General features: G+C 34.2%; 5 protein-coding genes and 1 pseudogene across 6 annotated transcripts; 4 read left to right on the top strand and 2 right to left on the bottom strand.

Annotated features, from left to right (window-relative positions):
- The first annotated feature begins 9422 nt into the window (after positions 1–9422).
- Positions 9423–11805, top strand: LOC107852039 (heme-binding protein 2). The gene is made up of 2 exons (XM_016697091.2): positions 9423–9906; positions 11204–11805. Exons 1-2 carry the CDS (start codon positions 9671–9673, stop codon positions 11634–11636), a joined length of 669 nt encoding a protein of 222 aa, XP_016552577.1. The 5' UTR covers positions 9423–9670; the 3' UTR covers positions 11637–11805.
- A 665-nt stretch (positions 11806–12470) lies between these two features.
- On the top strand, positions 12471–14800 carry LOC107852034 (heme-binding protein 2). The gene is made up of 2 exons (XM_016697087.2): positions 12471–12928; positions 14196–14800. Exons 1-2 carry the CDS (start codon positions 12678–12680, stop codon positions 14626–14628), a joined length of 684 nt encoding a protein of 227 aa, XP_016552573.1. The 5' UTR covers positions 12471–12677; the 3' UTR covers positions 14629–14800.
- Positions 14801–17121: 2321 nt separating this feature from the next.
- On the top strand, positions 17122–20924 carry LOC107852033 (heme-binding protein 2). Its single transcript, XM_016697086.2, has 2 exons — positions 17122–17606; positions 20290–20924. The coding sequence occupies exons 1-2, from the start codon at positions 17344–17346 to the stop codon at positions 20720–20722; spliced, it is 696 nt and encodes a 231-aa protein (XP_016552572.1). The 5' UTR covers positions 17122–17343; the 3' UTR covers positions 20723–20924.
- A 772-nt stretch (positions 20925–21696) lies between these two features.
- LOC107852016 lies at positions 21697–23076 on the top strand (annotated as a pseudogene).
- A 144-nt stretch (positions 23077–23220) lies between these two features.
- On the bottom strand, positions 23221–38670 carry LOC107852030 (ubiquitin carboxyl-terminal hydrolase 15). The gene is made up of 14 exons (XM_016697082.2): positions 38451–38670; positions 29433–29864; positions 28568–28958; positions 28008–28431; positions 27780–27931; positions 27569–27657; positions 27319–27404; positions 27066–27228; positions 26757–26880; positions 26481–26638; positions 26291–26375; positions 25703–25921; positions 24103–24164; positions 23221–23970 (listed from the first exon to the last, which is right to left on the bottom strand). The coding sequence occupies exons 2-14, from the start codon at positions 29723–29725 to the stop codon at positions 23334–23336; spliced, it is 2883 nt and encodes a 960-aa protein (XP_016552568.1). The 5' UTR covers positions 29726–29864; positions 38451–38670; the 3' UTR covers positions 23221–23333.
- An 11121-nt stretch (positions 38671–49791) lies between these two features.
- On the bottom strand, positions 49792–51312 carry LOC107852017 (gibberellin 2-beta-dioxygenase 1). 2 transcript variants are annotated; one of them, XM_047415514.1, is made up of 3 exons: positions 50796–51312; positions 50352–50715; positions 49792–50259 (listed from the first exon to the last, which is right to left on the bottom strand). In XM_047415514.1, the coding sequence occupies exons 1-3, from the start codon at positions 51197–51199 to the stop codon at positions 50011–50013; spliced, it is 1017 nt and encodes a 338-aa protein (XP_047271470.1). In that variant the 5' UTR covers positions 51200–51312; the 3' UTR covers positions 49792–50010. The 2 variants fall into 2 exon arrangements, with proteins under 2 accessions (XP_047271470.1, XP_016552545.2); XM_016697059.2 differs by having other exon boundaries at positions 50352–50700; positions 50796–51311.
- Between the last annotated feature and the right edge of the window lie 11034 nt (positions 51313–62346).

Below are 62346 nucleotides of genomic sequence, written 5' to 3'. Positions count from 1 at the left end.
CGTCTCATCATGCAATTGCCAAAAGACTCAATTAAAATTGTAGTTGAACTTATGAGAACTTACCCTTAGTCCCAGATTATTCATTCAAGGTATTAGTACCCTAGTCCTAGATTAATCAATTAAGGTATTAGTTTAACATATGAGGTAGTAAGAATCGGTTTGGCTCAGAGTGATCGATCGCCGACTCTGGTCGAGAGAAACGCAGTACCGTTTCATCATGCAATTGACAAAAGACTCAATTGAAGTTGTAGTTGACCCTATGAGAACTCAGATTCAATTAAGGTATTAGTCTAACATATGAACTCAATTGAATTATATATAAACAAATGTTCAACCTGTTGCAACAGATGTCTTTTCTGTTGGATCAAATCAAACAGATTATGTAATCTGTTACAACATATTACACATCTGTTGTAAACTATCATACAGATTAAGCTATTTGCTGCGACAGATCATGAATCTATTGTAAACTATCAAACAGATTAAGTCATCTGTTGTGACAGATTACCTATCTGTTGTAAATTATTAAAAGGATTGAGTCATATATTGCAATAGATTACTCATCTGTTGTAAATTATCAAATAGGCGCTGTCATCTATTGTAGTTGACATTATGAGAACTCACCCCTAGTCCTAGATCAATCAATTAAGGTATTAGTCCAACATATGAGGTAGTAAAATTGGTTCGGCTCAAAGTGATCGATCGCTGACTCTGGTCGAGAGGAACGTAGTATCGTCTCATGATGCAATTGACAAAAGACTCAATTGAAGCTGTAGTTGACCCTATATTCAATTAGGGTATTAGTACCCTAGTCCTAGATTAATCAATTAAGGTATTAATCTAACATATGAGGTAGTAAGAATGGGTTCGACTCAGAATTATCGATCGACGACTCTTGTCGGGAGGAACGCAGTACCGTCTCATCATGCAATTACCAAAAGACTCAATTAAAGTTGTAGTTGACCTTATGAGAACTCATCCCTAGTCCCAGATTATTTAATCAAGGTATTAGTACCCTAGTCCTAGATTAATCAATTAAAGTATTAGTCTAACATATGAGGTAGTAAGAATCGGCTCGGCTCAGAGTGATCGATCGACGACTCTGATCGGAGGAATGCAGTACCATCTTATCATGAAATTGCCAAAAGACTCAATTAAAGTTGTATTTGACCTTATGAGAACTCACATTCAATTAAGGTTTTAGTCTAACATATAAACTCAATTGAAATTATATATAAACAAATGTCCAACCTGTTGCAACATATGTCTTTTCTGGTGGATCAAATCAAGTAGATTAGGTAATATGTTGCAACATATTATGCATCTGTTGTAAACTATCAAATATATTACGTCATTTGTTGTGACAGATCACGAATCTGTTGTAAACGATCAAACAAATTAAGTCATCGGTTGCACTTAAATGTTTTTTGATCCTTGTTTTTATAAAGCAATTTAGGTATTTCCTGTCCGAGATAAAATAGCTAAAATACTAATGCGGTAAAAAATATGACTTGGTACAACTTTGATAACTCAAAAATCTCCTGAGTGAGTAGTTTTATCTGGTCTTTTCAATGTCACCATCTCCTCGTGCCCCTCAAAAGCTATTAATGAATATTTAAAACCCCTCATATCTAGAAATCTCTCTCCTTCAAACATAAAGTGGTTTAGATAGACTCAACTCATAACTCTTCTTTATTCTTTATCCTCAATTATCTTTGTTGTTTCCTTTTTTTCTCTTTTTTCTCTCTTCTTTCGGATGAGGATCCTTTGGGATCTCAACCAATCAATATCTTTTCTCGACTGAACTGGATGTTCTGATCCATTTGCTTTTTTGACATTGCAGGTATGGTTCAAAGTTGCTCTTTTTATCTCGTCTTCTTCTTTGAATGTCATTTAAATTAGTTATTTACATCTGTTGCTATCAATGATTTACCCATTACCAGTTTACTATTTATTGAGAAAATTGAAGGAAAGGTGACTTTTAAGTTTTGAATGAACGAACCGTTGTTTTTATTAAAATATGCAAAAACATTCATCTATTGGGAGAACTTAAAAAGTCTTGTTATCAGTATAGTTTTTTTTATGTCTTTTGTTTGGTACTTTAGTGGTGCTGTTTTTGGGGGGGGGGGGGGGGGGGGGGGGGGGGGGGTTGTGTTGGAACATGTGATGTTTGTGTTGTGGATGGTGTTAGAACATATGGTGTTGTTTAGTTTGTTTCTTTGTTGTTGATGTTGGTGGTGGTTGTGTTGCAACAGTTTCCTCAACTGTTGCAACTGATGAATCAGCTGTTGGAACAAACAGAGCAACTTTTTGAAGAAATCAAACTAATAGCAAGGCTGGTTTGATTTATTCCAACAGATGGCCCATCTATTGCAACATGTCATCCATCCTTTGCAAATGATGCCTCATCAGTTGAACAGATGGGTAATCTGTTGCATCATATTAGTTATTTGTTGATTCACTCAATTTTGTGTTACCCTTTTGTAATGTTCTTTCTGTTCTTCTTTTGTTTGACATCAAATGTATTTCTCTTATTTATAGACAAAATAAAGTGAAATTGGATCCACTTTTGCCTGGCCGGTATTAAAGGCTAGAGTAAAGATGGGTTCGGAGGAATAAGCTACTTGCAGATGGAACCACTTCATATATGGGAGGTATGTATTACTAATCAACCTATCATTAAAACACACATCCAGTATAATGATTTTGTGAATGTTTGTTCTTTACCTATTAGGCATTAATTCTTCAAACAAGATATGGAATTTTACAGTTAAGATTGTTAGGTTCGAACCAGTAAGGCTGAGGGACCAAGACGGCGGTGTCGACATCCCATTACAATTTAATGACGGTTTATGCTCATGTTTTTGTGTCAAGTTTGGGGAAGGGTTCAAGTTTTTGGCGGTAGTGTAAATATTCAATAGTGATTGGATCAGTTTTAATGGCACAATGGACTTCTTGAAAGGCCTCTGAAGCCTCGCAATACATCAAACAACGATAGAACCAATAGAAATTCCCCTGGTCCAAATTTATATGGATGGGTTATTGGAGGAGACTATTATACTGCAGAAGGTGTTTGGGAGAAAACCTGTGCGGAAAGAGGGAGATTGAGAAGGCCATATATCATCTTAGTACTTGTTTAAGAGGATACACAGAGTAGGAAGGAAAGTGTAACGAAATTAGCTTATGAAATTGACATGAAAAATGAAAAAGCTGGATGAGATGCGAATGTGAAAGTGTATCCAAAAATGAAAATCCATCAGTCGTTGAAGAAAAAGAAGAATGGTCAAGAGGAATTGACCCTGTGTATCTCTTAAACAAGTACTAAGATGATATATGGCCTTCTCAACCTCCCTCTTCCCGCACAGGTTTTCTCCCAAACACCTTATGCTGTATAATTGTCTCCTCCACCAATCCATCCATATAAATTTGGACCAGGGGAATTTCTATTGGTTCTATCATTTTTTGATGCATTGCAAAGCTTCGGAGGCCTTTCAAGAAGTCCATTGTGCCATTAAAACCGGTCAAATCACTATTGGATATTACACTGCCGCCAAAAATTTGAACGCTTCCCCAAACACAAAAATATGTGCATGAATCGTGTCATTAAATTGTAACGGGGTATCGACACCATCATCTTGGAACCCTTCGACCCTATCAGTTCACACCTATCAAACTAAACTGTACAATTTAGGATCTTGTTTGAAGGATCGGTGTCTAATCATCGATAAAAAACTGCATTCACAAAATCATTGCACTTTATGTGTCTTCACGGTAGCCTGATCAATAATATACATAACTCGTATGCATGAAATTGAGATTCATTGCACGCATCTTATTCTTCCTACCCAATCAGGACATGTCAGTGTTGTTTATTCATCTGCACAAATGTGATGACTATTAAAATGTAGGTATGAAGAGTCGTGTCTTTTTATCTTAACACATTCAAAACAACTGATGAATCGAAATCTCCATCTGTTGCAACTGACGAATTAGCTGTTGGAAGAAATCAAAACATCTCCTCCAAACATATGGTCCATCTGTCGCAACAGCTAATCTATATATTGTAACAGATGGTAAATCTATTGCGATAGACCTGAATTTTTTTTTAATTAATCTGCACGCATGTGATTACTTTTTTCTAAATATGTTTGTTTCAATTTAGTTTTCCTATTTATAAAATCAAGGAAATTTTATTAAATTCTTTCAAGATTACCCCTATTATTAGATGACTACATAAAGTATATTATTCACATTTATACTTTCTAATCATAATTAAGAAGGCCAATTTGGTAAAACAATCACCTAATTTATATTTTTATTAATTGGTGTACCAAGCCCATGGGACCCAACTAATACGTAACGGAGGGACTATTAAAAAGAGGTGAAGACTTTTTATCTCACACATTCAAAACAACTAATGAATCGAATACTCCATTTGTTAAAACTGAAACCAATGAATCAACTGTCAGAAGATATCAAAACATCTCCAACTTAAACATACTGTCCATCTGTTGCAACAGATAATACATAAATTGCATCAGATGTCTTATTTGTTGCATATACAAACCATCTATTGCAACAAATGATAAATTTATTTTGACAGCCGTCGGTTGCACATTCAATCCATCCATCTGTTGCAACAGATGCTAAATTTGTTAAAAATACTGAACGATCTATTGCAACAACTCAATAATAACGCTTTTTATTGAGTCTCAAACCGCTATGAAAAGGTAAGAAGTAATTCGTGTAAAAGAAAAAGTCGTGACTTTTCACAGAAAATAAAATGCCACCAGTTTGAATGTAATTAATACAATAGAGCTGAATAGTCCTTCCTTTTAGCCTGACACGTCCAGATTATATTATAGGTCCCTCAATCTTCATTCAAATCTATTTATTTCTTGCATTTTTTCCTTTCGTGTGACACCTTCAACCACTTCTCTTCAAAGAGCATATTCCTTTCTCATTGAGGTAAGTTTTTTTTTGGCGTAAATTTATCAGTTGGTCGTATACGTTGTATTACATTGTGAACATTTTTCTTTACATTTGTCAATTCATGCGTGTTCTAGATATGGCTGATCATTTTTCGGACATTGCTATTCTACACGACACAGTGCGGGAACTTCAAAGGTAGGTTAATGACCTGCAGAGCGAGTTAGTCGCTGTGAGAGCTATAATGTTCAAAGAGATGCAGAGGATGATGAGAGCCTTGCTGCTGTGAGTTGATTGACCGGCTGTCATTAATGATGATGATGATAATAATAATTAGAATGGGCTTTTTCTTTTAGCGTATGTATTTTAATTTTTCTATATTGGATCTATACCTAATGTATTTTATTTTTCATTTAATGAAAAATTTACTTTTAGTCAGACTTTGGCGTTTTAATTCTTATTCAATTTTTATTCTGTTTTCTTCTAATCTAATACATGTTAACATATCGACGGTTGGAGGCAATGTTGAATCCAATAGCACTAGCAATTTTGGCTTTTGAGTTCTTTCAACAATTAGAACCGATTGGTCATCTGTTGGGTTTCAACAGATTATCTATCTGTTTCGATAGATTTTCATATGTTGAAGGAAAGCATTCCAGTTGTTTGTGCAACTGTTGAGAATAATTGTGGTCTGCTGTAATATTTAAGTTCATGTTTTGCCTCATTTTATTGATGCAAAAGTTATTTAAAAAAAGACATTTTATATATAATAAATGATAACATTAGGTTCACAACAATGAGTTAAATATATAAAAGTCCATAACAAACAAACAAACAAACAAAAACACAAGTTTCTACAATTACAACGATCATGGTGGATTATGATTTGGGCATGTAGTTCTTTTGTATCCAGCGCACTTACTTATGGAGCACTTGTTTCTTCTTGATGAAAATGATTCTCCAACTCCACACCTCCTTTTATATGGCTTTCTTCCCGGTTTGATAGTGCTCAGGTCAATATATGGAGAAGGTATTAATCTCCCCATAAGTTCTACTGAAAGAACCCAAGATTCTTCGGGAGGCACCACAGTAATATGCCCACCATATGCCATTTCATATTTTTCCACCGAATAATATTAAGAGGAGTGCTCGTAAACTTCAGGTCCATATTTATGGCCGTATTGAGCTCGAAGGGCTGCCATAGCATATGGACAAGGTATTTTATCCAAGTCAAAAACTCTACACATACGAGATCTTGTTTGAAGATCGACCGTGGCAACATCACTATGACCGATGATACGGAATTTGTAATCTGCTATTTTATGAGAGAATAACCTATTCCCCAAACTGATGTTCGATATTTTTTTTTCGATTTTGAGAACAAATCGGGTTCTTTTTTCTGGGCACTTGAACTACACACACCTTTTGTTAAAAAAATCGCTATATTTCTCGCTTATTTTTTCAAACATAGCCTTGATGGAAAATTCTCTTTCATCGCCAAACAATGAATTCACCGATTCAGCTATGTTTGATGTCATAATATTGTACCTATAGAAAATAATCACTTAGTACAACATCAAACTAAACTTGTAAATCAAACAAGACATTGAATTCATAAGAATGTACCTATTTGCTGGACAGAATGCCCGGCTCTATCTCTCAAAACCGACACATGCAAGAAATTCTGCTACCTTGGGATTCACATCTACTATTTGATTGAAATGGTCTAAAAACTCCTCTCTACTATATGTTTTAGCTGCTTTATAAAAAGGGGTGACGACCCTTTCATTGTGATAGTTGTTTCGAATGTTCTCTCCAAGATGCTTGATGCAACAACCAAAGTAAGCTGAAGTGAAGAAAAGTGAACCCATCTTTGGAATACTTGGAGCCTGTCCGATACAAAACACAACTCTTCGATATTTTCGACACAGCGTCGCAGTTGTTCAAAAAAAATCCATAAGAGGCAACACATTCCTTGTCCGCTACACAAAAAGCGACAGGAAAGATATGATTCTCCGCATCCTGCGCCACCTCCGCTAGCAGAGCTCCATTATACCTGCTCTTCAGGAAGGTACCGTCGACGGCTATGCCTTTTCTCAAATGTCGAAAACGTTGAATCCAAGCACTATAGGATACAAAAAATTACTTGAACCTTCCGTTTTCATCCAAATGCAATGTCGTCTTACTTTCGAGATTTGTAGACTCAATCATGTAATGGTAAGCATCCAAGACTTCATACCCATGCTCGAGTGTCCCTCGAACCAGGTCCTTTGCAATCCCCATGGCCGTATATACCTTCCAATAACTGACCAGGACACCCAAATCCGTAAGGAGTTGATTGGCCATAAGCCTTGTTGAAGGGCCTTTGCCATTGGGGAAACTACTCCTGAAATATTCACCGAGGACCTTTGCCGTGGCATGAGGATTTTGGCCCGAGATGTGCTCCGAATCACATATGTGATGTTTTTCATGTTTATGAATGACAAATCTATCAGAACTTGCGTACTTCACCGCTCTCAACCACCACTTGCAGTTCGAATTAGCACATTTGAAGCAAAAGACACTGTTCGAATTAATCACTTTCTTTATTCTGAAATCTTTTTTCACGCAAGAAATAAACAAAGTGTTAGATAGTTCATTTTTATCCTTGAATGACATTCCAATAAAAAGTCGATTCCGTCGTCTTGAAGATTTCCAGATTGTGTCAATTGAGAAGAACTGCACATCGTATTGGTCGCATCAACGGGCGTAGATGTTTGATCATCACCTGGAATATTCATGTCTAGATCATCCAACCTATCATCAAAGAAGTCTTTTTTTTTTCTTCTTCTTCTACGTTCTGGTTCTCATTCTCTCTCATCTTTTTAACCATGTACACCCTTAACACCGGCCTGGTTGAATCACTTAGATAAGAACGCAACCGAACCTAATCAGTTATCTTGAAAGGCAGTGCCCTCTGATTTTCAAAGGAGCTGTGCATGTAGCTGATGGCGAATTCTTTCGGTTGATAATTCAGTTCACAAAAGCTGATGATTAAGTTCACAAAATCATCATACGAAACATCACTTTGGACTGTCATAACTATCGTCTCTAGCATTTCACCCTCCTTCCAATGCCATACATATCGATTGCTCTTCTCGACCCAATGACCATGACAATCCACCCATATTGTTATTAATCCCTCCATTAGTCGTACCTAAATAAAGTCATTTGTTAAAAAAAGTTGATAGTGATTTCATAGTGCCGTGAATGAATCCTAACAGATGTGTTATCTGTTGCAACAGGTAGGTGATGAGTCGCAACAGATTCTTACCTGTTGGGATTCATATTACGGGTCTGAATATCTGTTGCAATAGATGAATCACCTGTTGGAATTGATGTTATAACTAAATCACCTTTGAAGCCGATTCCAACAGATGAGTGACAGTTGCAACAGATAATTAACCTGTTGCGACAGATGACTTACCTGATGCAACAGGTTATTAATCTGTTGTAACCTATGTTGAAATCGTGTTCAGGTTCTGTTGCAACAGGTAACTAATCTGTTGCAACATATATGTCAAATGTTGCAACAGATGAGCCATTTGTTTAAACATGAATCCAACATATCAGTCTTCCTTTGAAACAGATATCTCATCTGTCGCAACAGATAATTTATCCGTTTAAACAGATGGATTTTATGTTGGATTTATGATTGGGTTCTATCAATTGTTGGAAAACAACAACACAATAGCAGTTACCCAGATGACAAATTCAACTAAAAATCATAATTTGACTTACCAATGTCTCCTATGAAGTAATGCCAAAGTGGAAAGTGATGTTAGAAACAAAATTTGACCTAAGAAATTGGTCAAATAGCAACAGTAGCGGTAACAACAACAACAACAAATGGTCAACAAGAACAAGATGAAGATGATAATGAAGTAGAAGATGATGATAATGAAGCAAAAGATGATGAATGAAGCAGCAACAACAATGAACAACAAAAATCGCTAAGAGAGAGAAATAAACAAAGGGTGAGAAGAGAGAGAAAGACGCCTTTTTTTCCTCCGTTTTTCGTTATATAGACTAACATTTAAATCAAAGTGTAAATTTAAAAACTTGTGGGTTATTTTTAAACTTTTCCAATTTTCTTAATCAATAATAAAGTAATTGTCACCTTCACCTAATAACTAAGACTTGTGTTACCTACACCTCATTTTAAAACTCTTTTATCACCTGTGGCCCAACCCCCCATGTTACTATACGCTTTAGGAATATTTATAAAAAATGTTAAAATATAATTGTAAAAAAAATAACTTGTCACTAAATACTTGCTAGTAGTGACAAAAACAACTTAATAAATGTTTGTTTTACTTGCTTTATCTAGTAGTGTATTATATCATTTGTTGTATGTCTTTATATTTTTTATTTATTATACTATAATTTATCATGAGCCGAATACAATTTATTCTTTCAAACTCCACTTTGTGGCATATAATGAGTATTGTTGCTGTCGTGATTCCAAAGTAACTCTTCATTTTAAATTGAACCTTTTTTTCTATTTAAAATGTGGGGGAAAACGAATTAATACTGTTTATCCTAAGTGCAAGGTGGATACAATCTTGTCATAATTTGGAGTATTTGAGATAATGTTACCTACAACGTGTCATAACCAAGACCTCACTGATTTTTTTTCTTCTTTAATATACTTAAATATAATATATACATGTAAAAATGAGTTCATTTGGGTGAATTAAAGATGCAGTGTGTTATGAATATGTTGATGATCAAGCTGTGTTTCTTTTTGGTCATTGTTGCCAAATTATGCAATGGGTTCTATCCTCCAATTTGTGAACGAATTGAGTGTCCAAATTATGAGTTGATTGAGTCTGGAAAAGACTATGAAATTCGTCTTTATGATTCTCCTATGTGGATGTCTACTGCACCCATTGATGATATCTCCATGTATTCTGCCTCTAGAACTGGTTTCTTCAGGTTTTCCTCTCTTTCCCACTCCCCTTTTACATATGTTTACTGTGCTAAAATATCTTGAACATCAGCTTGCCTTACGGTTAAAAGTTAAAACTTGTCTAATGACAACATATCTAGGTTCTAAATTTTGCTTATAACATAGAACTTCTGATTGATCAATTGAGCAATGTCTTAAAATATCATGACCATTTATCGTATTAGCAAAAGTTAGAACTTATGTTTGATGGACAATATACTAAGTTTTTAACTTTTACTTATTAGGCCGAACTTCTGTTGTTGTGCAGATTTATTATCGGAAAATGCTTATGAACAAAATGTATTAAATGGGGTCAGAAAATCAAGACCACCCCTATCCTTATGGAGGACATTTTTGTAAGAATATTTTATGGGAAAAAATATCAAAATTAACCCAGTCTAGGGGTATTTCTGAATTTCGTTATTCGTTCTTAGAATTTTAAAGTACCTATAACCTAATAAAACTATTTTTTGAAAAACTATGGAGTGTGGATATACGAAAAGATGTTGTTTTGAAAATATTTGATGAAGTCTCAGTTCAATATTTTCTTGTTGTTGTTGTTGTGGTAATAAACTGTAAACTATTACCGTATCAATGAAATCTTTACACCTACGAGCACCTAGTCCCTTAGCCATCCTAACAGGAAGGGTGCTAGCCAGGATTTCAATGAAGGTCCATATTCAAAGAAAACTTAAGATTTCAACTAAGGGGGTTCTATATTCAAAGAAAACTTAGTCGAAGGGGGATCAACACCTACTATAACCACATAAAAAATAATTTTAATCATGTATAAATAGTATATTTTTCCGTCGAAGGGGTTCGGCCGAACCCCCGAACAGAAGGCTGGCTCCGCCCCTGCTCAAGAGAACTACATACATAGCTTGTTAATAAACCAACTACATTGCCTAGCCTTACTCGATCGAGTTTTGAAACATAACTACTCTTTACCTAACAGGTTGAGCAGTCATGTTTTCGTGGACTAATTTGTACACCACTAACTGAAATCCTTGTTAATTAGAATTAGTTTACTCCTGATTAAGTTTTTGTATACATAATTACCTACCTGTAGTTGGCTTTTTAAGTCACTTGACAGTGAAAAAATTCTTGCATTTAAACTGTTAGCGTATGATGACATTACCTTTTGATACTTACATTGTATCCGGGTAATTTGACCTTGCCTTTTGATACACACATTGTATCCGGGTAATTTGACCTTGTTTATGGATGAAAATATATTTACTTGATCAAAAACATAAAAGGTGGTTGTGATCTTGGCCTTGGCAGGTTATTCGATTACATTCAAGGGAAGAACAGTTACAAGGAGACGATAGAGATGACAGCTCCAGTTCTCACTCAAGTGAAGCCAAGTGATGGTCCATTTTGTGCTTCCTCTTTTGTTGTGAGCTTTTATATACCAAAGAAGAACCAGCCAAATCCCCCTCCAGCTAAAGGCCTTCACCTCCAAAAATGGGGCAAAACATATGTCGCGGTCAGGCAATTTGGTGGATTTGCGACTGATGATAATGTTCCAAAAGAAGCCGCTGCCCTGAGCGCCAGTATTGCAGGCACTAAATGGGCAGCAGCCATTGAAAAGAGCCAAGCCAAAGATAATACTACGATGTATACGAAGGCGGCATACAACTCCCCCTTTGAGTTCAAGAATAGAGTTAATGAGATATGGTTTACGTTTGATTTGGACAAATCATCTGCCATTTGAGAGGCTCTTGTTCAAGTACAGAGTTAATGAGATATGTTTTAACTATCTCATTTTCTTGCTTTGTATTTGTAAAGGATAGTTGAGAAGTCCTAGTAGTTTTGTATGACCAGAATGCTACATTGTATATTGCAAATAAGATAGGTTGTATAATACAATCTAATTCTGAGAACTTGGTTGTCAAGATCTTTCACAATAATACAATGTGGCTTCAATTTAGCAAGTCGAAGAAAGATCTTCGAGTAATGATAAAATTGTATAGGTACGGAATGAGGCACCGATGCTTGCATACATTACTGCTTCCTTTCGGGTATGGCACATTTCCTGATATTGCGTAGATGCTTCGTACACCAAATTATTTTATCTTCATTTTATAAAATACCTTTGAATCGTGTGGTCTAAGTATTAGGTGCAGCAACTAGCAAGTTAGTACTAAATAAAGAGAATGACTTTCTTTTCCCACATAAATAAAAAAAAAAGGTAACACAAACAAATTGAAACGAATATAATAAATATTTTTCACGGATATAATTATTATCTTCACCAGCATATACTATGAAAAATTTTCCTACTTCTTAACTATGGGAAATGTGGTATCAGTTTATCCTTAATGCTGTGGAGTACTAAGTACTATTTTTTGTCAAAATATTTCCCCCATTTCACTTTATTTAACCTATCTTTTTTCAGTTCCTCCTAAAAGGAATGATTTTTTTTTTCTACTTTAACTTTAATTTTCCACGTAATATATTCAAAATCATTAAATTAAAGAATATTTTGATATATTCAACGTATCTTTAATTTTTAACCCACAAAGATTCATCATTTTCTTGTATCAAATTGAAATGAATCAAGTAAGATAATGTTGTCTAGGAGGTGGCATAACCAAGGCCTCTAGTGTCCTTATCGCTTAGATTACTTTTGTACTTCCAAATATCTGCAATAAATGAGTACACACACCCTCACACTCACTAATCTGCATGCTTCATTCTCTATAATTTAATTCTGTCACCAAAAAAAGAATACTACTACTACTAGCTAGTAAAGATGGTGCTAGGTGTGTGGATGATCAAGCTGTGTTTGTTTCTGATTCTTGTTTCCAAATTAAGCAATGCTGGATATTCAACTAAGTTGGATTTCTATCCTCTACCTTGTGAACGAATTGAGTGTCCAGATTATGAGTTGATTGAATCTGGAAAAGACTATGAAATACGTCTTTATAATTCTGCCATGTGGATGTCTACTCCTCCTATTGATGATACTTCATTCTTTTCCGGCACCACAACTGGTTTCCAAAGGTTTATATATACATATAACTATTCCCTAGTTTTCCCACTTGCCTTTTACTTCATTTATCTGTGTTTACGATGTTTCGATTACTTTGTGTTCATCTTGATTAATTCTACTAGATATCTTTTGCTTTGTCTATTAAGATTCGAACAAATAGATAGAAATTACCTACTCCCTCCTTTCCGGTCTATTTACGTGATGTAGCTTGACTAGTTATAGAGAAAACGTTTTCCAAAATTCTCTTCCAACTTTTACTCTTAAGTTGAAATGTTTATTTAACTCTCAAAATCATCCGCCCCTACTCCGATTCCCAATCCCCTACCCCACCCCACCCCACCCCACCCCACCCCCATTCAAAAAAACCCATTCAATTTTTTTTCTTACCTCATCCGCTACCCAAACCCCTACTCACCCTCCCCTCCAAAAAAAATATTTAATTTTCTTATTCAAATTTTTTTCTTACTCCACGTCCCCCCTACCAACCCCTGCCCCTCCCCCATCCAAATTTTTCTTTTCTAAATATATTTTTAAAAAATTTTAATTTTTTTCTCACGCCACCCTCACTGCCCTATCCCGAACCCCAACCCCTACTAGCCCCCCTCCCTCCCAAAAAATTAAATTTATTTTTAAAAGAAATCAATTTTATGTCACCCTTCTTATCCTATTCGTTCTCATTATTTTTGTTAAAATATTTACAAATACTTTTATAAAACATATACTTACTCAATTTGCAAAACTAACACAAGATTATAAATAAGAAACAACGTATTTTTCAGGAAAATGTTTTTCCTCAACACACTCTAAAAAAAATTTCGAGGTCAAAAATTCTTTTTCTAAAATGTATTTTTACTCTGTAACTAAATACTAAAATATATTTTCTAAAAAATATTTTCTCATTCACAAACCAAACATTGAAAACATTTTCTGGAAAATATGTTCCACTCACCAACCAAACATAAGAAGACAAGTAAGAAATCAACTTATTTTCCACGAAAACATTTTCATTCACCGACCAAACACTAAATGTTTTCTAGTGCCAATGGAAATGTTCCATTCCTGGTTGTATTTAAGATTCATATGCCAATGGAAAACAAAAATAGAGAACTTGTTATACTGCTACTTGAGCTTAAAAGGAGTTACTTGGTCAGTGAGAATTTATATATCCGACCGAGGCTTGCTTGGGATTGAAGTGTAGTTGTTATTATTAAATCTTTATACTTAAATGTTAGTGCATCCATTTGCTGAAAAATGTGATTGTGAACTTGGCCTTGGCAGTCTATATAATTACAGGCACGGAAAGAACATTTACAAGGAGGAAATAGGGATGACAGTACCAGTTTTGGCTCAAGTGAAGCCAAGTGATGGACCTTTCAGTACTTCCTCATTTGTTGTGAGCTTTTATATACCAAAGAAGAACCAGCCCAATCCTCCTCCAGCTAAAGGCCTTCACCTCCAAAAATGGAGCAAAACATACGTCGCTGTCAGGCAATTCAGCGGATTTGTAATTGATGATGATATTCCAAAAGAAGCCGCTGCCCTGAGTGCCAGTATTGCTGGCACTAAATGGGCTGAAGCCGTTGAAAAAAGCCAGGCTGCAGATGACACTACGGTTTATAAAGTGGCGCAATACAACTCTCCGTCTGAGTTCAACAACAGAGTTAATGAGATATGGTTTACTTTTGATTTGGACAAAGCATCTGCCATTTGAGACGCTCTTGTTCGAGAATAGAGCTAATGAGACGTGATTTACTTCTGGTTTGCTATCGCGTTTTCCTGTTTGTATTATCAAAGGGATTGTTGAGAAGTCTAGTAATTCTGTATGACCAGAACGCTACATTATATATTGTTAAATAAGACATCTCGGTATTGTAATGGTAAAACTGTCTCGGTATGACCTATAGGTCGTGGTTCCAGCCATTGAATGAGTCGCCGATGCATGCTTGCTTCAGGATGGACTGCTTACATTACACTCCTATGGGGTATGGCCTATTCTCAAATCCTACATGAATGTGACATGCTTTGTACAATGGCTTGTGTTGCGTGAATGCAAGATGCTTCATGCACCGATCGAGTTGCCCTTTGCAACAATTTAGCAAGTTAAATGATGTCGTGAAAATTATAAAAATGATGTCAATTAAAAATGAAGAATGTTATGAATATGTTGATGATCAAGCTGTGTTTCTCTTTGGTCATTGTTACTAAATTATGCAATGGGTTCTATCCTCCAATTTGTGAACGAATTGAGTGTCCAAATTATGAGTTAACTGAATCTGGAAAAGACTATGAAATTCGCCTTTATAATTCTCCTATGTGGATGTCTTCTGGTCCCATTCATGATTATTTCAAAATAGTCCAATTACCGCAATTTAATTAATAAGTTGAAGTGGAGTCTTTGAGTAACAGTAAAATTCTTTTTTGTGATTTATAGACACGATAAGTTTAAGCCATGGAATCAGCTACTAATACTTGCAATCAGAGTAAGTACTTACATTGCACTCGTAGATTACTCACTTAAGCTGCCTACATTACACTCCCGTACGTAGAATGCAGCCCTCTCTCGAATCCTATATGAACTTTTTTCCTTCAACTGTTATTCTTTATTCTTTTTGTTTTTTAGGGGAGGAGGGTTGGCAACTATGCAGATTACTTATCTTCGAAATTCATAAATAAGAACTAACATAAATTACTCACTAAAAGTTTCCTACTCATTTAATGCCGTAGACTAAGATAATGTTTTTTTCCTCGTATACAGAAATGGCAACTTGGCAATCAAAAACATACTTATTTGAATTTTACTTTTTGCAGATTCCATAAATTAATTACTAGTAATTGTTTTTTCCTATGCATTAAAACATGCCTTAATTATCAAAATATTTTCTTTTCCTACCTGAATTATTGTGATCATTAATGTAGAAAAACTGTAGTTAATGCGTAAGGAACAACTGCTAGTTAGTGCCTGAAATTTTTTGGGAAAAACATATAGGGTGTGTTTGGTATGATGGAAAATATTTTTCTGGAAAATAAGTTGGTTTTCTACTTATTTTCTCATGTTTGGTTGGTGAGTGAAAAATATTTTTCGAAAAATATTTTATGGTATTTGGTTGGTGAGTAGAAAATATTTTTTAGAAAAATATTTTTTAGTGTTTGATTGGTGAGTAAAAAAATATTTTTTAGAAAATATTACTAACTGTGGGGAAATAAGATTTTCCTTTTCTTAAAAGAGAAAAAAACGAAATAGATCCACTTTCTGGATTATTGCCGATGTAATCATAAAAAGCGAATTTTTCAGGGACCGGATAAACTTTGATTTTCGGCTAACCGGCTAGGCTAAATATGAATTGAGACGAAAGCTTTATAAAGCCCTTTGTAAAGATCCCGATCTTCCTAGTGATATGCGGGACAAACATCGTTAGTTGTTGTCCAAGTTGCCAAGAAATAGTGCAACTATTAATTAGCAAATATAGAAGATATTTTTCAACATTTTATCAGGACAATCTCAAGATATTACAATCAATAGAAATATAACGGAACGACAAGTTTATTCAACCTCATGAAACAAGTTACATTGATGACAAGATGAAATATGTAATTAGCAAAAGTGACATAGGTAAGTCTTTTTCTATGAATATAAAAATAACAATATATTCAACGAATATTGAAAATGAAAAAAATTTGGGTTTCACTTTTTTTTATTTCAAGCAGTGAAAAATTAAAACAAAGTACAATGAAAAACATTTTCGAGTAATGTAAATTTTTTGAGTCATATGAATATGAGTGTTGTTGGGATGGAAAAAAGGGATGAGGGCGGAATTATAAGTCTCATTTGTCATTTTCTGGAAAATGACTTCCCTTAAACCTATGAGGGAAGTCATTTTCCATCAAATGAAGGAAAATGAGTTGTTGTGGAAAATACTTTCTCAACATTTCATTACAACCAAATAAGGGAAAAATTGAAAAACATTTTCCATCATATCAAACACACTCATACTTTTTCCCCTTATTTTATGAGTCGACATTTAACTAGGCATAAAGTTTAAAAAATAAATAATGACTTTATAAAGTTTATAAAATTATTCATGATAAAATTTATTTTTTAATTATCTTTTCTTATAAAGTGAAACTCATTAAAAATAAAATAAAAATTATGTTATTAAATAGTTAGCTGTATATACAGATGAAAACGGAAATGGCGACACACGTGATTTTAACCTTTTATCTTTTTTTTCTATAGTCTAAATATAAGATATTGTTGGCACTTGCCTAGGACGTGGCATAACCAAGGCCTCTAGCGTCCTTAACGCTAGATTACTTTATTACTTCCAAATATCTCCAATAAATAAGTAGACACACATTCATACTCACTAATCTGCATGCTTTTTCCTCTATAATTTCTGTGACCAAAAAGAAAATACTACTAGTAAAGATGGTGCTATGTGTTACCATGAATGTTTGGATGATCAAGCTGTGTTTGTTTCTGATTCTTGTTTCCAAATTATGCAATGCTGGATATTCAACAAAGTTGGATTTCTATCCTCCACCTTGCAAAAGAATTGAGTGTCCAAATTATGAATTGATTGAATCTGGAAAAGACTATGAAATTCGTCTTTACAATTCTGCCATGTGGATGTCTACTGCTCCAATTGATGATATTTCGTTTAGGGAAGCCACCAGAACTGGTTTCCGCAGGTTTATATATCTATTCCCTAATTTTTCCACTTCCCTTTTACTTCATTTAACTGTTTTATGATGTCTCGATTAGTTTGTGTTCACCTCGATTAATTTTACTTGATGCCTACCTTCTGCTTTGTCCATCAAGATACAAACAAATAAATTGAAATTACCTACTCCCTCCTTTCCGGCCATTTTATGTAATGTAGTTTGACTGGTTATGAAGTTTTAAAAACTGTGATAAGACTTTGTAACTTTTGAGAACTACCTTTAAAATTAAATAGTACTAATTCTTTTAATAGAAGAGCATACTTCTGTGGATTTTTTTTTCTCAAAATAAGTGGGACCCAATGTGGGTCATTGAACATTTGCCAAGGAAATGTGTCATTTTTTTTGTTTTTTGTAATGACTAAAAAAGACTGTCGTATAATTTGGGACAGAGTAATATGTTTGTTTCGGTTGGAATTTGTGTTGGGTTTTTTTAAAGAAAAATAGCAACGAAAAGGGGTTAAAATGACTCTATAACTTTCAATAGCATTCAATAATTATATTAAGTATTGAGAGGCTTTGAATAGCCAACATAAAATAAAAATCTGCATAATTTAAAATTTAAAATAACTTAAATTATCTCAACAACTAAACAAACTAACAAATATTTAAAATTTAAATTCATCTTAATCTAAATAACTTATTTTGCTAAAAATTAGTGCAGTAACTCAAAGTAATTTTCAACACTCCTCCTTGCTTTAGATACTGCGATTTAAAAGAGGCGCTCCTCCTCAATTTCTGCTTCCTCAAATTGTGCTTGAGGATTGTTTTTTAGTTTGCACACTTTTGTAACATCACCTGCTTGTTTGCAATTTCCACATATTGCATCAAGTCTCCACCAACAAAAATTCTCCAAGTGTGTTTTCTTTTTGCAGTGTCTGCAACGAGGATAATTACCTTTTCCTTTTTTGTTTTGTGCATAAAAGACACTCTCAGTAATATTGTCTTGTCTAAAAGCTCTTCTTTGCTCTTTTGCTTGAAGAGCACTTATTAGTTCTTCAACAGAGATAGTAGAGAGATCTTTAGACTCCTCCAGAGATGAGATTTTAGACTCGAATCTCTCCGGAATTGTCACAAGAATTTTTTCTACTATTCTTTCATCTTTGAAATCCTCACCAAGTAACCTGATTTTATTGATAAGCAAAGAAATCTTTTCAGAATACTTAGCAATAGTTTCATCCTCTTGTATTCTAAGAGATTCAAAATCCCTTTTCAAATTCAAAATTTGCATTTGTCTAACTCGATCACTTTCTTGATATTCTTTTTTTAGTTTTTCCCAAGCTTCATTTGCTGTCTCACAAGCAATGATTTTAGAAAAAATCGAATCCACAACTGAATTTTGAATTACAGTTTTGGCTTTGAACTTTTTGAGCTTTTCATCTGAATGAGATTTAATTTGAGCAACAGTAGGATTTTCAGGAAATGGTTGTAACGGTGTATCATCCGCTACAACTTTTCAGGAAATGGTTGTAACGGTGTATCATCCGCTACAACTTCCCACAGATCATAGGCTTGAAGATACGATTTCATTTCCACTGACCAAATTTGGTAGTTTTCGCCAGTGAAAATTTTTGGGACATTCAATGAGAGACTGCTGCTTGAAAATAGCCGTACGCATTGAAAATAAGCACGGGTTGAAAATGGTAGCCCTGACGGGTTAAAATGGGTAGCCCGTAATAAAAAGATAGCTCTTGCGGGTTAAAAATGGTATGGTAGCGCTTTGAAAGAACACACAGATCCCATGGCTATTTCCGTGCAACTATGCTTTCTGTAGTCCTCACTATGCCAGCAATAGGAATCCCTCTAAAATCAAACCGGAACTCCCCACCCCAATTCGATATGTAGAACCGGAATGCTAGTTGCGTAAGATCAATGAGGCTCTTGATACCACTGTTGTTTTTTTTAAAGAAAGATGGGGCAGCAAAAAGGGAGTTAAAATGGCTCTCAAAGGATTGAATAACTTTCAATAGCATTCAATGATTTTATTAAGCATTGAGGGGCTTTAAATAGCCAACATAAAACAAAAATCTGCATAATTTGAAATTTAAATCAGCCTAAAATATCTCAACAACTAAACAAACTAACAAATATTTAAAATTCAAATTCATCTTAATCTAAATAACTTATTTTGCTAAAAACTAGTGCAGTAACTCAAAGCAATTTCCAACAATTTGAACAAGAGACCGTAGGCCATTGATCATTAGGCCACACTCTAGGTGCTATTTGCTTTAGTTTAATCTCCGTTAGTTGGAACTAATCTGACTATTAACAGAAAAACACAGGAGGATATATTGTTTCATTGTTTGGATATGTCACTTATTAAGTAGCATAAATGCGCCAGTTTCAGCTTACAATTACATAGTAGATAGTAGTAATATGTATTTGTTTGTCCCAAAAGTATCATTTTATCTGCTGTTTTATTACGTACTATCTGATATTTCTTGTACTTCTGTTCTTTTCCGGATTGATTTGGACTATTTTTCCTTGATTCGCGGGTCTATATGAAAATAGCCTCTCTACCTCTAAGGTAGAAGCGAGGTTTGTGTATACTCTACCCTCCCCGGTCCTCATTTTGTGGGACTCTATTGGGTATGCTGTTGTTGTTATTAGTGTATCCGTTTGCTTAAAAAGGTTATGAACTTGGCCTTGGCAGTCTCTTCAATTACATTCGAGGAAAGAACAGTTTCCATGAGACAATAGAGATGACAGCACCAGTTATGACTCAAGTGAAGCCAAGTGATGGTCCATTTTGTGCTTCCGCATTTGTTGTGAGCTTTTATGTACCAAAGAAGAACCAGCCAAATCCTCCTCCAGCTAAAGGCCTTCACCTCCAAAAATGGAGCAAAACATATGTTGCTGTCAGGCAATTCAGTGGATTTGTAGTTGATGATGATATTTCAAAAGAAGCCGCTGCCCTGAGTGCCAGTATTGCCGGCACTAAATGGGCAGCAGCCGTTGACAAAAGCCAGGCTGCAGATAATACTGCTATTTACACAGTGGCTCAATACAATTCTCCATTTGAGTTCAAGAACAGAGTTAATGAGATATGGTTTACTTTTGATTTGGACAAAGCATCTGCTATTTGAGAGGCTCTTGTTCAAGAATAGAGCTAATGAGATATGATTTACTTCTGGTTTACTATCTCATTTTCCTGTTCGTATTATCAAAAGGATAGTTGAGAAGTCTAGTTATTTTGTATAACCAGAACGCTACATTATATATTGCAAAATAAGACACCTCTGTGTTGTCAAGATCTTTCAAAATAATGCAATGGCTGCAATTTAGCAAGTTGAAGTAGGGTCTTGGAGTAATGGTAAAAATGTCTCGGTATGACCTATAGGTCATGGTTCCAGCCACGGAATGAGTCACCGATGCTTGCTTCTGGTTAGACTACTTAAATTACACTCCTTTGGGGTATGGCCTATTCTCAAATCCTACATGAATGTGAGATGCTTTGGACAATGGCTCGTGTTGTGTTGTGTGAATGCAAGATGCTTCATGCACCAAGTGGCCCTTTGCTACAATTTAGCAAGTTAATTAAATGATGTGTCATGTAAAAATAGAAAAAGGATGATTTGCTATCTTAGTATTACTGGAGCTGTAATAAAAAAGCGCCACTTGTTCCTTTGAACTGACAAATGATTGGTCACATATCCTTTCATGAGTACCTACCTGCTATAAATTTCATCATTTTCCACCATATCCATATTCAGATATCTCTTCTTTGAATTTTATGATTTTTAATATGCCATGTATGATAGTGAGGGTAATAAGTCGTGAAATATAGAAATTGATTATTCTTTTCCACATAAATTGAAAAGAAAAATAAGACAAATAAATTGAACCGGATAGAGTAGATATAGTAAACTGGTGACCATTTTATCCCTAATGTTGTATCTGGTGTATTGAGATAGTGTTGCTAGGACGTGGCATAACCAAGGCCTGTAACAACCTTAACATTATTCATTTTGATATTTACTCCCATAATTCTCCAACAAATCAGTGGACGCTCTTCCGCATGCTTCAGTTTGGCAAATTAGAACACCAAAAAGAAATAAAGATGTTGGATGTTACTATGAATATGTTGATGATCAAGCTGTTTTTCTTTTTGGTCATTGTTTGCAAATTATGCAATGGGTTCGATCCTCCACCTTGTGAACGAATTGAGTGTCCAAATTATGAGTTGATTGAATCTGGAAAAGACTATGAAATTCATCTTTATAGTTGACGTTGAAACCCCCTTCGGCTAGTTCGGATGTTTACTTCTGACCCTTCTTAGAAAAATCCTGACTCCGCCGCTGCTACTAAACCACACTCTTCTTGTTGCACTTGAGCCGAGGGTATTTTGAAAACAGTCTTTCCCCCTACACGAAGTAGGGGTAATATCTGCGTACACCCTACCCTCTCCGGACCCCACTTGTGGGATTACATGGTGTATGATGTTGTTGTATGCCGTTGTTGTTGCTTGGATAAGTAACTTGTTAAGTAGCATGACTGAGCCATTTAAGTTACACTGACTCGGGATACTTGCCACTATCATAATTACATACTGGATAGTTATATGTATGTGTTTGTCTCGAAACATGCACAAACACTACATGAGCAACACATTAAGTTTTAGTCGCGCTAGCTAGTTATGTTTTAGTCACGCTAGCTAATACACTTACAGTTTCTAGTCTTTAGTTATGTTTGAGATTTATATGCCAGTATAGACCTCCTAGTATCGTTTGGTGTGAGGTATAATATTACAATTATTTGAGATTAAAAGGAGTAACATGGTCACTGAGGATTCATAACTGACTCATGCTTGGATTGAAGCATAATTGTATAGTAGTTGTTGTTGAAAAGGTGGTTGTGAACTTGGACTCGACAGGCTATTTGATTACATTCAAGGGGAGAACAATTACAAGGAGACAATAGAGATGACAGCACCAGTTATCACTCAAGTGAAGCCAAGTGATGGTCCATTTTGCGCTTCCTCATTTGTTGTGAGCTTTTATGTACCAAAGAAGAACCAGCCAAATCCACCTCCAGCTAAAGGCCTTCACCTCCAAAAATGGGGCAAAACATAAGTCACGGGCAGGCAATTCAATGGATTTGTAGCTGATGATGATATTCCAAAAGAAGCCGCTGCCCTGAGTGCCAGTATTGCTGGCAGTAAATGGGCAGCAGCCATCGACAAAAGCCAAGCTGCAGATAATACTACGATGTATACAGTAGCGGGATACAACTCCCCGTTTGAGTTCAAGAAGAGAGTTAATGAGGTATGGTTTACTTTTGACTTGGACAAAGCACCTGCCTTTTGAATGGTTCTTGTTCAAGAATAGAGTTACTGAGATATGGTTTACCATCTCATTTCCTTGTTTTGTATTTATCAAAGGATAGTTGTCTTCGTGTGACTTATAGACATAAGTTTGAGCCATTGAAATAGCCATTCTACTTGCAATCAGGGTAACCTGCCCATTACGAATCTTGCATGAAGACAAGCAGCTTCGTCTATGGGGCAACTATGCCGGTTATCAAGATATTTAGCCATAGCAAGCATATTTACGACTGCTAATAAACAAAGAGGACCACTTGTTCCTTGAATTGGCAAATGATTGATGTGCTTCCATTCAATAAAATATTGATTTGCAAAACAGAAGCACAACTTGCACCTAGCTAATTCGACATATAATGACTAGGAATTTCAAGAAACTAGACATGAGATGGAAAGTAAGTTTGTCCATATGCAGGCTCACTACCATAATTTACATGTACACTGGTACTACTATCACTATGAAAACCTTCAGAATAAGGAACCGTGACCTGTCTCGGAATTCTAGGCTCGACAGTTGAATCCAAAACAGAACCCTTCCTTTCTGAAAAGAATCTTGTATGCGGCTTACTACTTGAAAACATACTACACGCGACGGTTCTGTTAGATGAATACTCTGATGCGCATAAGCTGTTGATGATCGAAGAGAATGGATCGGCAGCATCCGCATAATCAACAGTACTGAAAGAGTCTCTGGTACTCTCAGTGGTGAATGATGCTTCATCTGAGCTTGTGAAGATGGACCAATCACTTGATGTAGCATCAGAAAACTCTGCAGTCATTGACTCGGTATAGGTTCCCACAACAGGCAGCCTATTTTTATTAGCATTCTTGACGAGTCCACCAGAGGTGTAATCGATTATGTCACTGTTCATTTCCGGCCTATGATTCATATAAGGATCCACACCAACATACACATGCTCTGGCCTAGAAGTCTTTGTTGATTTTGGTGGACAGTGCTTGACAATTCCAGGAGCTTGTCTTCGGCTCATCTTTCTTGATGGACGTGGAGATGATCTACAAAATTTCATACCAGTTCAATAATGGGATCTTAAAATATTTCTTTAAGTCGTGAAACGAACTTCTGAATGGGTGACAAATATGAACCAACCAAATTGATATCAAGATTTTAATTTCTAGGTGCTTTACCTCTTATAAAATAAAATATATGCTCCTTCCGACATCACCTGGCTCATGGATACAGGGTGTACCTGGTATCAGAACATGCAACTTATGAGAACAGCATGACAAGATACTAAAGCAAATACCAGTAACAAGCACAATAAGTCATAGGATTCAACTTTGACACAGTAAACCTACCAGCATTGTTGCGAAAGGGGTAATTCCTCAACAAGAAATTGGACACAAACGAAATTAGCAATCAAAAATGAGTCTTTAGCATTCATCCTTAAAAGCATGCTTCCCAAAAGGGCAATCGAACACCATGTACTAATTCACTTCTACTTTTCTTTTTATGGCATAGGTGTACGGGGTATCGGGTAGATTACCTGTCACTAGATTACCGAAGACTATGTCACTAGATTACCTGCTATCTCCCACTAGCACAGGTATCGGGTAACTCTGCCCACAAGGCTTAGGCAGATGGGAACCCAAGAATCGAACTTGAGACTTCATTGACCACTAGGTCACACCCTTGGTTGCTAATTCAGCTTTTCGCATGGCTCTGCCCACAAGGTTTAGGCAGATGGGAACCCAAGAATCGAACTTGAGACTTCATTGACCACTAGGTCACACCCTTGGTTGCTAATTCAGCTTTTCGCATGGCTTACTTCAATAACCATTTTAACATGCACCAGGAGGTTAAGTTTAGTGTCAAGAAACCTTGTTTTGTAGGAAGGCGACGACAATATTGTGCCTTATAAACAGGCTAACCAAAAGACCAATAATTTGATATCATTCGTTTCCTCATCACAAGGCAAGTGATTCAAGAATAAACAAACAGACGTCTACTATTCCTCAAGAGGCATGTATGTACAGCTCTTGCTCTACTACCTTCATTATCAGTAAAAATGAATTTTGATTGGATACGTCAGGAAGTAACACACCTCTTGCTATCATAGCTATATGTCTCATGGGGTAGCTAGTCAAGAAACATACAACCAACTCTTGGAATTACTATTTTCATAGCACAAGCTAGCATATCGTAACCATTAGTTCTTAATGAAATGACCCATATGAAGGAAAAAGAAACACTTCCAAGGAAAAAAAAGTTATTAACCACATCCTGATTCTAACTAATGTGGACGCATACAAGACTCTCAGTTATTTATTCCTGATGTATTCCACGGCTAGCAACCTCCTACTAGCTTTAGAACCACAACACTTCAACTTCCTTCCTATCTTTCCCATCTCTTGTGACCAAGGAAAGCGAAACATGGCAAACTAGTTCAAGAAACAGAAATGGAAACATGATAAGCAAAAAGTTCCCGATTTTTCCCACACAAAATATTCTTCTTCAATGATTGGAAAGTGAGATTAAATGACTACCACGAAGTAAGTGATTCGATTCATTTTTATAAACAGAAATGGAAACATGATAAGCAAAAAGTTTCTGATTTTTCCCCCACAAAATATTCTTCTTCAATGATTGGAAAGTGATATTAAATGACTATTAAGTGATAAAATTCATCTTCATCACCCATTGAGCATTATCTAACACAAATATCCTTATTTCCGGGCATTAGCATAATAAAAACAAACATCTAAGAAGCTTCAGGCATCAAATTACCTCAGTATCATCAATCCTGAACCAATTGCCTCGTAGGTGCAGATCCTTCACGTAGGATATATAATGCCCAGAAAATGATGCATTTAAGGTATCCAAGTGCACAACAACAGCATAAAGCATGTAAAGTGGAGGAATATCATCTGTCCCAGTCATGAATGGGATCATATCCAACATATCCGGAAATGTGATGCATTTATTTATCTTCCCATAACTTCCTGACTGATAATTATAGAAGAGAGGTTCAAAAAACAGCCATTGAATAGAATATAATATTAAAGTTAGCAAGATGTAGAATTTAAAGCCCTTAAGTGCCCAGAACTTGAAAAGTACAAGTTAACGTGACTGATTATCAATAGCACGTCTTTAAGAATTAGACAAAAATAGTAAGATTAAATAGTGTGACTTACAGGAATAAGATATAAACAGCATTTCCAACATAACTAGAAATCAGGCTTGCTAAAATTAGAGGAGTGTATAGTAAGAGACTTATTTGACATTTAAAATGGCTTGGGAATTGTCTTATATACTGTCAGAGAGGCAGCAAAAACCATAGAGCAAATAACTAGTGACCTCTGTATAAAGAAGTACCTGAAATCTCTTCAAGACAATAGTTAAGATATTTGGAGCCTCCTGTATGCTCAACTGTTTTTGTGCACGGACATAACAAGAGCACCTTTTAAGGAAATATAAGTAGAAATGTGAGTCTTTTTCAGAATCAATAAGTAATATGGGCGTTCAATTGGCAACAAATGTGGGATTTAAAGCCATGCTCACATACCTTCCACATCTATACATATTTTCCCCATCAAGATCTTCCGGGCTTGTAAACTGTGTCAATGCATCTTCTAGTGACTCAACCCAACCAAAGATCTCCAATGAGAGATCCATAATATTTTCATAGCACTCAGACTCGTGGTGGCATCTCAGGCATTTGACCTGGTCATAATAAGGCATAAAGTTACTAGGTAAAATTACAAAAGAAAGCACATCGTTCCTTCAAGTTTTCAATTCAAATAAATAAAAAAAAAAAGACAAAAACTAGAAATCTTAAGACCTTAGATCTGAGTCGCCCTCCGAAAGTGAGTTGTATAAAGGTTGTTTCCTGCAATCTGGGATCAACAGCATTTTCTCCACCTAATGCCTCCAAACATATAGATTGCATAGAACCAACAAGAAACCTGCACATATACAGAATAGCCATTAAGAAACATGTAGTTTTTTCACAAAAAAGAACTCAAGCTTTCCGAACACACCGTTTCTATGTCCCAAGGAATTACAACATAACAGAAGTTTGTGACGGTGAGGCTGTATGTGTATTTTTTTTTTCTTCATTAATATTAGCAAAATGTCATTTAATGCAGACCTTAAAAACTCATGAGCATCTTCCTGACTGCCATTTCCAATTTGACCATTAATGTTCCGCATATGCAAAAGAATCCTGTTTGGTGACAGAGGACCTCCACTTTCTCTTAAAGTCATCACATGTTGCTCAAGTTCACACATGAGGCACCAATCTCTCCTGCAGTCTGATGTACGTGTAATAGATGAATTTTGCAATTTGTTTAAAAAAGAATAAGATTGGAGGTAATTAACAGGGTTAAATAGGGTGAAATTACAAGTTCTAGAATGTGATCTGTGAAGTAGGTAGACTGTTAAAGGTTTTGTGCACATCAGACACTGCAACACAGCATTGGCATAACAACTGCAAAACGAAAACAACCGATGTAATTAACTTGCTAATGTTCATGCAAAATTACCTATTAGACTAGCTTCTGTTCAGGATGTATTCAATCATTTTTAATAAATAAATATATCTCGATAGCAAAAGTAAATGAGAAAGAAGAGTAAAGACATCTAAGATATTACCTATTTCCGCAATTTATGAGACCTCTAGGCAACAAAGTGAAGTTTTCATATTCAAATAACTTCACAAATTCTTCATACGGAAACAGCATCTGTTCATTAAACAATTATTAATGGCCCATGCCAAAGCCCAAACAAAACAATGACATCATGTTATTGTTTAATTCAAGTTAAGAGTTTCTCTAAACCAAAGTGATTATTCATAAAAACTGACCTTTAGTTTCTTGTGTTTGTCTGCCTTGGATTCTAATGATTGATGTCTGTCAACTTTTGATGATTTAGCCAGACCTAACATTCTCATAATTCCCAAGTTTGCAACCCCGCTGCCTGCTTGTGGAGGGACTGCCTCTTTTCTTCTAGCATTTTCTGCATTGTGAGGACTCAGTTAAATGAAAGAGCAACATGCAGATATTAGCATATCATAATCATCAAGGAGACATACTTGGCTCATCGATATTCTGGTCTTTCACTTCCAAACCTGAACACATTTCTTCTCTTGATGTTTTTGGCATCTTATTATGGGACTTTGCTCCTAGAGAATGTGAAGCACTTTTAGCTCTATTGCTTCTTCTTGCTATAGTCTTTCCAGAAGAACAGTTCAATGGAATTGCCGGACTGCCGGTAACGATGCCTTCTCTTGTAAGACTTTCTTCATCAATCAACTCCTTCTGATTCTTGCTTGCACTAGTTTCATGGCTTTCTAGGTTCAATGAACTTGAAACGTGACGATGATTTCTTGAGATGCGTTCTCTCTGCTTTTGTAACATATGGCTTTCTCCCATTGTATTCATCAAATCAGCATGTTCACTATTGAACCCATCCGCAATAGTATCATGTTCCGAAAGCATGCAATCACTTTCTCTTGACTGCAACCAAAGACGACTAAGCTCAGGCAAATTAAGGAGCATACAAAAACTTCCACACTTTCTATTGGAAAAAAGATAACCTTTTGGTTCATAGAAAGTACTGCGAAGAGATAGTACAACGTGAGGAAACACTAACCCTAGATTGAGAGGCTCGTTCAGAACTCTCGGACATGGTTCCGTCCCCTCTTCTTAATATGTCTCTATTGCCTTTATGTACTCTCTTGTCTATGGATCGTCTCCCAACTTTTGGAGCTCCTGGTGTATCCGTTGCCACACTAACAGCAATATGAGAAACTGGTGTGACAATGGGTGTTTCAGTGACACCATCTGGAGAAGTTTTCCCAAGCCATGACTGATTTAGGTTGTTGTCGCTGTACTGCACTTCAATAGAGCTATCAAATGACACCCGTTCCGGGAATTCATCAGCCAACATAGGCTTAGAGACTGAGCTGTTGCAGTTGTTACCCAATTGAAGACACTCTAGCTTGTGAACCTGTCTCCAATGGAGAATCTGACACTTCCCTGAGCTGCACAATCTTCATCATTAGATAAGAATAACAACTGGCTCACAAATCTGATGAAACAATAGAGAAATTGTCCCAATCTTTTTCTTTAATTTTTTAGAAGGCACAAAATATAGGCTTTTACCTATAATTATGTAAAGAAAAAAATGTAGCAGGTTTACGCAAGTCAGAAATCAATCAAATGCCTTGCCACAATTTCCCCTTTACCTATTTATTTCTCATTGTTCCTTTCAGTTTTGCAGAATTTCTCTTTAAGAAGGCACAACATACCTTTTTGCAAAGAACATTTAAAATAATGTTCATGCATGAATGTATTTAAATACAACTTCAAAAGTGAAAAGTGAGTTGGATTCTGAATTTTCATGACCAAGCACTGATTTTCAAATAAAGTGAAAAATTATTCCGAAAAAAGTAAATAAATTTTAAGGAGAAACTGATCCTTAGAATCCAAGTACACAAAAAGAATTTTGGTCATACCAATATCGAACAGATTTGCATTGAGAGCAGCGAGTTGTGGCTGGACTATGGCATCTTGCACATTGATGAATTCCGCTGCTTGGCAAAGGCACAAGAGGGATAGGGGTAATACTTACAGCAGGCATAATTTGTGACTTATGTGCTTCTTCAGCAGCCCGTTGAGCCAGCAGACCAACCCTTTCTTTCTTTTTGGCTGCCTCATTCCATTTGCCTAGAAGAATATAAGAAACCAGGGGAAGCACAACCAAGACCAAAAATAAAGCAGGAATGTCGGTTTCCCTTGGCGCGAGCATGTTCTCACCAACAAATTCATGTCCAATTATCAAGCTAAACCTCAAGTTGCAGCCTGATCTACCAAGCTACAAAAGCGGAATTAAACCAGCAGCACGATTTTGTAATGTTCTTATTAGATGATTCCAGCAACCACATTATCTGTGATATAAGCAGGCGATTATCATTATAACCCAAATAGACAAAGAGAAAACAATATATTAATAATCCATATGTATAGCACCAGAAACTATTATAACCTATTAATCTTGTTTCTCTTACATGAAGAAGTATCAAACTTTGGATATTCTAGAAGCAGAAACTGTGAAATGATTTTATCTAATAAACCTCGGAGAATAAACAACCCCCCAAACAACCCTCAGGGGTTGGCCTAGTGGTAATTGGCTTGAGCTTTGGGGTGCTCCCTTTCAAGGTCTCAAGTTCGATTCCCACTGGGTGCAAACAATTTCTGAGGGCCATCGGACTGGGTGAAACCCTGAATTACCCGTGGTGCACTTGCGGGAAACTCCTTGCCGAGGGGCTGTGCACCCCCGGGATTAGTCGGAACTCAAAGAGTCTCGGACACCCGGTGCAAGTCAAAAAAAAATAAACAGCCCCCCAAACATGCTTTCGACTGTACAGAACTTCTAGGATATTTCCAAAAAATATGTTTAAATGCAACCTTTCAATTTTGCTTTTCTAGGACATTCTTAGATGAACCAGTTCGGTAGAGGTTACTAGAGCGTTCATGTTAGAGATGGACTCAAGCAGCTACAAAATAATCACAATCACAAGCTATTCAGATGCATTTAATCGTAGACAGCTTTACACTTAACCAAATCATCTATAACTTGAACAACGAAACACGCGGAAGTGTTTCTTGAATACAGGTTAAATAACCCAAAATGCCTCAAAAAACCCTGCGCTATTTTTTTTCTTCCACGGCTTGAAATTATATCGCATAAATACATGGTGATTCTTTTCCCTGATTGTGAATTTAGCATCAAAAGATTTAAGTTTGTGCTGCTTTCTCTCTCCTTTTCCCAATTTACATTAACTTCAAAACGCATTTGTATTTTTGCACTTGAACATACAACAACCACAACAACAACAACAAACCCAGTGTATTCCCACTTAGTGGGGTCTGGGGGGGGTAAGATGTACGCAGTCCATACCTCTACCTCTGATGAAGTAGAAAGGCTGTTTCCGAAAGACCCCCGGCTCAAGTCACGAGATATCACACAAACACATAGTACAGAAGCAGATGACATAACATAGATACGGCACCCATAAGGAATATAAAACAGAGTAAAGCAGGAATGCAGGAATATACAGCAGAGGAAAGCACACATATTCGTAATAAACATGGAACACGGAACACGGAACATTGAATACGGAATCATAACAGGAATACAACCCCACCAATTTATTCCCTACACTAGCGACCCGAACTGGCCCTAATCCTCTGCCGTAATTCGCATCTTCCATACCTTCCTATCTAGGGTCATGTCCTCGGTGAGCTGTAACTGTTCCATGTCCCGCCTAATCACCTCACCCCAGTACTTCTTCGGTCTACCCCTACCCCGTCTAAAACCATCCAACGCTAGCCTCTCACACCTACGGACCGGGGCATCCGTGCCCCTCCTCTTCACGTGTCCGAACCATCTCAATCGTGCTTCCCGCATCTTACACTCCACTGAAGTCACACCAACCTTCTCCCGGATAGTCTCATTCCGAACTCTATCCCCTCGGGTCAGTCCACACATCCAGCGCAACATCCGCATTTCTGCCACCTTCATTCTTTGGATGTGGGAGTTCTTAACTGGCCAACACTCCGCTCCATACAGCAAGGCCGGACGGACTACCACCCTATAGAATTTGCCTTTAAGCTTGGGCGGCACCTTCTTATCACACAGCACCCCCGATGCGAGTTTCCACTTCATCCATCCCGCCCCAATACGGTGCGAGACATCCTCGTCAATCTCACCGTTACTCTGGATCACGGACCCGAGATACTTGAACTTATCCCTCTTCCCTACCTCCTGTGCTTCTAGCCTCACTACTACCTCATTCTCCCGCCTCACGTCATTAAACTTACATTCCACATACTCTGTCTTGGTTCTGCTCACCCTGAACCCTTTAGACTCCAGAGTTTGCCTCCACAACTCTAATTTGTCATTCACACCCCCTCGAGTCTCATCTATCAGGACTACATCGTCTGCAAAAAGCATACACCACGGCACCTCCCCTTGGATACGCCGCGTCAACACATCCATTACTAACGCAAACAAAAAGGGACTAAGAGTAGATCCCTGGTGCAATCCTGTCAGGACAGTGAAATGCTCTGAGTCTCCTCCCGCCGTCCTCACCTGGGTTTTCGCTCCCTCATACATATCCTTAATTACTCTGATATATGCCTGCGGTACTCCGCTCACCTCCAGGCATCTCCAAAGTACTTCCCTGGGGACTTTGTCGTACGCCTTTTCCAGGTCGATGAACACCATGTGCAGATCCTTCTTCCTCTCCCTATACTGCTCCACCAACCTCCGTACCAGGTGGATTGCCTCCGTCGTCGAGCGGCCGGGCATAAATCCGAACTGGTTTTCCGAGATAGACACTATCCGTCTCAGCCTCACCTCGACCACTCTCTCCCAGATCTTCATAGAGTGACTCAGTAACTTAATCCCCCTATAGTTATTGCAACACTGAATGTCCCCCTTATTCTTATAGAGGGGGATCATGGTACTCCACCTCCACGCCTCGGGCATCTTTGCCGTCCTGAAAATTTCATTGAACAATGCAGTCAACCACCTTACACCAGCCTCTCCAACGAACTTCCAAAACTCCACCGGTATCTCATCCGGCCCCGTCGCCCTACCCCTTCGCATCCTGCGGACTGCCTGTCTAACCTCGTCTACCTTAAAACGTCTACAATAGCTAAAATCCCGACACTCCCCTGAGTGCTCCAGTTCCCCTAACACAATAGCTCTGTCCCCCTCGTCATTCAAGAGCCTATGAAAGTACGACTGCCATCTCTTCTTTATGTGGCCGTCCTCCACCAACACTCTACCGTCCTCCCCCTTAATGCACCTCACCTGATCGAGGTCACGACCCTTCCTCTCCCTAGCCTTAGCGAGTCGGAACAACTTTTTCTCCCCTCCTTTCCTCTGTAACCCTGCATACAAGCTCTCAAAAGCGGCCGTCTTAGCTGCCGTGACCGCTGATTTCGCCTCCTTCCTCGCTAGCTTGTACTCTTTCCTGTTTACCCGCTTCTCTTCTTCGTCCTTACTTTCCACCAACTTAGCATACGCCTCTTTCTTGGTCTCCACTTTCTTCCCCACCTCTTCATTCCACCACCAATCTCCCCGATGATGTCCGGCCCGGCCCCTAGAAACACCCAACACCTCCCTTGCATTCTCCCTGATGCACGTTGCCGCCCTGTCCCACATATTATCCACATCCCCCCTACACTCCCACACCCCCATTCCCGCCAACCTCTCCCCTATCTCCCACGCATTCACTGGCGTCAAACCGCCCCACTTAATTCTCGGTCTACACTCCTCACTCCTCCTTTTTCTATTCTTCTTTATACCCAAATCCATAACCAAGAGCCTATGTTGGGTCGAAAGATTCTCACTCGGGATGACTTTACAGTCTTTACACAACGCCCTATCCCCTTTCCTAAGCAACAAAAAGTCAATCTGGGTCCTGGCTATCGCGCTCCGAAAAGTGATCAGGTGCTCGTCCTTCTTCGGGAAGCCCGAGTTCACCACCACCAGCCCAAACGCCCTCGCAAACTCCAATAGGGTCGCCCCCTCTTCATTTCTCTCCCCAAAACCAAAACCACCATGCACATCCCCAAAGCCTCCCGGTAGCGCCCCGATGTGCCCGTTGAAATCCCCCGCTACCACAATCTTCTCCGAACTGGGCACGCCTCTCACCACGTCCTCCAAAGCCTCCCAGAACCGCATCTTCTCCTCCCCCTCCGATCCCACATGCGGCGCATAGGCACTACACACGTTCAGGGTAAACCCCCGAATGACCAACTTAATAGTCATCAACCTATCGTTGATCCTCTTCACCTCCACTACCTGACCTCTAAGCTCTTCATCTACCAAGATGCCAACTCCATTCCTACGCCTGTCGCTCCCAGAGTACCACAGCTTGTAACCGTCCACATCCCTAGCCTTAGACCCTACCCACTTGGTCTCTTGGACACACGCAAGGTTGATCCTTCTCTTCCTAAGAATCTTCACCAGCTCTATGGACTTCCCCTGAAGGGTCCCTATATTCCAAGACCCAACCCTCAGCCTACCGTCGCTATCCACGCGCCCCCCACTACCCCCCCCTCGGCCAAACCTTGGCCTCCCACCCACTCCCGCTCTCTCCCCATCTCCCGCCCCCGCCACAGCCCCACGCCCCAACCCCCTCGGACATGACCCTAACCACCCATTACCACCCACAGCCACAACTACACGAAAAAATAGGAAAATATAAGGATATACCCGGTGTCAATATCAAAGCAGCAGCTAGGAGATACAAGGCACACACACGTTCAAAGGACTACTCCCGAAGCAAAACTAAGAAGCGACCACAGCAACAGCAACAACAGACAACAAACAATGTTCACAAATCCCACGCAAGTCAATAGTAAAGCAGCAGCAAGTAATACAAGGCTCGCACAAATTCAAGGAAATATTCCAGCAACCAAACTATACTCAATTACTAGTATAATATGAAGAATGAAAGAATGCAGAATGAAGAATGAAATAAGCAAAGGTTAGAAGTCACCAGATTTCACTTGTAGACCAAGCCGGCAACCAAGCCCCGCTTCGACCTACTGCCGGAGGATCGCTACAGAGATGTATCCGCGGCTGCTGACGATGGAGCGGCGGTGCAGCTGAAGACCGAGCTTCGGCTGCTGCAATGTTGTAACGGCGCCGGAGGAAGGGGGCGGGGGGGCGGTCTGGACAGAGAAGGGGTGGGGGTGGGGGTGGGGTGGGAGGGGTACAGAGGGGGGAACCGGATCTCAGCGACGGAGGTCGGTGACCGGCGGTCAGTCCCGGCGGTCGGCGTCGGTGACCGGCGGTCGGCGACAGCGACAAGGCCGGAAACCGAGGCGCAGGGGAGAGAGGGGGTACGGCGGTGACCGGTGAACATACTATTTACTAAAAGATCTTTAGCCAACATCAAGAGATCTAATAGCAACTTTTTGGAGTAACGGTGTAATTAGATCAACAGATCGAATTTCTGCATCACACAACAGCTTCCTAACTGCTTCCATGTGTCTTATGAGTTATGATGCAAAGTGCATTAACCCCACTATCTACAATTCGAAGGCATCAATCATGCATAACTTCTTAGGGGCAAGTATATCCCAGATGCATGTGATCGATTGGTTTCTTACATGGATATACTTTCAAGCGCAGACGGTAAAGATGACACATTCAAGTGCCTATTTAAATTGATTAGGTGAGCAATGTAAACTCTAGTAAGACGCATATCAAACACCTAGATAACAATGTACATAATGAGAGGTGAGTCAGAGAAGAGTATGTTGTTTGTGTCTTACCTCATGAAACAGGAATTACTTCAAACTAACAAAACGAACTTTTCATTCACTCAGAAAACAAACGATTTTAGAGAAGATTTCTTTGCTCAGTCGCTCAGAGAACAATCCCTATTATTATTACAATCAATCTTTAAGGCGATATACTATAGGTCATAAATTTTAGTTGCTTCCATTATACGTCTGCTAACATTTGCACCCAAACTGGAAACAAATTAGATAAGCAGAACCCAACTAAACAACTTCATAGCAGCTTAATTCGCCATTTTGTACATAAGATCCAAAAATAAGAGCAACGATCTGAATCAAGAAAGCGGACTGCAAAAGTTAATTTCACCATTTACCAACCAATATCTCAAACTGAAAAAGAGGAAAAAAAACTCTCAGCTTTTTCGGATTCTTATCAGTACTAAAATAAATGCTCTGGTAAGAGAACCCCAAAAGAGGGCATTCCAAAAATAAAATGCCAGTACAAGACAACTAAATGTACTTCCCAAAAGAAACCCAATCTTTCTCAACTCCATGTCTAAAAAATCAAATCTTTAACCCATTTCGTATAAATATCAAATGGAAAAAATGAGGATCTAGGTAAAAACAAAACACTGGAGAACTGTAAACCAAAGAAAGATTTGATTAGGTAGCTCTCCAACATACCTTTTCTCTTTGATGGATAAAATTGAAAAGACCAATTTGACCACATCACTCTATTGTTTCTTCTTCCTCTACAAGTCTAAACCCAGCAAAGATACATTGATTTCTTAGTTGGTAAGTGCATAACACAACACAGTAGCTCATGCTCTACATTTTCCTCGCTTCACCCCTCAAATCCCCACTTCTGGCATCCTCACATTTCAAGATAAAGGGAAACACTAGATTGTTGATGGCTATTCCCATCTATTCTAGCCTTGGCGGACAGAGTTACCTTATACTTGTTGCTGGTGGGAGGTGGCAAGTATCCCGTGGAATTAGTCGAAGTGTGTGCAAGCTGGACCGGACACCACGGTTATCCATAAAAAGAAAGATCAAGGGAAAACTAATGTACATTCACTCACATTTCATTCTTTGTAATGTCCACACACATGGCAAGTTCTTATTGGTTTCTTACATGGATATAATTTCAAGTGCATACAATAGAGATGACGCACTCAAGTGCCGATTTAAGTCAATTAGGCTAGCAATGTAAACTCTACTATGACGCGTACCAAAAGCCTAGACAACAATGTACATAATGAGAGGCGAGTCAGACAAGAGGAAAAGAATCTCAGTTTTTTCGAGTTCATATCAGTACTTAAATAAATGCTCTGATAAGAGAATCCCGAAAGAGGGATTTTGAAAATTATATGCTAGTATAACACAAGTAAATGTACTTCCCAAAAAAAAAAAAAAAACAGTCTTTCACAACACCGTGTCTGAAAATCGAATCTATAACTCATTTTCATTCACAAAAGTAAAAGTCAGATGGAAAAAATGAGGATCTGGGTAAAAACAAAACATGGGAAAACTGCAAAACCAAAGAAAGATATCTCTCCGAAATACCTTTTTCTTTTGATGGATAAAATCTAAAGATCATTTTGACCGTGTCACTCTATTGTTTGACCCTTGTAGGTCTTTTTTTCTTCTTCTTCCTCTACAAGTCTAATTGGCAAGAACATAGCGTAACACAGTTGCTCATACTCTACATTTGCTTGCTTCACACCTCAAACTCCCACTTGCTGGCATTCTCACACGTTAAGACCAAAGGAAAATTAATGTACATTCACTCACATCTCATTCTTGGTAATGTCCACACACATCGCATGCTATTATAGGTTGCTTACATGGATATAATTTCAAGTGCATACGATAAAGATGACACATTCAAGTGCCTATTTAAGTTGATTAGGCAAGTGACATAAACTCTAGTAAGACACATACCAAACGCCTAGTCAAGTTGATTATGCTAGCTACGTAAACTCTAGAAAGACGCATACCAAACGCCAGGTTGATTAGGCTAGAAACGTAAACTCTAGTAAGATGCATACCAAGCGCCTAGCAACAATGTACATACTGAGAGGCGAGCTAGAGACGAGTATAAAGTAGTCTGCGAATACTTATGCATCCGTTATTTGTGTCTTACCCTAAGTTGCGCAGACCTTCACTTTTTATGCCGCAACCCGTGTCAAATCCTCCAAAAAAAATACTCTAATTTTAGAGAATTCGAAACACAGCCATTGACATTTTTGAAGAGTCCAAGCAACATAGGTCTTACCTCATGAAACAGGAATTATTTCTAACTAAACCATATAAACTTGTCACTCACTCAAAGAACAGATGATTCTAGAGAAGATTTCTTCGCTCAGCCAATCGGACAACAAACGACAAAATCGCTATTATTGTTACAATCTTTCAGACTATATCCTATAGGTCATAAATTTCAGTTGCTTCCAATATACGTCTACTAATATTTGCACCCAAAATGGAGAAAATTTGTCAAGCATAACCCAACTAAACAGCTTCCTAGCAGCTTAATTTGCTATTTTATACATAACATCCAAAAATAACAGTAACCATCTCAATCAAGAAAAGGGGTTGCCAAAGTTAATTCCAGTATTCACCCAATAACTCAAACTGAAAACTCATAGAAGAACAAAATTTCAGCTTTTACAAATTCTTATCAGTACTTACATAAATTAATTCTCTGATAACAAAACAAAAACAGCCCATTCTGAAACGTAAAATTTAATGCTATACAACACAAATAAATGTACTTCCCAAAACAAAACAAGAGATAATCTTTATCATACAACACAAATATATGTACTTCCCAAAACAAAACAAAAAATAATCTTTATCATACAACACAAATAAATGTACTTCCCAAAACAAAAAAATAGAATAATCTTTATCAACACCATATACTAAAAATCCAATCTTTATCATACAAGAAAAATAAATGTACTTCCCAAAAAAAAAAAACAATCTTTATCAACACCATGTACTAAAAATCCAATCTTTATCAACACCATATACTCAAAATCCAATCTTTATCAACACCTTGTATTAAAAATCCAATCTTTAACTCATTTCCATTCACAAAAAGCAGACCCCAGATAGAAAAAATAAAAGACATATGCAAAAACCAGAAATGGGAAACCAGTAAAACTAAAAGAAAGATTTGATTAGGTAGTTCTTGAAGATACCTTTTTTGCTATGATAGATAAAATCTAAAAGACCATTTTGACTATGTCACTCTCTTGTTTTTGACCCTTGTAGGTCTTCTTGTTTCTCTACAAGTCTAAAACCCCAACAAAGATACTTTGATTCCTTAGTTGGTAAGAACATAACATACACATACACATACACATAAACACAGCAACTCATGCTCTACATTTGCCTCCTTTCACACCTCATTCTAGCATTCTCTCACTTTAAGACAAAGGGAAAATTAATATATAGTCACTCATAACCAATACTTGGTTATGTTCACACATGTGGCGTGGTGTAATTGGGTCAGGGTGACATTAGCAAAGATCAGAGCCGTTGGATGATATAAGGATGTTTTTATTTTTGATGTATTTTTGTAGGGTTATTAAAATAATGGAGTGGGGTCCATTGGGTGTGTTTGAGTTTCCAATAATGTAAAGAGAGATGCCACGTGGACGGTTATGACTAGGTAATGAAATGGATCTAGTAATAAGGACTTTCTTGTTAGGAAGTGAAGAGGTAAAGAAAGGGAAAGAAAAGATACCAAAGAGAATTTCAACTTTTTATATGCTTATAAAATAGAGGAGAAAGATAAATGAGATTAGGTTTGATACTAGGATTAGATAAAGATCAATTAACTCTAATAAAATTATATTATGTTAGAAGAGTGGATTAAGGGATGATATTGTGCGAAAAAAGATAACTAATTCAAATTTAACGATAATTCGGATATGTGTTTTTATATGTGTGTTTAAAGACAGTTAGTTTTGATTTAATGGTAACTCAAACACATGTCATTTAGCATGGGTTTAGGAATGGTATCAATATGTGTATTTAAAGACGGTTAATTCTAATTTAATAATAATAATTCAAACACGTGTTATTTATCGTAAAACGAAGCATCACGTCAATGCATTTGGCCTCTATCTAAATTTTCTCTGCTCCCCCTCGATTGTAGGAGCTGTCATTTATCTATCTTCAATTTTTATTTGTCTTTGTTTAATTTTTTTCAAAGTTTCTCTATTTGGTTGCTCTACTATATTAAAAGGGTGGGTTTAAGGATGACATCAACATTTGTGTTTAAAGATAATTAACTCTAATTTAATTATACCTAAAATAAAGAATCACTACTACAATGCATTTCGCCTTTATATAGTAATTTCTCTATTCTCCTTAGTCATAGGAGTTGTCACTTATTAACTTTATTTGATTTTGATTCAAAGTTTTTCCATTTGGTCATTGTACTATCTTAGAAGAGTGGGTTTAGAGATGGTATCAATGTGTGTCTATAAAGATAATTAATTCTGATTTAACGATAAATCAAATACGTGTCATTTATCATGAAACGAAGAGTTATCGTGTCAATGCATTTAACCTCTATCTGTAATTTCTCCATTCTCCCTTGATCGTAGGAGATGCCACTTATCATTTCCATTGTTTTTTAACTTTTATGCAATTTTCTTTAGAGTTTCTTTGTTTGCCACTCTACTATATTAGTGATATTAACATGTGTGTTTAAAGCAATAATTAACTCTAATTTAACTTTGATTTAACTTTAACTCAAATGCATGTCACTTATCCTGAAATGAAAAGTCATTGCATCAATGTATTGGACTTCTATCCAGAAATTTTACCATTCTCTCTAGATTGTAGGAATTGTCACTCATCATTATTATTTCTTTTAAGCTTTATTTTAATTTCTTTTCAAGGTTTTTTCATGTAGCCACAGTTCGTCTTTATTTCACGGTTTTAATGATTTTAAATTTTAATAATTCGCTGCCTTTTTAATTTCAATCTACCATAGAACTCATAATTAATCAATTATTGGAGTAATTAAAACAACGAGCTTTCCGTCAATAAGAAAAATTCAACCACAAACTCAATTAAATAAATCTGCCAAATAATTCATGAAGTGCTTCTTGCATCAACTTAATTTAGTTCTTTTTGCTTCAATCCTTTGTTGAATCTGTTTAAAGTGACATTTTATTTTTTATTTTTTAGAAAAATGGTCAAAAATATTGTTGAACCATTCAAAATAGGTCAAATTTATTCCTCCCCACTACCAACCCACACATTTTTATGTCAAAAATACCATGATCTTTATATTTATGATTCAAAAATATTCTTCCACTAGTCAAATGGAACAAAAGTATCCCTACCTAAAACAAAAAACAAGGGGTCGATTTTGCTCTTAAACTATTTAAAATGTAATATTTTTGTCATGCATTTCGAGACCAAGACAAATGCTCTTAGTTTTAAAGATTTAAGTAAAATTTAATTACAACAATCATAAAAAAATTGAGAATTTCTTTTAAATTAATGAGAAACTTTTGTCTTTCACACAAGACAAATTAAGGATTCGTTTGGTCATAAAAATAAAAAATATATTTATTTTATTTGATATTTTAAAATTTTTGAGAATAGAATTGGAGTTGGAATTGTGTTTGACCACAACATTTTTGAGTTAATATTTAGAATTTAAAAGTATTTTTATGATCAAGTGAATATTTTAAAATAAAAGTAAAATGCATTTCAAAATATTGTGAATAATATTTATGATCCGACGTCTATGTAAAGAAAGAAAAAGGACCAGTTTTATTCTTCATATTATTAAAAAGGTTTAATGACGGTATGTATACATGATGAAAATAAAGCCAGAAATAAGACATGTGCACTGTCATATTCTGCAAAAATATTCTAGAAATGCTTCACAAATAATACTATGAGATCTCACCCCAAAAATTGTAGTGACTAAAAAGAGAAAAATATGTGTGTCACCTTTAACGAAATATAAAAAAATATACATAGAAAGAAGTCAATCGAGTTCAATTTTTATTACGTATTATATCATGTATCTTTAGTGTAATTTTTAGATAAAGAAATTCAAGAATTGATTGGTTTAGATTACCAATTGAATGGACTATTTTTCTTTTTTCTTTTTCTCTCTTTCTAGTGTTATGTAAGATTGTAAGAACATCACATTTTTTTTAGCAATTTAAAAGAAGTATGGCAAGCTGAAAAAACAAACCAAACACATCTATTTGGTTGATATTTATACTAGATTATTGACACTGCAAATACTTATTTTGCACTCGATTTCTATATTAAATTTTTATTAATTTATATAATTTAAAAATTAAATAAAATGAAACTACATATATTAATGGAAAAATAACAAACATGCACCTTAATTAACCATATTTACACAAATTTCTAGTCTTACAAAGTAATTACAAAAATTTCAATTAATTATGTATTTTCATTGATGTATCGGGGAGCTAATTATGTATCTCGGCGGGCTCAAAATAAAAAAAAAAGGTATCGAGGGCTAATTATGTATTTTTACAAAGAAAAAAAATGAATCCTCATTGGATGTACCAGGAGCTAATTACGTATCTCAATAAAATCAAGATTTCAATAATTATACAAATATCAAAAAAATTTGTAATTAAATTGTCGAAATTTATGCTACTCGCCCACTATTAATTAACCATAAGTAAATGATGTGCCAAAATGTAAGGGATGCATGAAATGGGCCAAGTATTTGGTGGCTACTTGGGCATGACATGCTTGTTGGGTCAATGAGCCCAAAATGCAAGAACTCTTACTCTTTCTCATCAGAGAATTGGAATACTATTCTATACTAATCCCATGTAGAGTTGTCAAATTACAACAACAATAATATATCAGTGTAATTCTATAAGGTGAAGTCTAGAAGATAATAATATATATGTAAACCTTATTCGTATAAGGTAGAGAGGTTGTTGTTGATAGATCCTTCAGTTCGAACAAAAACATTACAAAGTAATTTTTTAAAAAAAAAAAACAACGAAAGTGAAGAAGTCGAGACAAACAGCTAAAAAAAGAATGACGACGAATATTAAAATGTAAAAATTACATATGTAACGACATGTTTACTAGTATTTACTAAAAATTTTAACTTTTTTCAAAACGTCATAAAATTTCAACTTTTGGCTATTGATGATACATGTTTATTAACTTAGATACATACTACGGATATATATTTCAATTAAACTAACTAACACTTTTTAAGGAATGTAACATATAATGTAGCATTAAAACAACAATTAAGCTAACTAATTATGGTAAATATCAAAATAAAATTCCATGATTTATGGTAATTAGTTTGTTATTCCACCATTCTAACCCAAAACTTTTCCATAATTTGTTTTGAAGCTTCAAAACTTCATACGACTTCTTCAAAACAATCAATTGATCATTTTTTTTATTTGTTGATTTTGTTTGTGTATTCGAAATAAATATTTCAGTGTTGTTACGTCATTCCGGTGTTTGGGTTAACGAAATCAACTATGTTGGCTATAAGAGCGATGAAATCGTGATCAACGAACATATAACTTACGAAAAATTGATTTCGACAATTGCCGAAGAATTGAAAATTGATGAAACCCGAAAAAAATTGAGTCTCGTTACAATTTTTATGCCAAAAAATCGTACAAGAAAAGGTATGATATGTTTTTCATGAATCAGTTGTTGTTAATTATCTCTACGTTAATTCAATTTTGTATCTAACGTTTGGTTCATTATTGTTTTACAGTAATTTTTTGTCCTTATGTTAATAAGGCCGAGATACATTTTTAATGTAAATGATACATATCGCTCATCTTGTATCTGAGTTTATATAGTTTTGATTAATTATGTATCTCTTTTAGTTTTAGTTTTATCCATAACAACATACAAAACAAACATAAAAGTTTTATTTAGATACATGTTATACATCTTTGTGTAGTTAATGTATCTAGTAATTTGTTTTTTGGCAGTAAGTGAAGAAATAAGTTGAATTTTTATTTTCATTGATTCAGCTATGTCCTTCGATGCCGTTTGGAGGATTGTGTTTGGACTAAAGAAAGGCAGGCATAAGAAATCAAATGAAACAATGACATCAAGCAATAATTATTGCGGGAGATGTGCGTATGAAGGTCACAACAAGCGTACTTGTAACTGCTTTCCAAAAGAGGAGTGACAATGTAGTTGACTGATGAATAATGTTGTATAATTTCTCAGCTTGTTGCTGGATTTTTTAACTCTTTGATTCGACATTTTAATTGATGATATTGTTGTTTTTAAGAATTTAAAGAAAAAACAGTTACCGAAATAAATTATTGTTTTCGTACCTTTGTTAATTAGTTATATATGTTTTCATAAGCTCATTTTCGTGACATATCATATAGAAATTAAGATACATTGAACAGATAATGTTATTAAATTGTATATTAGTAGTTCGGCAATTGTAAATGATTGAAAAGAGAAACATTTTTATAGGATGTATCTCCCATAAATTTATAGACACAAGTTTACAAATTTGTATCTAATATAAAATATAATTTATCAATATTATTAAGATTTGGTACTATAAGATCTTATACTTTTTGTTATGCAGGTTATAGACAAACATGTATTCGGATTAACAAAAAACTGTTACAGATACATAATAATGCAACGTTGTGTTACTTACTATCATTATATAGTAAAATATATTTTCTTATACTAGACGCATACAATTTAGTAATATGTATCTCATATAAATTTTTAGATACAAGTTTAAATAATTTTTATCACTTGTAAAATTTAATATGTTAATAGTTTTAAGAGTTAGATCTATTAAATTCTGCTATAATTAATCAAGTTTGGTTGGCCTAGTGGTTAGCTCACTAGGTCGCTTAAGCAAGTGTCGGGGGTTCGATTCCCGCCTTGTGCATACAACAACCAATTGGCCAGCGGCAAACCCTTAAATGGAGCTCAGATCCGTGGAGGATTAGTCCTTGGCCTGTCGGGCTGGGGGATATCTTGGAAAGCCAAATTCTGCTATAATTTGGTATGCACTTTAAAGACAACGTGTCATAGTTGGAACAAAAAACGATTACAGATACATAATAATGCAATGTTGTGTTGCTTTCTATCATTATATTGTATTATATGTTTCATTATTCTAGATGTATACAATTGTAAAATATGTACTGATACACTGTCTTTATAAAATGTAAGAAAAACGTTTATCGAAACATAATTATATCTTTAAATGCTTTAACATTGCATTAAAATGGTTGACAAAGTAGAAGTTTTTAATCATTAAAGAAACATAATGTATGTTTATCTAAACATTACTAACATCATAAAACATCATCAAAGTTTATAACATCATCAATGATTTTAATATCCAACTAGCAAACAAATGAACAACTACTGAATATGCAAAATACAATCTGTTTGTTTTGGTACGAACTTGCCACTTGACCTTGGTGGATCGTCATTCTTACTAAAGTAGTCATTCTCTGCTTTTTCAGATTCGTACTTGCACAAAAAACTAGCATATCTCAGACGATGGTATTGAGCATCAATACCAGAAGATGGAATGCTTAATTTCTTGCTCAAATACTCGGCATAGACAGCTACAAATACACCAAAATTTCTGCATAGCAATCACTAATTTAATTAAAAACACCTATATACTCATATATCAAAACATAATTATATCTTTAAATGTTCCACCATTCTTGAGTTGCAAGTTCTTTACCAACGTCAACATTATAGTAATTCACATAAGCTTTATCGATGTACACTTTGAAAAAACAATCTATGGTAGTGCATCTGTTGGTTGGAAAATTCTTGTTCTTGTACTTCTTCCTCAAGTAGTACATGATGACATCCAGATGATGTTCAAATTGTAATCAAATGGAATATATGTTATAGCAGGCAACTGTAATGATTATTACTTAGATACAAATTAAATTATTTTGTATCTAATGTGATTAAAGGAAAATTGCAAGGAGCTGAAAGAGCAACAAATGAAAAAGATAGATACTAATATAGAACGATACATGTTTTGTTATTATGTATCTAAAACAAATTACAGTCAGCTAAAAATATCTCAAAGTTCTTTCCTCGCAACAAATCATCAAATTTGACAGAAACAAGTTTCTTTTTACAGGATCTTTGGGTTAAAACAATTCTTCTAACTAGTACAGTTAAAGTAACAACCTCATGTTATAAACTTTAATACATCATCATAGATATCACATAATCAGTAATGCATATACTAATGGAAATCTACTTTAACAATGTTAAAAGGAAAAATGAAGGAAATTGAAAGATCAACAATTGTATAAGAAACATATTAATATATGACGATACATCTTTTTTTATAATGGATCTAATGCAACATAAGAGTAGAATAAAAAACCCAACATATATACTGCAACACATAATCAAAATTGACAGAAACAAGTTTCTTTGCATGCTTTTTTAATGAAAGAATCCATCTAACTAATGCAGTCAGACAAAAAACATCATGTTATAAACTTTAATACTGCATATATAGCATACAATCCGAGATGCATATACTAATGAAAATTGTACTTTCACGATGTGATAGTTTGAGATTTTGGATATCCATTATGAAAATACCTCATCATTCCATCATTTGTTTTGAGATAACATCCGAAAATAGTCTTCTCAAATAAGTCTAAAACTTCTTGGCCGACTACTTCTTTAATTTCATCCTTAAATCTTAAATTGCATTAACTTACAAATCTAAGATGATGAGTTGGAATTTTCTTAATAACGTAATTCAATCCATAAAAAAAAAAAAATGATAAAATTAGTTGAGATGCAACAAATCTACATTAAAACAGTACAATATATACAAAAACTCTAAGAACATCGTACTTTATCTTTTGTTATATTAATTTCAATAAAACATAAAAAACACAGGAAACATATAAATTGGCAACAAAAAATCAAATAAACAATGAATTTCTAAACGCATCATACAAGCCAAAATATGTATCTCGGCCTAACATTCAACAGATCTGAACATGCAATTACCTTGGGAAGCTCATCTCTGAAAATTGCTTCAACAATTCTCCTTCTCTTGACGGGAGCTTTACTAGCAGGACGGTTGGATCCCCTTTTTTTTAAAATCACTTTCTTTTTTCTTGTCCTTCTTATCATGCTTTTGCCGCAACTTCTTCATAGTTTGAGGATCGTTTCTATGCTTTGATCTATTTTCATCAAAGCCAACAAATTCGTAGTCAAAACTTCCGCGAATGAAGTTTATAACTTCTTGAGATTCTTTGATACTTTCTAATTGAGATTCTTTGATACTTTCTAATTGAGAAAACCCAAGACTAAAAGAAGGTCCCAAATCTCTATTCATAATGGTAATTCAAACAATAAAACCTAAAAAACGAATAATCGAATAAATTGCTCAATCAAAACACTGAAATTTCACTTTGTAAACTCAGACGCAAAATATTTTTTTGAAAAAAAAAAACGTAAAAAGAATTAGAAAAATTGAAGCTGATTTTAGGGAGGAAAATTACCTTACTTCAAAGTTTTGAATTTGATGGAGAAATTGGATAGAAACCGCACCAGAAATTGCGGCGTACAGAGAGGAGAAGTGAGTTATTTTTTGTAAAGAATCGACTTCTTAGTTGTAGGTTTTAACTTGTATCTTAACTTTATCAAAAGATATAAAATATTGGGAATTAAGTAATTTTTTAGAAGTTCGAGGATTTTTAAAAGTTTAGAAACTTATGTGGTTTATTTAGGTAATTTTTTCTATTAAATTATCAAAATTAGCCCAAAAGATCTTGACCCACTCATTTGTTTAATTTAACTTATTTTAATTTGTCCAATTCAGTTCATTTCAAACTGAGCTAATTTTTAGCTCAAATTGCTCATGAGCTAATTTAAAACGTATATTTATTTTTCCTTCGTAATCAAATTGCTCATGAGCTAATTTAAAATGTATTATTTATTTTTCCTTCTTACATATTTATACAATATATTTTTATTTTTACTTGTCACTTTGACATGTCAAGAAAAGATAAAAAAGTTTCTTCTTTTATCTTTAATATTAATTACTTATTCTCGAAACTATTTTTAAGACATAATACTCTAAATATTAATTAATAAGGATGATATAATAAAATAATTATATCAATAATTACTTTTTTAATGGACCTGCAAGGTCAAAGTATGACAAGTAAAAGTGAATGAAAAGAATATAAAAGTATAATTGAAAATAATTTTTTATTTATGTCTTGAATTCCTAAATCAACATTTATTTTAGGATATTTTTATTTGGTAAAAGCGACATTTATTTTTGAGACGGTAGAAATACGTAATCTAACATAATGTTCTAAGTAAATGATTTAAGTTAGAAGAAGCAAAAGAAAAAGCATCTAAGATAAAATTAGGAGCTATTTAGCTTCAATTAGTGAATTATTTTATTCTTTTTAGTAACAAAATTCGAATAGGAACCTCGTAGTAATTATATGAATTTAAGTGATCAAACTCCAATTACAGGCAGCAAGCTTGTAATATTGGACCTTTTTAGCTGTTGTTTATATATACGGTAATGCGTCTTCATAACATCACCTCGTTATAATGACCTTTTGTTATGATTGTCTGATTTTCTTCGGAACCGTTTTTTCATATTATATTTTACTTCTATATAACGATATTCTACCTATAGCAACATTATTATATCGGTTCACTCTTTATAAAATTACCTTTTTAACAGCATACTCAAATATGATGTAATAATATTTTGTAAGAAATATATTATATACAAAATAAAATATCAAAATATTTATGTTAGCCATCATTATTGTCATGCACATAGTAAATTTCAAGTAGAAATATCTAATCTAAAGAAAAATAATTTTATTTAAATGGTGCACGTCAGTAATTTCATAACTTCACGAGGAAGAGACTACTAATATTTTTTTTTCTTTTTTTGGAAACTCCAGGAAAACCCGCAGTCGCTACAACCTCTGCCACAGCCTCTGCCCTTCGGGTGAGCACTTGTGCGCACTAGGTAAACCCCTCACTGTGCAATTGTTTGTAAACTACACAGGAGATGTAAACCGCACTAGGTAAACTCTGTGCGACGAGCTAGATTGAGGAGGCATTAGGCGGAATCGATACCGCAACTTCTGCTTTGGAAGTCACCCCTCAAACCAACTCAACCATACCCGAAGGTGCGATACTATTAATGTTTGCCTTTTTTATATTCATGCTCTTTCTAATTTTACATATTTTTATTTATAAGAGCTAAATGAGATCTGAACGACTAAAGTCAGTATTCATATATACCAACACCTCTCTATAGCAACCATAAAATTTTCGAATAAATATTACAATTATAAAAAAAAATTGATCGTAATTATATAATATATAGTAGGTGAATTTTAGTTAAAATGGCTTAGTTTAATATTCTTTCTGTTTTTAACTTATTATATGACAAAATTATGTATAATAAATTCTTATAATTCAATTTTTCCTTCGAAGCCCTATATAACGAAAACTTAATCAATGCACTGGACTGTGTTTCACATTTCAATTGTAACTGATCGTAGAGGGCATCGTGGATAGCCTTCACTTTCATAAAAAGTTTGTTTGATAATATGTACACCAGTTGTCAATTCTAATTGATTGCATTGAATGAAACAAAAGAATTGCTGTAAATATCAAATAATCATTGGTGATGTTCTTTTTGTTCCATTTTTTATGCTATTTAATATTACACAATAATAATAATATATTCAGCATAATTCACGAGTAAAATTTAAAGAGGGTATTGTATACACTATTTTACTCCGGCATTATGAAAATAGAAATACTATTTATAATAGACCCTTGTACCATTTAATGTTATGAGAAACATAAATACAAGAATATCATTCTTTGTTATTTTTTGTGAAAATAAAATGGGAATAATAATAATCATGTAAAGTATGATTATATAACTTGGTTGATGATAGTACACGCTATCACAAACTTGTTCATAAGTTTCTAGTCATAACCCTATCCTGAAAGAAATCTCTCTTTAATTTCAGTGGTTGCTATACACAGACTTTTCATGTCTCAAAATCATTGAGAAAAATTAAGTAATTGCAATATAAAATTTTTAAAAAGCAGTGATGGTCAAAATCTTTATACCATCTTAAATCTGCAAATCCAAAGAGAGTAACGACCAAAAGAAAATAAAGCATTCAAGAAGAAGCAAATTTAGATTTTAGAGGTACACATTATTGATAATTACTCCCTCAATTTCAATTTATTTTTCATCATTTGACTTTGCTGGAGTTTAAGAAAATAAAATTAAAAAAATCTGAATTTTATGATCTTAAATTAAAAACATATTAAAGTATGGGAATGACTTTAATATCATAATCTTAAATATGTCCGGTAAGAAGTTAGAATTAAAGAGTTGTCAGAAAAAAAAAGAGATACCCTTTTTTAATCGATTAAAAAGAAAAATATGACAAACAAATTAAGATACCGAGAGTATGGATTTTAACTTATATTGTAAAACACAAGACAGGTAGTTACATATGTTTGAGAGAATGATTAACTAAGGAAAATCCAATCACTCTATCCTTAAGGCTCTAGCATAACTCAATAATTTTAGTCCAAATACTATATGTTTATCGAAAAATCTACTGAATATGTACGTTAATAAATTTCAAATTTTGAATCCACCGCTCTCTTAGGTAGTAAGAAATATCGCTATGAGTTTGCCATTTTCTCAAACATGACCAATCTGTTATCTGCGAGTTTAGATTTGTAAGCTGATTTTTTGTACTCAAGCCATGTAAACTCTTTGTACAAGCTGTCTTTTCCTTCCAATAGTGATGGCAATGGTGCTATTTTTTCATTCAATGGTGGTCCTCCAAAGTATATCATTGATAGTCTTGATTTCACACTGTTTGTCAACACTCTATGCTTCACACTCTTAAACCTCCCGTTAGTCATCACCTGCATGCAGATTTAGAATTTTAAGTTTATGAGTTCTGAATGGATTATTCGTACGTATATTAAACGAAACTTGATAGAGTGTTGTTGTGTACCTGCAATGAGTCACCAACATTGATGAAAAATGAAATCGGATCAGGTGGGACTGAAATCCAGTGGCCATTTTTGAGTAAAATTTGAAGGCCGGAGGTGTTGTTGGATCGTAATATTGATATGATTTGTGGGTCTGTATGCTCTCCGAAACCAATCACATTGTTGCCATTGAATTCGTCAATCTCTGAACACGACGCGTAGTGATTCACCCTGAATACTGAGTCGCTTTTTTCATCCATCAATAGCTTACTGAATACATTCCTCTGATGAATCTTTAATCCCTCCGCCAACATTTCAAGAACCTCACACGCCATTTTCTTCACCTCTGTCACATAATCATTTACCGCAGCCCTACAATAGAAATCACTGTTACAAAGAAATGATATAATATCATGAATCGAGAATTTCAGACATTTACTCTGTTTTCCTCTGTTTTAATGTCTTACCGAATGTTGTCTGGATTGAGACTTGATATAGATGCAAATTTCTGGTAATTGAATTCGGAGTTTGTTGGTACGAGGATGTGTTCGACCCAACCGATATCGCCATTTGGTCCAATCTGTTTATTGCCATAGCCAAAAGGTTCAGCAGGACCTGCTTTAAGTTTCTCAGAGAGGGGAGAAGAGAAGAATTTGTTGGCTTCTGATTCGAGTTTACTTATGAATTCCATAGGGACATCATGGTTTATGACTTTGAAGAATCCGAATTCTTCGCAAGCCTTAACGATGAGGTTGATGGAGTCAGGTTCAGAGAGGTCTATTATTGGAACATCATTGAACAATGAGGGGTCTATGAAAGAGTTGTCGACTATGGGAAAGTGATCAATGGAAGGTGTTGTTAAGACAACCATTGTTGTTTGGTGAAAAGTAAATGAAAAGATCAAACTTTTGGGTGTTATTATCAAGGACAAGTACTATCTTTTTTTGTAGTTACAACTGTATGAACTTAGTTGTGTAGTAAGGAACACTGATTAACTTATGCTTTCCTATTTATAGGACTTTTCGGGCCCAAAATTCCCGATCCGTTCGGACAACTAACATGGTCAATCTAATGACGTAAATGGAGTCAAAGGAAAAAAAAAAAATTAAAGTTTGGTGTACCGTTCATATATTTTTTTTTACATTATCAGATAATTTTTAAGACCTGCTATGATATGTAAAAATCACATGATGATATGTAAAAATCACATGATGGTATAAAAAAAAATATATCAATGATATACCAAACTTAAACGCAAAAAAAAAAAAAAAATATACGCAAATTTTATTCTAATCGTGAATGAAATAGACTAATAAAATGAAGTCAAAGAAAAAATAGAATATAGTAAACCTTTATTCTAAGTCAAAGAAAGAATTAACATAGTAAGTATAATAACATAAATGGAGTCAAAGAAAGAATAACATAGAATATACACAAATGTTATTCTAACTTTGGATTGAATAGACTGTATGTAATACAGTGAAGTAAAAAAAAAAAAAAGAATATACAGTAGACCTTATTCTAACCGTGGATTGAGACTGTATATAGTATACCTTATTCTAACCGTGGATTGAGACTGTGATAAAGTGGTATCAAAAAAGAATAAATATAAGTCAATCTTATTTGACCGTGGATAGAAAAATTGTAATAAAGTGGGGTGTAGAAAGAATAAAATATGTTTAGACCTTATTCTAAGTGTGGATGGAAAGACTGATAAAGTGGTGTCGGAGAAGAATAAAATATAAGTTAATCTTACTTTTTTTATTTCTTTTTAATTGCTTTTTTTGTTTTTCGTAAGTCAATTTGACTAAGTTTCAAAGATAAATTAGATTAGATTAATTCAAATTCAAATTTAAATATTTAAAACTATATGAAAAATATTATGAAGTGTAATTTTTCTTTTCTTAATTTATTTAAAAAATATATTTTTAAGATATTGATCAAAGACTATATCATTTAACTCTGAAAATAAAAAGACACTAATCAAAAAGGAATAAAGAAAGTATTTTACTGTGGATAGAAAAATCCTAATAAAGTGAATTACAAATAAAATGAAACATATATAGATCTTATCTTAACTGTGAATGAAAAGACTATAATAAAATAGTGTCAAAAAATATAACAAATACTTAGATCTTATCCTAACTATGAATAAAAAGACTGTACTGAAATGGAGTTTGAAAAAATTAGAATATACTTCAGACTTTATCCAAAGTCTTGATTGAAAGGCTGCTATAAATTAGTGGAAAGGAATGGCCTAAATATTTTTCTTTTCTTTGTCATCATAAGCAAATAGACTTTATATTTGATTTGTAAATGAGTTAGAATCATTCATATTTGTGAAGAAATATTTAGGAATAAAATAATGTCAAAGATATTGTCATAATGTATTCAATATAAATAAAACTCTAATACCATAAAAATTGAAACCAAGTGGGGGTTGAGGGCTAGCTGACTTAATAAGCTTCTTATGTTAATTCCACGATTGATATTGATTAGAGGCGAACAATAATCTAAAGTTAATTAGTTTTTAGAGATTTAAAATTATATATAAAAAAATTATTATAAGACTATAAGTGTTCGAAAGAATTTGAACCCTCGTCAAGGAATTAAGCAAAGGTTAAGCAGAGTTTCACTTCTGTCATTACGTCAAGAGGCTTCTTTGTTATTAGGTTATCGATCCATATTCCTTATATGTTTAGTAGATTTTTCGATAAAAATACTAAATATGTAGTGTAAAATTTATTGAATTTTTAAAAATTCCATCCAAAATCTTATATTCGCTCCAGATACTTTATGAAGGGTTCAAATTTCATCAATCCTTTGCTACTTCTTTCCTCGACTAATGGATAAAAATCCTTCTTTTTACCTTGCCTGGCGCCATCCATCCCCAAATAGTAAATGCGCAGCTCAGATGTATCAAAAATAGCACTTTAAACTTTTCATGTCATTCTTGATTAAACGATGACAAGTAGTAAATTTGAGCATATAAATAAAGAGGAGGATTGGAATATGGATAACCAAGTTCAAAGAAAGAAGGATATGGATTAAAGCACAAAAAGGTTTGCCTTTCTAATCTTAGTATCATGACATGTGTGTGTAATGGATGGTGGACCTAGAATTGACAATGTTGTAGATAATAAGTTCAAGTGCGGTTATCAATATAGATCGTGATGGAATTATTATCTTTTTTTAATGATAATATATATGTATTGGGATGAACTCATGCTAAAAGAATAAACCTTATTGGGAGACAATATGTGAATTCGAATTAATTTATCAGACCTAAAAAAGAGTTCTTTTTTCCTTCTCTTTGTGTACTTTTATTCTTTTCTGAGTCACGATTGCCACATAAATTCCATTCGTGATTAATTGGAATAGAAAAAGAGGGTACCATTTCCCTACAAGGCAATTGATGCATGTACCAATTGTGGCTAGAAGGTACTAATAAAGTTTGTGACATCGAATCGAATATTATATCATTTATGTATCTATTGACTCATCGATATTTCGAGTGTATCTTACTTAGAAGTGTACAGATCAAATCGTCAAATTAGACCGAACCGACGAATCAAATCAAACCGAAAAAAAAATCGACTTATGATTTGGTTTGATTGATTTGGCGTTAGAAAAAAAACTCGATCATTCTTGGTTTGGTTTGGTGTTGACAAAAACAAAAGTCAAACCTAACCCGAATCAAACCGACATAATATATATATATATATATATATATATAATATTCGAACTTTTTTATACATAAAATATTAATTATAATCTACTTTTTAAATACTTTTTCAACTAGTTTTAGTAAGTTTCAATAATTTGAAATTATGTAGATATATTTAGATTTGGACCTTTAAGTTGTAATATTTGTCCATTAATTGCTAACTTAATGATTCAAAACATAATATAAGCTTAAAACCTAAACTTTTCACTCTTCATCTCACTTTTTAGTTTCAAGAGAGTTTTTCGCTCCTCATTTTTTCATAATTATGATTTTTCATTAGCACTTGAGTGAAAACATATTTGATCTAATTTTTGATCATAATATAATTGTAAAAACTAAATATTATAAAAGAAATTGAAAAATCTGAAAAAACCGACTAAAACCTAAACCGGAAAAAACAATTTTATGTTGATTTGATTTGATTTATAGTTTTAATAAATCGACACGATTGATTTTTTTTAAAATAAAAAACGAACCAACCCGACCTATGTACACCCCTAATCTTACTTATCAAGTATATATAACCGTAAATAATTAAAATTATTCAAGTATACTAAACGGTAGAAGACATGTGTTACTTAGATAAAGTTGAGTAATTTTTAAATTACAAAAAAAGCTTATTGATTAGTACAACATGATAAAATCAAAGTTGAGCTAGCGATCTTTCATGAAACTAACCCTTCATAGGGTGTAAATCAAAGATCAATTTCTTTATTTTAAAAACTAAAATTTTACATTATCAAGAAACTGACTGAAAAATTGCAACATTATTTTGTCGAAATTATTTATCATTTAAAAAATTCTAGTCTAACAACACATTTTTTCATTCTCCTAGTTATGTTATTTTCAACACTTTTATTTTTGTCGTTCATGCTCATCATTTTTTAAACAGAATTTTGTGTTTGCCGTAAGCTAATTGAATATATATTAAAGTCTTTTGCTATGAAGAACAATTGTTGGAAAAGAAAATTGATTGACAAGAACAATCATGGTATGAAATGACTATTCAAATGATTGGTATGAAATTATTAAACTATCAACAAACTTTAACGTGGGATTAGACTTTACTTATTTTTAGATAATATAATGGTAGGTCATGCGAAAGGGAAACAATAATGGCAATAATCCAACTCACTTTTCTTCTTGTATTTGATTTTAAATATTTTTAAATTAAGATTTAGTGGTCTATCAAAAATAATTTTTCTATTTCTAAAGTAGTGAAGAGATTTAGTACACTTAATCCATAAACAATATTACACCACTCATCAATTTTTTCTCACATTTTCTGCCAATGTTTCCTATTTTTTCTAACTCAAGATTGAATTTAATTAATGCAGCATCGACGTCAATGTTTTTTTCAATCTCATAAATGATGTTCCCTTCTCCCTCTATTTTCATTTTCATAAATCACTATTGCAAACTTTTTTCTTTGGGACACTAATCACACGTGTTAAAAATCTAACAGGACCTAGTAAACTTACATGCTGCCACGTAACGTTGTCGGAGACGATTCATAAAACTTTATTATTTCCTCGGTCCATCTTTACTTGTCCGCAATAATTTGTCCAATTTGAAAAAAAATGAAGGAACAGTTTACCATGTTTTATTTATTTACTCATTCTATTAAATTCTATTCATTATCTAATATATTTCTCAAAACATGAAATTTATTTTTAAAAGGTGATATAATAAAATCATTTTATTATTTATTATTTTTTAAGATGATGCGTCAAGTCAATAATGAACAACTATTATTGAAGATGATATGTCAAATCGATCAATAATAGATAACTATTATTGAATAGAGGGAGTACCTATGTCACGGTTAGTGCCGAGTCCAAAATTTGACAAGGGTGTACAAATTTTCTTCTTAACACAATAATTTTTCGACGAAAAATGTGAACATGATCATTCTTCGCCTAAGGTTGCTCCATCCATAGTCGTGGCTCCTTATTATTCGTAGACAACATGCACACACTGACACAACGGACTGGTTGGCGTTAGCCACCAACGTGGAACATCCTTCTTCTCAAAATCCATTTGATCAATTTAGATACCATATTTGCCTAAATCCATTCCTCCATTTGGCTGTGTACATATAAGAAAGAATAAAAAAGAGGAATTTAAGGTGAAAGGGAGTGTCACTTTTGAAGGAAGTTGAGTGGAGAAAATCATTTTTGAAATGAAAGTTAATTCTGAAAATGATAGAAGAGAAGTTAGGTTAGGTCCCATATTCTGAAATTTTGGTACGTAAATAATTGGTCTCGTTCCTATATTTTAGGGGAAGTATGCTCCATTAGTCCATTATTAGCTCTTGGATGTGGAGCCTGCGATCGAACATATAAGATGGAAATGAAAACAACATGGGTTGTCGTATAGTGGTTAATCAGAGATCTCGGATTCGAGTCCTGAATATGGAGAAAATCTTGTTGGGAGCGTTACGCTCAGAATAGCCCCTGCAGCGCGCGATCTGAAAAGTCGAGACTTCAATGCGGATACCGAAACTGAGTGAAAACCCAAAAGAAAAATGGAAATGAAGATTTGAGTGACAAGGATTGTCCAATACCACCTAGACATTAAAACTAATCAAATGCTTATGAACCTACATAAGTGGGACTCAACACCCAGTAGATCTAATACAATAGTTTTGAAGCGTGGATAACATAAGATACGAGGACTTTAATATAAGGTAAATCCTGAATTAGGAAAGGTATAAGTATAACTCAACAGATCTTGTAATGAAGAAATTAATTTTTGGTTTAGCGGCTAAAAGCAAACTCAAGAGGTGAAAATTGTTTAATATTATATAAACTTAAAGACGAAAAGCTCCTTAACCCACTGATGATGACTCAAAAATAGTCACAAACATGCAAATGTATATTTGTGCTATAGCAAAGTTTCTAAAAAATATATGTATGCAAAGGTGGATTTAAAATTTATAGATTTAATTTTTAAGATTTTTTGTTGTGATTTTGCAACATAAGTAGTGCATTCAAAATGTTTTCCATTATGGGTGTGTTTGGTATGATGGAAAATGTTTTCTGGAAAATATTTTTCTATTTTTTCTTGTTTGGTTGTAGTAAAATATTGGGAAAATATTTTCAAGATAACTCATTTTTCTCTATTTGAGAGAGAATGACAAATGTGACTTATGCCTCTACCCCCATCCCAACAACACTCATATTCACATGACTCAAAAAATTCTTATTTATCAAAAATTTACATTACTCGAAAGTATTTTTCACTGTACTTTATTTCAATTTTTCACTACTTGAAATAAAAGATAGTGAACCCGAATTTTTTCCTTTTCAATGTTCGTTGAATGTATTGTTATTTTCATATGCATAGAGGAAAACTTACTTTTGCTAATTGCACATTTCATTTTGTCATCGATGTAACTTGTTTCATAAGGTTGAATAAGATTGTCGTTCCGTTATATTTCTATTGCTTGTAGTATCTTGATATTGTCCTGACAAAATATTAAAAAGTGTCTCATATATTTGTTAATTAATAATTTCTTAAATTTAGTGATTGTAATATTTTAGTATTCGATATTAATATTATTTGCTATACTTAAATTTGTTCTTACAAATTATTGAGTTGTTAGAGACACTGATATATTAATTAACAGTTAGTAGTATTTTCTAAAAAGTATTTTTTTACTCACCAATCAAACACTAGAAAATATTTTCTACTTACCGACCTAACACTATAAAGTATTTTTCGAAAAATACTTTTCACTCACCAACTAAACATGAGAAAATAAGTAGAAAATCAACTTATTTTTTAGTAAAATATTTTTCATGGAAAATATTTTTGATCATACCAAATGCTAATTTTAGCTTAGGTAAAGATATTTCCGCCCTTTATGATATCTTAATATAAAGCCATGATGACGTAAGTAAATATTTCAAACTTGAGTATTGGATAAATAGTATATAAGAGTTCTGAACTCCTTATAATACTTGGACAATTTTTCTTTCTTATAGCTAACTTTTGAGAATTGAATTAAACTCAAAAAGAAATCGTGATGAAGAAAATACTCCCTCCGTTTTAGAATAAGTGAATTATTAGGGTATTTATTGGTGTTTTAAAATAAGTGAATCATTGAATTTTTTTTAAAATTTACCCTTATGATTTGACAACCAATTAACTTTTAAAAAGGTATTACAAGATCAGCTTTTTTTGAGGGGGATAAAAATGAAAAATCGTGTTAAATTTGTATTTTAAATTTTTTTTTCTCAATTTATGTATCAAAATTTAATAATTTATTTATGTATGAAAGAGAGAGAGTAGTACACAACATTTGCTAGACAACATCTGCCATGCCCCTCAATCTAGCCACCTTTTCATATACAAAAATAATTTATCAAAGTCCATGTTGGGATAAACTTTGGTTCCTTTTTCTCTGATTAGGGGGACTGGAGTCAACACTTGGGAAAATTCTTTCACAAAATTTGACCAAACATTTCATGTTGGACAGACAACAATGGTGTGACCTATCAGATGATACCAGATATACAGTATGTTTCTACATTTCACCAATTATACACATGCAATGTATGCTTTTTTATTATCTCCCATCATTTACGTATACCAAGAATACACATGGATTTGTGTGCAGGCATGTGAACCAGAGCAGGTGTTTCTGACAAAAGGTAACAAAATACTATTGGGAGAGACAGTATAATACTACTAAGTATTAAAAAAAAAGTACAGTAGAATTACTTACATAGAAAAAAGCTTATTTGCCACCTCAAAAAATTGCGTTGGGTGCAAGTGAAAAAGATTTAGCAATATTAAACAAAATTTTAGTGAAAATTTAAGTTTAACCCCGGGACAATAAGAAATCGTTTGATAGAGTGTATCAGAATAATATTAAATAAAATATATTAATAATATTTGAATTAGTTATTTTAAAATTATTTCTAAATATGTATTTAATTTGATGTATTAAAATAAACATGCATTGCATTATTATTTTAAGAAAATTATTTGTTTTCAAAAATATCATCCACAAATAGAATGAAAAGGACAGGGGCAACTAAATATATTCGGTGGCCTAAAACAAAACTTCAAAATGAGGCCTTATTTTTTATTTAAAGTTTATTTCTATAGCTACTTTAGATGCAAAGATGTGAATAAAATTGTTTTATAATGGACTTCTCTCAATAATTTCTTTTCAAATGATAATATATCTAATTCATTCAATTTCTCTTGAGGTGTGTTTGGTATGAAGGAAAACATTTTTCAAAAAATGTTTTCTAGTTTTCTTATAGTTGATTGACTTATATGTTTTGAAATATATTTTCCAAACCAACTTATTTTTTTTAAATCTAAGAAAAATGACTTCCCTTAAAAAAGTAAGGAAAACATTTTCGAAAACTCTCTTTCAACCTCACTTTAAAGTTGAAATGTTCATACAATTCTCAAAATCATCTACCTCGCACCCAATATCCTATCACCCCGACACCACCCCTACCCCCATCCCAACCCCCACCCCTACCCTCACCCCCCAAAATTCAATTATTCTAAAAAGTATTTCAAAATTTTTTCTTAGTCCATCTCCTACACCCACCACACCCCTACCCCTATCAACCCCCTTCCAAAAACAATATCTACATTTTATTAAAAAATTTAAACTTTTCTCTTACCCCACACTCTTACTCTCCCACGCCAATTTTTTTAAATATTTTTTAACAAAATAAATTTAAAACTTTTTCTTACCCCACCCCTACTACCTATTCTGACACCCCACCCACCCGCCTACCAACCCCTTTCCCAGAAAAGCTTTAATTTTTTTTTTTAATTTATTTTTTAAAAAAGGATTCTAAAATGTATTTTTATACTTTAGCTAAACACTAAAATGTATTTTTTGAAAAATATCTTTTCATTCACCAACCAAATACTAGAAAATATTTTTCGAAAAATATTTTTCATCCACCAACCAAAAATAAGAAAATAAGTAAGAAATAACTCGTTTTCAAGGAAAACATTTTCTAGGAAAATATTTTCCATGGAAAACATTTTCCTTCATACCAAACACACCCGAGACTTTGTTGATCGTAAGATTTTATCAATTTTAGTGTCAAATGGTAATATACCTAATATATTCAATTTCTCGTGAGACTTTGTTGACCGTAAGATTTTATCAATATTAGGTTTAGAAAGTTTTGTTTGAGACATTTTTTATGGGATCTCTATAAGTACTATACACATTTAAAGAATAATACTTAATTTCTTGTATTTTCTTAAAATATTGCTTACTTTTCTATTCCCTCCGTCCCACTTTAACTGTTATTTTAATTCTTTTCATGTTCATTAGGCAAAATAATAAATAAAACTATATAAGAAGAAGTTTACTAAGTTCTTCCTATTTTTTTTTTTTTAATAATTGAGCATTATTAAGAAGAATATTCTTTAATGTTGAAGGTAAAGTTGAAAATAATTGTAACTTTTAGCCTTGAATTCTTAAAGTGATAATTTTTTTGAGATAAAATGACATTAAAATAAAATTTGAAATATTAAAAAATACTCAATATTTTTCTAAGAAAAAAACTATAAAACTATAAACCTATAATTGCTAAAAATGGGGTCTCCAAAAATTGAGGCCTAAAGCCTTTGCTTCAAGTTCTTTAGGGGCAATTGTGATTTACCCATACTAATGCATGCACAGAATTTCTTACATTGCTAATACTATGATATTCCACGTTTAAGTTTGGCATAACATAATACCAAATAAAATGTATATAAGCTAATGCTTGCATTATAGTTATATAAAGGTTTAAAAAATATATCAAATAAAGTATTAATGAACATTAAAAATAATTAAAATAAACTTAAGGAAAAAAAAAATTAAGTACATCTTTCGAGGTACGACACTTAGCTGAGATTAAGGATTCAAGTCAACTGCAATCTTTAATTTGTACAGTAGTTCTTGTTCCAAAGTTTCACCATTAAGAGTACTCCTTATATAGAAAGGAAAGTTGAGCTGCTTGTTGAACCTGGGTTAGGGGTATTTTAGGAATTTCATTTAGTATTAGTATTGATGTGCTTGTGCATTAATGCTTTTGAGGTTGTACTTCCTTTTTGATGGCCCTAAAAATCTAGGGCTAACCAGCTATTTAAGGTTATTTTTGGTATTTACTATTTTTACCTTTTGTTACTTTTTGTACATTGTGAATAAAAGATTGAACTATCTCATTTAACTCATGTGATTGCCCACGGTATGCTACTTATTTCACGTTGTGAGGTTAGAATCAGTTTAGTTCGTTCAAATTTTTCAACTTCATTTTCAAGTTGTCTCTGCTTTAATTTGTTCAGTTCGATCGAATGAGTTTTTCTTTGTTTTCGCCTTTATTTAACGCACTCGATTGTTTTACTATGTTCTTTTGAATTTTCTATCGCTTTTTATGAATGTCACCTATGTATTGTAAGTAAATTGCTTCTGATTGTTCAATCATTTTATAACTAGAGCCATTCTTTGATAAATAATTACTATAAGTCAGACTCAGCTTTTGATTGCATGTTATTTATCTGCACATTGTTGCGTTGAGTGTGTTGATAATATGCGTAAATTAACCGAACTTTTTTAATTGGTTTTCACTCTTGACAGGTTTTCTGCAATTGAGTAGATTCAATTTTTTTTTAGCACATGCATGTCCAAAATCAGTTGACAAATAGAAAAAACTGTGGGATAATAAGGAAATTTAGAGAGAAGATTTGATATTTTGAGTATTTTCTTATTATTGGAACAACTGTCTTAGCTTGGTTCATAAATACAAGTTGTTGCACCTTGTTGCAGCTGTCAAACAGCTGGCGTAACTAACTACTCATTAACCACTAACTACTTATTAACCAACTAACTACATCATTAACTAGCTAAGCTTCATACAACTTCATACAATTAACTATTACTTTCAATACTCCCCCTCAAGCTGGATGTACTGAAGAGATTCTAGACACCAAGCTTGGACAACAAAAAATCATATTGTGATCGACCAAGGGCCTTTGTCAGCAAGTCGGTTAGTTGATCCTTAGTGTTGATGTAAGTAGTTCTGATCAATCCTCGTTGCACCGTCTCACGAATGAAATGACAATCAATTTCAATATGTTTTGTACGCTCATGAAAGACAAAATTGCCAGCAATTTGTATAGCCCCCTTACTATCGCAGTGTAAAAGAATTGGTGTATGAAAGGCTACCCCTAACTCCTTAAACAAGCCAATAACCTAAACAACTTCAGCTGTCAGAGTAGCTAAACTCCTATACTCAGCCTTTACAGAACTTCTA

The sequence above is a fragment of the Capsicum annuum genome, chromosome 7, assembly GCF_002878395.1.
Source record: "Capsicum annuum cultivar UCD-10X-F1 chromosome 7, UCD10Xv1.1, whole genome shotgun sequence".
Classification (NCBI taxonomy): domain Eukaryota; kingdom Viridiplantae; phylum Streptophyta; class Magnoliopsida; order Solanales; family Solanaceae; genus Capsicum; species Capsicum annuum.
This window is presented reverse-complemented; position numbering and strand designations above follow the sequence as displayed.

Coding starts and splice junctions, on each gene's coding strand:
- LOC107852039 (XM_016697091.2), top strand. CDS start 9,671: ATGCAGTGTGTTATGAATATGTTGATGATCAAGCTGTGTTTCTTTTTG. Junction 9,907..11,203: donor TCTAGAACTGGTTTCTTCAG/GTTTTCCTCTCT, acceptor TGGCCTTGGCAG/GTTATTCGATTACATTCAAG.
- LOC107852017 (XM_047415514.1), bottom strand. CDS start 51,199: ATGGTTGTCTTAACAACACCTTCCATTGATCACTTTCCCATAGTCGAC. Junction 50,716..50,795: donor CTCAATCCAGACAACATTCG/GTAAGACATTAA, acceptor TCTTTGTAACAG/TGATTTCTATTGTAGGGCTG. Junction 50,260..50,351: donor ATGTTGGTGACTCATTGCAG/GTACACAACAAC, acceptor ATCTGCATGCAG/GTGATGACTAACGGGAGGTT.
- LOC107852034 (XM_016697087.2), top strand. CDS start 12,678: ATGGTGCTAGGTGTGTGGATGATCAAGCTGTGTTTGTTTCTGATTCTT. Junction 12,929..14,195: donor ACCACAACTGGTTTCCAAAG/GTTTATATATAC, acceptor TGGCCTTGGCAG/TCTATATAATTACAGGCACG.
- LOC107852033 (XM_016697086.2), top strand. CDS start 17,344: ATGGTGCTATGTGTTACCATGAATGTTTGGATGATCAAGCTGTGTTTG. Junction 17,607..20,289: donor ACCAGAACTGGTTTCCGCAG/GTTTATATATCT, acceptor TGGCCTTGGCAG/TCTCTTCAATTACATTCGAG.
- LOC107852030 (XM_016697082.2), bottom strand. CDS start 29,725: ATGCTCGCGCCAAGGGAAACCGACATTCCTGCTTTATTTTTGGTCTTG. Junction 26,639..26,756: donor GAGGGCGACTCAGATCTAAG/GTCTTAAGATTT, acceptor TATTATGACCAG/GTCAAATGCCTGAGATGCCA. Junction 24,165..25,702: donor TCAGGATTGATGATACTGAG/GTAATTTGATGC, acceptor TTCTGATACCAG/GTACACCCTGTATCCATGAG.